We start from the raw sequence: 72,089 nt of genomic DNA, 5'->3' as shown, positions 1-72,089 counted from the left end.
GTGGGCAGGCAGCTATTGGGTGGCATTTATTCTGGGTTTTACTTGGTGTATTATTATTGTATTTGTCAGTAGGGGGTCAGCCTGCACATTATGATGCCAAATTGTTTGACATACAGGGTATAATTTACTGACCCCCTAATAAGCTAAATCGTTTTCTACATTGTGTATAAATGCAGTATTGTTTGTAATTTTTTGGTGATAGGGGGTCAGCTTACATATTGTGATGATGATGGGTTTTCCATTTTTCTGTGTACTAGTCAACTGACCCCCTAACTGTTTTTCGTCATTTACAGAATAAATGACAATTTTTCAATTCAATGATGTGTTCTTGGTTATGCCTGCCTAAGCAAAAAACGGAGCAAAGTTCTCCTTGGCGAGTTCAATTGGCGTAGGAACATAAACAGGGATTTTAGTAAACAAAGTGTTTGCTATTGGAATAACAATATTTTTAAATTCAATTTTCACTTGTTTTCTTGGATATTGGAGACACAGGCTCCCAACATTTAAAATATCTAGACCTAAAATAGTAAAAGAATGTCTTCCTGTAAATAAACTAAAATAGTTTGTTTACAGGAAGACAATTGTTTTATCATAGATATTTAAAACGTCGAGAGCCTGTGATGGGAGGAGGAAATAGGACTTCCTGTGACACTTGGCGAATGATTATGTTCATATTCGTCACGTCTAGAATGACTCCAGAGAAGAGGTATGTGGCCTGCTGAATGCTTCCTGCTACATATATAACAGCTGGTCAAGTTGCTGACATGGGCAGTCAATATTTAGTCCGCCGGGTCTGGATGATTTCTTCGTTGACAATAATTGTTGACATCTCTCTTTATTTATTTTTCTAATCGTACTTTCGGAATATTTGTTTATGGTGTGTATTTTTCTATGAAATGTGACTTACATTACGTCAGTGGGCGCAATGCTATTCTCTCGCGATTTTTGTACAATATTTTTGGGTACTTTTTAAAACAAATAGTTAGACCTAAATAGTACCACTTTTCAGATTTTAGATATCTGATCATTTTACCGATGAACTTTTGTTTGATGAACCAATAAACAGATTAGTTAGTATATTGTTTATACTCTAATTTGATAAATATTGTTGAAGATTTTTTAAAATCATTATTCTATCGTTTAACAGGAAAGCAAACTAAGGAATGTTACACAAACGGTAAGTCCACGGACGGATTTCATATTATATCAAAGTACTAAAAGTACTCATGGGAGTTGGTTTTATGTAGCTTTGCACCAAATGCGTCTGGGATTAAAAAATTATTCCAAGAAAAAATAGTGAAGGACCTTCGAATGTCACAAACTTATGCATAAATGTATGTTGTGTCTCTATAGCAATCAAAGCACAATTATTCATGTCTACTACAGATAGACACCGGTAAATGAACACTGTCTGAATTGTATTTTACTATTTCGACATATTGTATACTATTAGAATTATTCATTTTTGTCAAAATATGTCTCTGCTAATGATTTTTGGATTTAATTTTTTTTCTACAACTCCACTTTATAATAAACGGGAGAAGGAATTGAAATGACCCACACAACTAAACAACTCTTCATTACTTAACGTGCAAGAACTTGTACTTAAACATCAGACATTTACGTATCCTTTATCTTTAACGTAAACTGTCTATGATCGTACTTAAAATTAGAAATTTATTTCCTAAAACTCTTTTCAAATCATCTTGAAAAATCCTAACATACGTTACTTTGCAAGCATCAATGATTGACAGTGAAATATTTACAATTCATTCAAGTTACAAAAATAGCCATACGGTGAAGATATCGAACAATCTCAATACTCCTCTAAGGATTACAAAATCAAGAGTTGGCCAAACAGGGAGCACAGTATATATCAGAGGTTGGGTCAGACTCGTGGTAGGAGTAAGCATCCCCTGTCGACCGGTCACATCCACCGTGAGCCATATATCCTGATCAAGTAAACGCACAGGTGCTTATGTACAGAGCTTCAGGTCCCCTTCCCCCTTATATTTTTGAGTGGTATTTTGAGTGGTATTTCGGTTGTATTTTTGAGTGGTTTTTCGGGTGTATTTTTGGGAGTGGTGTTTCGGGTGTATTTTTGAGTGATATTTCGGGTGTGTTTTGAGTGATATTTCGGGTGTATTTCTGAATGGTATTTCGGGTGTACTTTTGAGTGGTATTTCGGGTGTATTTCTGAATGGTATTTCGGGTGTATTTTTGAGTGGTATTTCAGGTGTATTTTTAAATAAAATATTAAAATTTAGAGGTTTTTTATATAAATGTAATACACAAATCAGGCATGGCGTTTTTTAACAAAATTGTTCGATGTTTGACGGACGGAGAATGGGAAGTGGGTTTAACCGAAATGATATTTCCCAATGCCTTGAAAAACATCCTGAAGGAAGAGGCTTATTTCGATATCTTCGTCCCCGAAGAGTACCTTAAACACCTAAAAAACACACACGATATTTTCAAATGGGGACGATTTCGAATGGAATAAGTCAAGCTGCTTCCTTTCTAGCGTTTTTGAACAAAATTGTTCGATGGTTTGGTAAACAAAGATTATAATTTAATTCGGGGCACATGGAATAGGAATGATGAGTTTGAAAAAAACACCTAGATATTCAAATTTTATATCAGTGAAATTTTTTTTACAATAGAATACGCGCAATTACTTCACATTTAACCATCCTTAGTCTAGCTTTTCAAACAAGGATGCTGATGGCTATGGTCATGATTGATTTAAACATACGATATTTTTAAATAGTGCTTGATTATGATATTTCTATAATGTTATTGAAAATATTTTTGTATGTGTGTATAAGTAATATCCAAAGTATTTTGATTAACAAGGTATATTGAACTTTTTTGTATAAGAATTGAGAAAACGTCATCAGACACAGATACAAGACGCAACGTTAAATCTTGCACTCGCAAAACATGCCAACTTTGCTACTTCATATCACAATTCAAATACACGTAATTTGTAAATAGTGTTTGATTATAGTATTTGTATAATGTTATTGAAAAGAATTTTGTGTGTGTCAATGACTTTTTAAAATTTATCCAAACATTTTAATTAACAAGGTACATTGAACTACTTCTTTTTTCCTGTTTTAAAATTGAGAAAACGTCATCTGACACAGATCCAAGACGCCATATTATATCTTGTACTCGCAAAACATGCCAACTTTGCTACTTCATATCACAAAAAATATACGTATTACATGGATATAATCACTATATATAGAAAGTACACACCCTGCATGGTCTTAGGACATATAATTACCAACTTTTGAAAATAGGCCCTTGTGTACATTTTCCTTCGGTAGAGAAGTCAATTTTACAGAAAGTATGCATTTTAACGTGTAATACTTACACTTTTTACGAATTACGTGCTGCTTGCGTGAACATTGCATCTGTTTGTAAAGACACGATAGATTGCAAAGTACACACCACTCTAAGTCGAGTGATTGCATAGAGGATTCTAATTGGTGAAATCAAATACCAAAAATTAGTTTGGAGGACACAAAACGAAACCGTCTCAAACTTAGTTTGTTCATCATACATATGTAATACATGTAATTTGCGATGCTTTGATATGACAGTATTAATTTATTTTATTCAATGGTTGTCTTGGCCATGGGACAAATAATCTGTCTATACACAAACATTTTGTTTCGAATTTTCAGACCCACATGGACATGCGGTGCACCGCAATTCATACCATTCGATTCGATGCACCGATTATAAATTCCGGATTTCGGTTCGGTTTAGATTTCACATACACCGAAATAACAAATACATGTATGTCGTACGAGTGATGTGCAGAACATGCGGTTTTTTATGCAACAGAGATTTAAATCATTACTGTGTTGAGATTTGGCTTTTTCACCACTCAGATATCAACAGAATATGATCTGTAAGATCAATTCATTTATCTTTACATGACATACAGCATTTCTGTCAGTGGTGGAGTGAAATCAACATCGTAGATAATCACACAGATTAAATGTTCTGACAGTTAATATGAGAGAAGTAAATCAATAAAGGAGATATTTTCAAAGACTCTCGATAGAATTGTTGAATGTTTACATATCAATGAAAACAATATCATATTTATTTTAGATTGACTATAGATTTGTTTAATAATCCAAAAAATATTCAGCACATTAATACAACAAATTTTAATAGACTATCAATGTTTTCTTTTTTCTATCAAAGATATGAAATGCAGTTATAAATAGATATGATGTTTACAAATGACGACATAGCGTTATACAGCTTGGATAAAATTAAACCAAGTATGCTACTAATTAAAATTGTTATTTTTTTTTGTGCTGTCATTAGATAAATTGAACCTAATATGAATCGAATCGAAAATAACCGAACCGTGCTGTTTTGAATCGAAATCGAACCGAATCGTCCCAGCCCTAGTAAGACTAAAACAATTCTGTCAAATTCCGTACATTGCTGATTCATAAATTTTAGAGATGTTCATTTATCAAATCAGCAAACAGCTTTTTGTAACTACACATTGTAACTGCACATTTATGATTGGGTTAACAAAACGTACATACATTAACATGTACATTATACATATCAGAAACAGAGGCGATTAAGTTGTATTGCAAACTTCAAGCACCCCCGTACTAAAGGGATTTTACTTGCAACCCAACCTGGTTAAACTAAGTAACAACAAATAAAAAGAGAATACAACTATTCTAGACACCGTGTTCGCATGTAGCTCTAGTTTTGTGCTATTCGAGAATGTTTCACTGATGTAGAGAACTCGCTGGTTTTTTGTGAAGTGTCATATGCTTGGTGCTCAGAGCCGTATCAGCGAAGTGTCATTGTCTTGCCAACCACGACCGTGGCACGGAACATCCGTTTATAAGGGAGGTTGACAAAACAGAGAATCACGGAACACTTAACTTACATAAAAAACACGGAATAATCGCAGATACATTTTTGGTCACGGATATCAAAGTCACGGACATTTTATAAATTCTTTTTATCTAAAAAAAAAAATTATGCAAAATAAGGATTAAAATGAAATATATTACAATGTACTTGCTTAGTTTTAACTCTCTAAATTTTGCATTATCACAATGTAATTAAACAATTACAGGAACATCACAATATATGGAAAATGTCCATGACTGATAGAGTTCACCTACACATTCAAAGTCAGTTAAAGTGCGCCAAACCCAATTTCCTTGTCACAAGGGTTTTTCGACGACAGAAATCCACATTTTTAATTGTATTTGAGGATTCAATTTAACATCAAGGTATGGCCGTTTAGTAAATAGAGATATTGTGATGTATTGATCACATTTACTGTACAAAACTGAAGGATTTCCAAGCCTAATTTGACAAAAACCGGATGTCACAAACAAGGGTGATCGTATTTACGGTTTTAGAAAATAATCTAGAAGTCCAAAGAAAGAAGGCAAAATAATGTTTTCTAGAAGAATAAAGGGATAGACAATACATTTTTACACATAATTTTCTCCGCAATTACCAAAAATAAGAGTTACAAAAATAATTGCGAATGTCCCATTTCATGCAGTGGATTACGATACGATTTTCTTAAAGTTACAAGGAAAATATATTTGGCACTTGCGGTTAAATTACATGAATAAAATTTATCACATAGTTACTAGAATATGAAAGATTTAATGATTAATAGGCAAAAGATAACATTTGTGAAAAAACTTTAACGGATTTCTAATATTTTCTATAAGTGCATTTAAATATGAATTACGTTACGCTAATTTTCACACAGTACTTGCATGCTACAAACTTCAAATACCCTGACTGATATCCACACTAATGTTAATAAAAAATTACACAGAGGCAATGCCTTAAGCTGCAGTCATTATTTTCTTATTCTAAATAAAACACAAGTCTGTGAACTACGTTACAGTGGATTACGTTATGATCAATTCTTTCAATACTGTAAAGGAATCTTTTCTAAGAGCAACACCACTAAGAATCTTTATCATTGACAGCACCTGTCATACGGGGACCTGTAGAAAGGGAATTTACACGCGGGAACGATTTTGACTACTACAGTGGTGTAAATAATCATTTTAACCATCAATATCCTTATTCAAACAAATGCAACTATCTAATTCCTAGTACTTTCATTAGAATTTTATTTTGAAAATGAAGAATGTATGTTATACTAAGATATGATGACAATAAAATATTGATTTACTCTGTGTTTCTCTCTGGTGTAGCTTTGTATACAGTGTAACGTAATTCACGATTGTGTAACGTAATTCACAAACTTATAAATACTCTGTTTTAATGTCAGATAATGACTAGAATAAGTAATGCTGAGCTGATGCATCAATTCATTTGATGAGAGAAATGATCGATCTGATGCGCACATAATTCAATTAATGTGCGCAATAATTGAATTTATGTTATCTTCCAATAATTAAAGTTATCTTAAATTATTTGGGTTGATGTTATTTTGGGGTATCATATTATCCCACTGGGAGGAGGTGGAATAGCTGTTTGGGATGCATCATGTTTTTGTGGCGTATGTTTTGTAGACAGGAAAGTGGTACAGTTTTGTAGACAGGAAAGTGGTACAGTTTTGTAGACAGGAAAGTGGTACAGTTTTGTAGACAGGAAAGTGGTACAGTTTTGTGACATGTTTAACGGATGGATAAGTCATATGATTGATTAATTGATAATATTATGTCTTAATTTTATTTCTTCCTCGTAGTCTTATGCTTTCGTATCTGTATATTCTTTTGTATATTCTTGAATGAAAGTTTTCTTTTATTTTGTATTCTTTTGTTAATCTGTGATATGTCTGTGTATATGTGTACATGCATGCTATGTGTCTTTGTCCTTGATATACTTGAATGTGATAGTCGGTTAAAATGCTCTACAGAGCTTGTGTTTGACATTTTGAATGTATATAGTGTCGACTTTAAATAAAATTTACTTTACTTTACTTTAACGGCCTGCTCCAGTTACTCTCACTCATATAGCCATGATTGTCAGTGAAGGGCTGCAGAATTTAGGCCTATGCTCGTTGCTTAGAGTCCTCGAACAGGGAGGGATCTTTATCGTGCCACATCTGCTATGACAAACGACCTCGTTTTTTGCGGTCTCATCCGAAGAACCGCCCCATTTAGTTCCCCCTAACGACAAGCAGGGGTACTGCGGACCTATTCTAACCCGGATCCCCACAGGATGATTATAATACGAGTTCTGACTGAGAGTGGCATTCCTACCAACAGCAACAGTCCTACAGACGAGCCAGCAGTAGAACATATTGTTGATGAATCGGTGAATGCAAGTGAGCTCTATCAAGTAAATGCGTATGTTGCTGCCATGTACGAAAATAAATGGTATATTGGGAAAATCTTTGAAGATGACGAAGATGATCAAGAATATCATATCACATACAAATTACGTTTGGTGGGAAAAAGTAATTTAGAGGCAAAAACATTCAAATAAGATTTTAATTCCTAGTACGTGACATTCTTTGCCCACTTAACGAGCCAATAAAGAGGGACAAGACACTTAATATGTTTTAATTCTCAGAAAATGGTCTAGAAAGGTCCAGAATCTTTTTGAAGAACTGTAATAAATCTTCTTTTGAAAAGAAAAATCTACGTATTCAAAATGTTTATTTCCATATTAACAGTTCGTATGTGAATTACGTTACATTGTCTGTTTTATCATACAGACTTATTTTAGTACAGAGTTTATTGTTTAAACATATCAAACTTAATTGGGCACTAGAAATGGTGTATATGTTGCTTAAATCATCCGTAAAAAGTTATGATTCTGCTTTTTCAGATTATACAGCTGGTGATTTCGCCTAACATTTAACAAGGTGTGCGAAACGTGATTTAAATTTTAATGTTTAACGATCATAAAAATTTAACAACGAAGTAGAGATACGTTTTCGTTTGTACATCTTTTAGAAAGATGTTCAAAGGTTTCTGTACGTTAACATTCAAAGGAAATATTTATTTTCAGACTTGAGATAATGGTCGCCTTTGTAACGTAATTCACATTTATTCAGAAAATACATACCCATGTTTTCTAATGATTTAACAGTGACAATTCCACAAATTGGAATACGGAAAATGAAAATTCTTATTACACTATCTTTGCAAATGATAACATAAATATATCTCTAAATTTTTATGATCGTTAAACATTAAAATTTAAATCACGTTTCGCACACCTTGTTAATAACTATGGACTTGAAAACCAAAATGTAATTCAAAATTTACTATATATATACTAAAATAGTCCATATTTGATACAAGGTGAGAACCTCGTAAGTTGCAGGAACTTGTGTTCAAACCTTTTGTATATTATATATGCAATAAAATATGTTCAAACCATATTTGATACACTTCATCATTGAAAAAAAAAGGAAAAACTGGTTTATGGGGAAATGATACTTTATTTCTTCTTTGGATAGACTTACATACTATGATTCCGTGATTGATGCAGCCCAGGTGTACAGAAAAATGGAACTGAATGATGTTTATGTAATTGCAAACGTGCATTCAGTATTATCTTAGTGCATTACAAGTAGTATTTCGCACAGACAACACTATTTATCTACGAATATTCTTTTCAAATTTACGGAAATGCACGGAAATTTTTTCCCATCCGCGCAAAAAAAAAAAAAAAAAAAAAAAAAAATCAGTAATTTATATACCCGTGCGACTGTCTTTTATAAATAGCGTTTTCAGTCATGACACGCCTTAGTTCTGACGCGGTGCCAGACTTGAGATTCAGACCCGGGCCTCCAGGTTTTAAAGTGTCCTACATGTAACCAGTAGACTACTGCGAGCATTGTGTATATACGGAGTGCTAGAACGCAGAGAAATATGAATAAGATCTCCCATTAAACACTGGTGCTTTTTTTCAGAATGGATTAATTTAATCCAAATTGCAAAATTGTGCAGCATTTCTACATCCTTTAGAATTGTAGGACATTCAGCGTGTTAGAATATTACACCAAATAGAGAATTACCTGTCCACATCATGTGATAATTACGTCAGATAGAGAATTAACAGTCCACATCACGTGATATATTTAGTCAGATAAAAGACTTACAATCCCACAGGTGCTTGTGGATAGGACTTCCGGTACCACCACCCCCTTCTTGTATTTTTAAATGTTCAATTCCTTGGGTATTTCGGACGTATTTTTGATAAAACATGTAACTTCAGAGTTTATAAATATCATTGGAATACACAGATCTCGCATAGAAACCGTTTTTAAAAATGTCATATCACCGATCATAATATATGAACAAGGTGTGCAACTCAGCCAGCGACATGTTGAAATAAAGTGCACCGCCACGGCACATGATACGCCCGTCACATATTGTTAACAGTATAGATTGTACCCATTAAAACATTTTTTTATATCACCTTAATTAAATGTCACAGTGACCTTAAAGTAGGATGCGACACACCTTCTTCCTAAGATGCATTAGTTGACCAATTTTGGTGATTCTAGGTCTAATAGTTTTCAAGTTATGAGCCGGACAAGTTTTTGCCATATATGGCCATATCTTCTTAATGAAAAGTCACAGTGACCTGGTTTTAATGTGCGACACACTTTCTACCCAAGATGTATCTACAGACAAAGTTTGATGATTCTAGGCCTTGTAGTATTTAAGTTACGGGTCGGACACGAAAAAGCTAACAGACGGACGGACAGACGGATATCTTCTTCATGAAAAGTCACAGTGACCTGGTTTTAATGTACGACACACCTTCTACCCAAGATGTATCTACAAAGTTTGATGATTCTAGGCCTTGTAGTATTTAAGTTACGGGTCGGACACGAAAAAGCTAACAGACGGACGGACAGACGGAAATCTTCTTAATGAAAAGTCACAGTGACCTGGTTTTAATGTACGACACACCTTCTACCCAAGATGTATCTACAGACAAAGTTTGATGATTCTAGGCCTTGTAGTATTTAAGTTACGGGTCGGACACGAAAAAACTAACAGACGGACGGACAGACGGATATCTTCTTAATGAAAAGTCACAGTGACCTGGTTTTAATGTACGACACACCTTCTACCCAAGATGTATCTACAGACAAAGTTTGATGATTCTAGGCCTTGTAGTATTTAAGTTACGGGTCGGACACGAAAAAGCTAACAGACGGACGGACAGACGGATATCTTCTTAATGAAAAGTCACAGTGACCTGGTTTTAATGTACGACACACCTTCTACCCAAGATGTATCTACAGACAAAGTTTGATGATTCTAGGCCTTGTAGTATTTAAGTTACGGGTCGGACACGAAAAAGCTAACAGATGGACGGACAGACGGACGGACATGAACGCCATACCATAATACGTCCTGTCTTAAGACGGGCGTATAAAAATCTACACCTCGCTGAGAAATCCTATCGAAGGACACCAATAATGCACATACCAACTGAAATGAACGGTCATTCTAAATCTACTGATGATTCGTGGATTAAATGCATCGCTATTTGGTGCGCAATAATTACTTCACATCGCTCAATTTCATCGTGTTTATCTCGCCACTTCTCATTTCTGACTATAACAAACGGAAGTTGTGATGTTGGAATATTTCTGTCGCTGCCAATTATTTTTAGAACGAGAAAACCTGAGACGAGGTCTTCCGAAAACCATTAGCTACACGAATAGTGAAGATAATACCGATCGATCATAGTAATCAAGTCCTAAAAAAAGAGAGTCATACATGTAATTTCATTCAACTGGTCAAGTCGGTTGTCGAAAGACTTGCACATCCACAAATATAATTAAAACCTCATTGTTTTGGGTAGGTAAATCATGGAAATCAGAAAGAACTATGGTGATATATTAAGTTAGATAAAGTCTTACTAGTCCACACCACGTGATATATTAAGTCAGATAAAGACTTACCAGTCCATACCACGTGATACATTAAGTCAGATAAAGACTTACCAGTCCACACCACGTGATATATTAAGTCAGATAAAGACTAACCAGTACACACCACGTGATATATTAAGTCAGATAAAGACTAACCAGTACACACCACGTGATATATTAAGTCAGATAAAGACTTACCAGTCCACACCACGTGATATATTAAGTCAGATAAAGACTTACCAGTCCACACCACGTGATATATTAAGTCAGCTAACAAGTTCACACCACGTGATATATTAAGTCAGCTAGCAAGTCCACACCACGTGATATATTAAGTCAGCTAACAAGTCCACACCACGTGATATATTAAGTCAGCTAACAAGTCCACACCACGTGATATATTAAGTCAGATAAAGACTAACCAGTCCACACCACGTGATATATTAAGTCAGATAAAGACTAACCAGTCCACACCACGTGATATATTAAGTCAGATAACAAGTCCACACCACGTGATATATTAAGTCAGATAAAGACTTACTAGTCCACACCACGTGATATATTAAGTCAGATAAAGACTAACCAGTACACACCACGTGATATATTAAGTCAAATAAAGACTTACCAGTCCACACCACGTGATACATTAAGTCAGATAAAGACTTATTAGTCCATACCACGTGATATATTAAGTCAGCTAACAAGTCCACACCACGTGATATATTAAGTCAGATAAAGACTTACCAGTCCATACCACGTGATACATTAAGTCAGATAAAGACTTACCAGTCCACACCACGTGATATATTAAGTCAGATAAAGACTAACCAGTACACACCACGTGATATATTAAGTCAGATAAAGACTAACCAGTACACACCACGTGATATATTAAGTCAGATAAAGACTTACCAGTCCACACCACGTGATATATTAAGTCAGATAAAGACTTACCAGTCCACACCACGTGATATATTAAGTTAGCTAACAAGTTCACACCACGTGATATATTAAGTCAGCTAGCAAGTCCACACCACGTGATATATTAAGTCAGCTAACAAGTCCACACCACGTGATATATTAAGTCAGCTAACAAGTCCACACCACGTGATATATTAAGTCAGATAAAGACTAACCAGTCCACACCACGTGATATATTAAGTCAGATAACAAGTCCACACCACGTGATATATTAAGTCAGATAAAGACTTACTAGTCCACACCACGTGATATATTAAGTCAGATAAAGACTAACCAGTACACACCACGTGATATATTAAGTCAGATAAAGACTTACCAGTCCACACCACGTGATACATTAAGTCAGATAAAGACTTATTAGTCCATACCACGTGATATATTAAGTCAGCTAACAAGTCCACACCACGTGATATATTAAGTCAGATAAAGACTAAACAGTCCACACCATGTGATATATTAAGTCAGATAAAGACTTACCAGTCCATACCACGTGATATATTAAGTCAGCTAACAAGTCCACACCACGTGATATATTAAGTCAGCTAACAAGTCCACACCACGTGATATATTAAGTCAGCTTACCAGTCCGCAGCACGTGATATATTAAGTCAGATAAAGACTAACCAGTACACAGCACGTGATATATTAAGTCACATAAACACTTACCAGTCCACACCACGTGATATATTAAGTCACATAAACACTTACCAGTCCACACCACGTCCTGATGGTGATAAACATGAAATACCATAACAAAACAGGCAACACTCTGCTAATATAACGATTCCACAAAGGAGCCCGAACTTCCCCATTGCTGAACTCGGAGTGAATGCTCTGTTGCTAATGATGTTCTTTAATAGCTCAGAATTTTGAGTGGACGTTTCCTGATATATCACCACACTTCAAAGCATTGATTTTCGTAAAATTTAAAAAGGGGCTTAAAGGACACATCTCGTGTTTTCAAAGTATACAAAATTATATGCATTTTGTCTTCCTTATGTTTATAGAAATTAATTGTAATAGTTCGTTCCCTGAAATATTGCGATAATTAGCCACAATACGGACTGAAATCTAAGCCCCGATTTCAAAAAGCCTAGTTACGTGATACTGTGACGTCATATGCGACCTTCGTCGATCAACTTATTGTAAAAGTAGTGTTAGATGATTTTGAAAACTCGGATTTTAGGGGCCTAATTTATTTACCATGAATAACATTTATTTCGATGTAGACAAATTTCCCAAGTCTTATATCTTCTAGCCACAAGTGCATACAAATAGCGACTCAAATGTAGCGAGGAAAGCGAGTATGAAATCTGCATTTGCGAGTAAATAATGTTTACATTGGATCGCTGTCTAAACACAATTTGGTAATGCTATGCCTTTAAACATCTGTAATTAGCGTTGTTTTTCTTCTTTTAACATAAACAGTACAATCATTATAAAATTTATTTTGGATAACTTAGATAGGCCTACAATATGATACGATGTACAGTGTATCATTGACACCTAGGCCTAGTAGTCAAGGGTGCATTTCGAAAGAAAAAAATTAAATAAAAATGATCAAATTTATTCTGAAAATCACAATACTTTTAAATTATTCTATTCAAGCAATTCTATTTATCATTATTTTTAAATCTACATGTTGTTAGGAAGTGGGAGCGCGGCGTACTGCTGTTGAACATTACGTACGCGTTCCTTAAAAAATAAATTAAAACATTATAATTCAATTTAAAGTTAGAAAATATAATATTTCATTTTTTATAATTGAAAGTTCAATAATTTTTTATCTTTAACGTTTTGAAAAACTACCAGTTAGTAGAAACTGCGGGCACAAGTTCTGCTTATATGTTTTTACAGAGTGAATGTCAGTTGGTGCGAGTGTGTATTGATTTGAAGTGTATATGCCGTAGGCTATATGTAGTGATGCTTTAGCTTCGATAGAACCATTTTCTTGCAGTTTATCTGCGTCTTTCTCCAAGTGTGTGTTTTTTTTTTTGTTTTTTTTGTTTTTTAAAAAGAACAGGGACAAATGCTACTAGGTTTTTTTATGGCAAAGTCGTTATGCCGACAAACAATATTCACGTCTTTTCCTTCATACCTTCTTTCGAAAATTAAAAAACAAACAGTCTAAATCCTCTCTACTGACAGCAAGTACACTCTTAAACGGCACAAAACACCCTAATGCAGTGTTATCTACAAACTGTTACATGCAAGGTGATAATTGGGTTTTTGTCAATTAAATATAATCTGTTTGTCAATTAAATATAATCTGTTTAGGAAATGGCTAACAACTGTTTTCAAATCTTCTCGCTTGAGGTCACATATGACGTCACAGATAATGGCTTGTAAAATATCGAAAAGAATATGCATATCGCAAGATTTGAATTTCGTCGCTTTCAAACTCGAAAAATACGCAAACCGTTTCATTTAAAACACACGTAAAGTAGTTTTTGGCATGAAATTAATTAATTTTGCTGAAAAAATTAAAAGGTTTAGAAACATGTGATGTGTCCTTTTATAGAAAATTAAATGATAAATTTCACTAGTTTTGGTTGGAATCTAGATTACAGTGAAGTAGCTATGTCAAGAAATCCCCAGCATACCAAAAAGAGTATCTATTCATAGCTATTAGACGGAGCCTGGCTAAAACGAAATCCATGTAGTACCATAATACACACACCTTACACACTTGATTTAGAAATTAAAATATTGGGCAAAAAGTTTTATTCCTTGTCAAGATTTCTAATCAAGTACCAACTTCCCCGGTCTGCCGACATCCTCTCCCATTCCTTTGAAAAACGATAAGTGCCTGAATTCAGATACGACATTTTGTGGTTTTATTATGGATACAGTGTATAGATATTTTGAACAGTTTGATAGGAAATTTTGACAGTCGTTTTGTTCAGTAGTTCTCTTGTGTTTCTTAAATGAAGAATGATTTCACCTTTCATCGGAAGTTATTACTTGAACTAGGACACATAGCGCAGCCACACTAGGAACGATAACTCACTTCTATACCCCATTGCTTCACGACATTTTTCTGTAAACCATGACTTCTTATTTTTTGTAGAATTTGCCGGGATTTTAGATATGCATTTATTTCCAATTTGTAATAAAATTTCGGTAAAATTTTGAATGGGATCTGGATGGTTTTTAAATTTTTCAATTGAGATATCTTGTTGCAAACACAGAACTTCGAATCATGGCCAGTCAGCTTTGTTAAGTTTCCGGTTTTTACAGGATTGCATTCTGGGGGATCATTTACGTTAACAATGATAGGGAAATGCTTGCGTCTACACAAATCATCACATACAGACCAATTTTAAATCCAAACATAGAAAAGGATCTACTATTACACTAGTATCAATCGAGGAATATGAACCATTACGTGGATGAAGAAAAGTGCATGAGTCGTCGTTTAAAATACAAAGATTGTTGTTAGATATTGCATTTGCGAATGCGTTTTTAACCTTTTGCATGTATCTGGCGATATATCACTACCTTATAGCGGGATATGAGCATTATGTAAGGAAGGAGCTGGAAGTTGTTGCAATAACTCTAGTTCCTGAGATTGTAGTTGATAGTTTGGAGGAATATATATATATATACAGAACTAAGGGTAATTGTTTTGACAAGGGAAATACATATTGATATTGTTTGAAGATTTGTTTTCAAATGTCTTTGACAATGAATGTATTTGTTACGGACTTTTATTGAAGCATCACTAGAGGCTCTGTCTCTTTGAGCCTACATGTATGTTTACACATAGTATAGTTTTTATATTTATATTACATGTATTTGTATCTTTCAGATTTTAAACACAATGGCTACCTGGTTATGGTTTGGAATGAGTAACGATAATTTATTGAAATTTATTCTAAAACCTCGACAGCTTCATTGAATAAATGTTGAATGATTCATTATTTCTTATGCGTCACCGGATATCCCCCTTTATCATATTTTGGAGATATGTGGTGAGGAGTGTGAAGTAAACTCCATTTCCTGTAAGGCTCAATATTTGTTATGTACAGCGATGGGATCTTTTCGCCTCTTTCGACACCGAATCGCTATGCTTTTTGTATTCATTGTTTTGTGGAGATGTAATACGTCTCCGAGATGATTTGGGAGTACCTACAGCTACATGATCTACAGAAATCCCAGTTACAACCTCGGCTGTGGACCTTGCAGAAGGAGATTTTGAATTAATCTTACTTTTATCCTGATATGACAAAAACATGTTGTTGCTACATACAAACATCTGTGGAAATATTTCATTTTCACATACGTCTGTCGACATATCCTTCATTGAGGATAATTTTAAAACTGTTGCATGATTTGGTTTGGGAACACTGTCACAGCACATATTGACAAGGTGGCATGACATTGAGGTAACGTATGCGTTTTTCAGGTTTTACCATTTGTATTTCAATTTCTTTTATCCGGATTGGACATTGTTTAGAAGAAGCCATGTAACCATATTTGCAATTTTTGCATTTGTATTCTTTTTGACAACTTTTTACACCATGTCCCTTTTAAACACACCTGAAGTAGCCATACTTTGTTTGGCCGTGACGAAATCGCTGACATTTAAAGAAATGCAACGGGATTCATGTGGTTTTCTTGGAAGTGATCGGACGTTCTTCGAAAAATCTACATGTTGTTGAATTTTGTCATTTTTAAGCAAGGTACATGTACCTACTTTGTGTAACTAACTCCTCTCACAGCTTTTACTTGACATTTTTAGACTGGTCGATATGTAATGTGTATTGTACCACAGCGCGATAACGCTTTGCACGATTTTGTGGATGATGATATTCGTAAATTACTCTATTCAATACCTTTCCAACGGTATAAACATGAGCCTTCATATCTATATAGTTTTAAACTTATAGTCATTTCAATAGAGTCAGTCGTTGACCAATGTTCTAAAAATGGTTGGGAAATGGGTTGATAATATTGAAGAAATTAGAGCTTATATAAAAGTACGCACAAAACTCGGTCATTCGGTAATGCAGATTTTTACTGAATTGGGGGAAGTTTATGGGTCTGATAAGGTATATTATGAGTTCGAAGGTGGAGAAAGTAATTTCTGACTGGCACAGAGTCTGTCAAAGGTGCAGCAAAAAAGGTCTCAAAAGTCAGGGAAATAATTGAAAGTAATGGCAGATACACGATTCGTGATGTTGACAAAAAACTGTTGTCATATCGCTATCGCAGGTGCATTTTATTTTGAAGCGTATTTTGAAAATAAGAAAGATTTCTGCCATTTGGATACCGCATATATTGACAGATGACCAAAAACGGGTACGAGTACAAAGCGCTTAGCAATTGCTCAAAATATTTCCCAAATTCAATCAAAGACAATTTGCAAATATTGTTACTGGTGACGAAACATGGGTTCACTATTTCGAACCAGTAAGAAAAATTGGAAACAAAATATGGCTAACTAAACACGGTAGAAGGCCTGTAGTTACCAAAAGAACCATAAGCACAAAGAAGGTTCTTTATTGCATATTCTTCTCATGTGATGGTATAGCCGTACAGATTCCGCTACCGAAGGACAAAAATGTTACAGTTTCGTATTACAGAGATGTTGTCCTAAAAAAGCTCAAGAAATATTATCATAAACGACGCTCTGTGTCAGGATTTAGGCATGTTCGTCTACTTCATGATAATGCTCCATCACATACATCTGACCTTGTGAAGTAATTTTTGAAGTTGGAGAAGGTTACCGTCTTGCCACACCGACCGTACTCTCCAGATCTAGCCCCATACGACTTTTTCCTTTTTCCAAAAACTTAAAGAAACTCTTATCTGGTCGTCGTTACGAGTCCCGATAAGCCCTTGGCTCAGCCATCACTCAGTGCCTCAGAGGTCTACCTAAATCAGCGTAATGTGACGCATTTCAGAACTGGATTCAGAGATTGAAATTATGTATTTCAAACCGTGGAGAATACTTTGAAGGGATGTAATGCTCATTTCACTATTCGAGTCGATTGCTTTTGAGATATCGTACAATACACATTACATATCGTACAGCCCTCGTACATGTATTTGCTATTAAAAAAACATTGAAGATATACATGTGATAGTTTAAAAGTGCTTCTGATCTTTTTTTAAACTCTACATTTAATATGTGATTTTTCCGGTATGTCTTTTAAAAGGTTATCGATATAATCTGGTTTATTGTATAAATGCAGACGGAAATCCGAGGCACCACTAGGGTAGACTTCTTAAAAGCATTACATAATTGATTCTCTACCACAAATATTATTTTGATTTCATCTGGATACATGTACTGCTATCTCTATAATAGATTATATATATTAAAGCAACCCGGCCATTTCTGTTTCGATTTTTTTCTTCTCATATGGAAGCTTTTGAATAAATTCTGTCTCACTACAATCTACAAACAAGTCAGCTATGAAATGAGTACAAATTGTGCCCATTGGAATGCTAACAGACTGTTAGGAGACCCGATCACAAATTAAAAGACGACAGATATTTTGTCAATAAGGAACTTTTTGATATCAATTTCAGGGTGCTTGTGCATAGTTGCGTTTTAACAAAGTAATGTTTTGAATTACCGATCATAAGATATGAATATTTTCGTATTCCATTTTCTTGAAGAAGCAAATGTCTATGATGTCAAAAAGCCTAGACTTTAATTTTGCGCGCGGAATGATCGTGTTAAGTATTGAAGTCACGTTCTGATGCTGTTAATTTGGGAAAAGTTTTGAGATTTAAAATTTACTAAACGTTCTTTGGATTTTTTTTTTTTAGAATGCACATTCTATTTATGTCATATGTGGTACAATACAAAGAAATGTAAAAACACATGATTACAACAAATGTCTTACACATAAAATTCTACATTTAGCCTCACATCAGTTAATCACAGTATACATGGTAGAATTATGAAATGTTGACATTTTGTCATATGCTAAAATCTCTCTTTGCGTGAAATTTAGGCATTTTTGTTCGCCTATTTGAGATATTAAGTTGGATATCAAACATTACAAAGACTGTTCTAAAGATATTGGTACTCCACCTAGGAATCTGATCCCACCTCTGGTGATCCGCGGTGATCCACGGGTAGAGCACACGCCCCGCATGCGGAAGGTCGTGTTCGAATCCCGGCCACAACAGAGCTAAGTCGTTAAACTGGTAGTGACAGTTCCATCACCAAACGCTCGGCATCAGGTGTGAATGTTACGGGTCCTCGGATATGGCCTTTAAAACGGTCTTGGTGACGTCTCCACATGAGTGAAAAATTCTCGAGAGAGACGTAAAACAAGATACAACCAATCAATCTGGTATGTTCAGGGGTCCGTGTTTGCCCAACTATCCATTTTGTATCATATACCTAGTAGTGTATCTTGGCTAGGGTGAGACAGCTGCAGGTAGGTAGGGCTGTCTCGCCCTAAGGGCCGAGATATGTCTGTCTCGGCCCGTTGTCAAGGGGCTGTCTCGCCCTCAAATTTCAAATGGCTATTTCTTCTTTAATCTTTTGAAATCTAACATAACTACATGAAAAAATGATGTTAGACACATTTTTTTTTCAAATATAATACTTTCTTCCACAGCAAAATTTGATTTAAGCGGAAAAATTAAATAAAAACGTTTTCAAAAACAGCGCTAAATTGTAGCGAGTATCTAAGCAAAGGGGGTAACCCAAGTAACAATTGTTTATTTAGAACAATAACACGTTTAACTTCATTTAAAAACAATCAACGTTCTAGGCGACAGAAAACAGTAGGTGGATTATGGAGGGCAATACTGAAGCATTTTCAGAAATTCCCGGTCCTAATGGAGATAAAACGTTGATTACGGTGATTTTGATTTAGAAAACTGCTTTAAAACGATTTCTGAAATCTAAAATCCCGAGGACTTTGCAATAAAATGAGAAAAGCAGAACCATTATCTTCCGACGTATTTCAACGACTTATAGATGCTAAGCAGATGGGAAACGGTAAAAAAAAAAAAACTTACTTAAGTATAAGGTAACAATCCCTAAGCAAAGAAAGAGCAGCATCAGATCTGGAAACATTCCCGTTCATACGATGACGCCACGTAAACAAAGTTCTACAACTCTTATAAATTATATGAAATAATGAAAACGGGCGAGTTTGGTAAATCCGAAAATAAGAAAGAAAAAATAATTCACTTATTTCCAATTTTAGTATTAATTAACAAACCCCTAATAGCTGCTTAATGGTATATACATGTACATGAACAACACAGCAATATATATGACGAGTTTCTCAGCCAAGCAGTTCAGTTAATTAAAACGTCCAGATTCTAGACCACATGAGGGGATGTCCATAATTAATCATCCAATTATCGTGACCAGCAATGGAATAAAGCTACAAAACCCAGACTTTAGCATGTTTCACAATGTCAATAGTGCTTGAAACATAACCATTAAAGTAAACTCACTAAAGGGATAAAATAGTCCAATATCGTTGTACAGTATACTATGTATTTATGTTTGGGTCAATAACCCTCCCCCCAATTTAAAAAAAAAAGTTTATCAACTTGTGCTTTAGGTATATGATATAAACAATATCACACTCTATTGTTGATCTCGGACCTGATATTGTCCCTCGAGTGATCTCGGGGCAAATCCCAGGTCCGCGATCAACATTAGAGTGTGATATTCTATATGTATTGCTTATAGGAGTTATGAGAATGATCGTTGGTCGTTATCTTCACTTTTCATTAGCCCAACTACATGTAGTAGTCCTGAGGTCCCCCATAACAGAGATCACAAGAAAGTACACTTTTGACCCTAACTTTGAATTTTTGAGTAACTTTAATGTGAATTACAAAGATACATGCATATATCACATTACAATACGATTACCACAATGGTATGTACATACAATAAAAATCAAATCATTATATACGCTTCAGATGTTGTGCATTTGCTATCATTATGACGCTTTATTGAAATTTGGCATAATCAACAAAACATAAACAGTGCCTCTTCCGTCAATGTTCCATCTCTCTCATACACACACGTGCATACTCGCAAACTATTTCTGTGCCGAAAACGTCCACATTGATCAAATCATTTCGAGGTTTCATTGTAGTAACTTCAGCTAGAGCTTAATTCCTCAAATGTACCTTTTTCATTCTGTTTGAATTCGAATACTCACACACCCAAGTAATATTATAAATAATGAAACCACTGTAGTGTTCGTTTATATCGCATTCATATGGTGCGTGGCTGCATGTCAATACTGAACGTTACAGACATCCAGGGACATAAACAGACCAATTGGTTTGTTGGTTATTTAACACATTTCCTAGGTTCTGTTTTTAGAGACGAAACTTTGCATACAATTTCGACATTTTTGTTCGCCTAATTTAGAAATAGGTTGGATATCAAACCTTAAAAAGTTCAATCTAAAGACACCTTTTCATACTCTAATAAGCAAATTGTCAACATTAGATTATATAATGTATATCATTGCGGTTTTTATATTCCAGATTGAAATGATTTTTACTACAAAGCATTATTACATTATAATTTGTCATCAATATATAATAGTTAACTTCCCTTAATCTATACACCTGATGACTGCATCATAACATTTACGCTATTTCATTCAATTAAATATAATATATTTGACGCAATAATTGATTCGCATGAATTTCAAATTACACGAAATTACTTGTGATATAGACAATCATTATTATTACTATTGTAGTCACAATTCGGTAAGCTTAATATCAAGGCACATGGTACTTTGATGTGATAAGCAAAGGTGAGCTGTATGAATCAAAACTTTTTGTATTGATATTGTACTTCAAAAACAAAACATTTTCAAAGGAGTTATTTTTGTTATTCAACCAGTCACGTTGGTTAATCGAAAAAGTTTAGTGACAGTTTGATCATCAAAAGTATATGTTAAATGCAAAATCAATACTGCACATTTTCATTCTAGTAAAATGTCTAATACTTGTATTTAGTATTTTAAAACACTGATATTGAATGCATAGTTTCATGTAAAGGAATCTGGAAGATTTAATCAATTTGATTTTACCACTCACCTATGTAATTTTGTGTGATTATGTGACAACTCTATCAGATTTATTTATTATCATTAGAAGAAAATTATAAGGTGTCAAAACTTGTTTGCAATCTTTTGCATAATTTTTACTAATATACAATAAGATATTTCCAAATTATAGCTACAGGTATAAGTAAAATATTTTTCTTTTACTTACATGTAACTATAATTGTCGTAATTGGTAACCCTTAACACGCAAAGTATTATTTTATTAGACTAGGACCTGCATGTAATCCAGCGATAACGTGTTAGAAACATAAAATTGATATAATTAATCCCAACCTGTTTCTTTTCAACAAGTGTCCGACAAAAACCATGTTATATGTCAGCTTAAACTTTCAAACCGCATATTGTGCGCAACAATGTACCTTACTATATATACATGTACTTTATTGAAGAAGAATAAAATTTATTTATTAGCCGAGTTGTAACGAAGTTGAACTGGGCTTTTAGTTTCGTGATGCAGGGCGTCAACAATTGGTTTCTCGATGATAACTCAAAAAGTTTAAATCCAAATCAAATGAAACTTTAATATATTGTTGGGTACCAGGTAAGAAAGACCCCTATTAATTTTGGAGAAAAATGGCTAAAGGTCAAGGTCACAGTGACCGAAAATAGAATGAGAATTTCAGAAACATTTGGTTTCCGGATGATAACTCAGAAAGTTTAAATCCGAATCAAATGATACATAAAGATAATGATATGTACCAAGTAAGGAAGACCCCTATTGATTTAGGAGAAAATAGGTCAAAGGTCAGGGTCACAGTGACCGAAAATAGATTTAAAATTCCAAAACATTTTGGTTTGAGGAGGATAACTCGAATTTTTTTTAATTTGAATCAAATGAAACTTGGATATATTGTTGGATACCAGCAAACCAAGGCCCCTGTTGATTTTGAAGATCAAAGGTCAAGGTCACACTCACCGAAAATAGATTGAAAACTTCAGACAGATATGGTTTCTGGACAGTAACTCGAAAAGTTTAAAACTGAAATTAGTTCTTCACAATTATAAATATGCCACATCATTCCTGACTTTACAATGTATCCCATGCAACTCGGCTCATGCACCCCTGGGTGCATATATTGATTTTCCAGTTTACAATCAATGATTAGGCCTTATATCCTACAATTTCGTTTCCTACGATCTCCAATTACATTTATGTTGTGCTAGTGTTGCTTCCAGATGATTGCGATGAAGAATTGCTATTGGCATTTTGCATTTCAACCTGACCGTATTCCGACCCATGAGAGTCCCTGTCACAATGCATTTTAAGCAAAATTAATCCTGAATGAATTCGAAAAAATATAGTAATGGGCAAAACAAGTTTGGTAAAAATTATCCAGAAAGTTTGGCTGTAGTTTCTCTTGATTATAACACTCAGAATTGGTAATCTAGACTCCCCAAAGGAATCACTAGCCCACAATCCTGCATTGAGAATGGCTAACAACATACAAACATAATAAACTGTATTTTTGTGCCCATTATTGGACATGCTTACTCCATTTTCGATAGCCAATATAAATATGGTTTGTTCTGCAGCCACAATGATACTGACTATGTTATCAAAATAAGCAAAACCAAGGAAAGTATCTACCCCCTCTTCCTTTTTATCCTGATAACTTTTCCATACCGCAAACAAATAAAACATATGATAGATAATGTTTCCAAAACAGCTCATCATCAAAATTAATCCTCCTACGCTGAATGTATATTTGAAATTTTGCCATGATAACACTGTACACCAAGTTACACAGACGAGCATCGCTAGTTTTATAATTGATTTATAAATGATATAACTCTCGAAAAATATTGATAATGTCAAAGACTCTTTTTCTTTATCACTTTCTTCATCCTCGCTCAAACCTGCAAAAAACCCTACTATTGAAATTGCAAATAAAACAAATGATGCTATTCCAAACATAAGCAATACCAGCTTTTTTACTTTTTGCAAGGGATCTGAATCCTCAGTTTGTGTGTTCACCTCATCTGCATCATCGGGTGTACTGTTTAAGTTGCTATTGTGTGAATCAGGCTGCTTAATATTAGAGAAAATCATGTCCACGGTAATAATAGCAAACTCAACAGTACCAGCGGACAACACGGGGTCGACGTTTTTTATTAGAAGCATAGATCGTTTTGTATAATTACAAAAAGTCGTTATATTTGTATGATTCAGCGGTGTAGTTTCTATCTCATCTCCATGATTAAAAATGCTCCCCGATTCAGAAAAAATTGTATCCAACCAGAAGCTAAAGTTGGCGAACAAAATGCAAGTAGAAAGCAATCTGTGACACACACTCTCATTTAAAACTTTGCAGACACTTATTTCAATCATTAGTAAGATTGTGTAGATAATTGATAGAACATTATAAGCTATTCCTTCAATTCTATGACTACACCCACTACTGCTGTTCGCGTGTTTAAGAATAAATAGTGTACAGTGAAGAAAACTGCAGATACCAAAAATATATAATGCTGCCTCTTTTACTTTTTTATAACTCGAATCTAATTTCCGGTCTCTGCCATAGCAGCACGTGGACAATGTAGGGATTAAAATGCTCAAAATTCCAACTGAAATACTGGAAATTAATACTCCGAACAGCATCGAGTTTGCTTCCTCGTCAGTATAGATCATCTTTGTCCAGTTCACAGTCATCATTGAGAAGATGATTGCCAGAGTGACCACTCCAATTACTATGTAAAGCCGTCCTCCTGCAGAAATAAATTTCATGTAACAATTTATAGACTTATTTTCAAACTAATCAACAAAATATAAAACGAAAATAAGACGCCAACAACCCTAAAATAAACTCGCCTGAAGATTCATTTTGACTTCGAAAGTGATAACCCTACTGAAACATTGAGAAGAAGAATAGTTGTCTTCTTTTTCGTACATTTCGTACAGAGCTGCCTATACGCAAGTACATGTATGCAACTGCATACACATCATGAGAGAGAGAGAGAGAGAGAGAGAGAGAGAGAGAGAGAGAGAGAGAGAGAGAGATTTGCCTTTGAAATATTGAAGGGGCATGGACACGATTTGAGCTGAACTTTTGCAAATTTTGTTTGTCCATTTTTAATGTTTACAATCCTTAACTAAGATATTTCTAAGGACCAGCAAAAATTCATATGTCAGTTGTCGAGGTACGTGGGAGATACATAGCTTACAATTCTTTGTTATGTAAACAAGGCTCGTGCCCTGTTTTTGTTTATATAGGTTAAATATACAACTAAAAGTTTAAGGCATATTTATCAAGTTAATTCTGAACGCAATTAAAGTGTTTAGCAGAAATCATTTTGTTTTTAGGTAATGCCACCCTTTTAGAATTATAGGCTCACTCTTGTATTTGATTGTTGATTCTTAAAATAATATATCTTAGTAACAAATAAAAGTCATAAAAAATAAGTATGTTGCGGTGTTCATAAATCAACAATCATAATATGCCTGTTATCAACGTCAGAAAATTGCAATTTTCATTAAAAACATTATGAACATAAAAACTGGTTGTAACGATATAATAGTATTCATAACAATTTCATGAAACTGTTTATTTACGAATTATACAAAATATTTGTGAAAAATAAAGGAAATCTATCGCATAATGAATTTAATAAATAATTTAATGAAAACAAAGTCATTGACCTTGGAGTAAATATTTTGAAACATATACAGTATAATTTGTCCAAACCGGCCTCTGAGTACTCCGGCGCTCTGTCAATTCCGGCCACAAAATTTACTCCCTAACATTTCTTTAACAAATCCTTTATTAATAATTCCCTGTACTCCGGATACTGCGTATTCTGTATATCGGCCGGCTTACACAGTCCCAACTGCTATCAATTAACTTTAATTATCTTGTGTAAACCGGCCCCTCGATGATACACCACCCTAATTGTTGCAGTCAATTGAATTCGGTGTACACAAGGTCCCAACTGCTCGTAATTAGCTCTAATTGTCGCATTTAAACCAGCCACCCCACAATGACCAACCTGTCGGTATTCGGTCGATCACACGCGGTGTACACAAAGGGTGTCTCAAGGGAAGCCACAGGTAAGTAAAAGAGTGCAACTGGCGAGAAGTCGTGATCAGTTTAAAATAAAACCTGATTTTAGGGGGTGCACTTTTCAATTATGACAGCACCACGCATGAGGTAATGGCGCTCCCCCTAACGACAGAGACGAGAACTGACATTAAAAGACAAAGTTCAATTAATCGATGAATTCGATACATTCTTGGAATGAAACAAAATCGGCAACAATCCCGTTATGTTTTCCAAAAGCAGGGTTTCCCCTCGTGGACTTCTCGGAGCTCTACGGCGAGTCAGACAGTGATGATATGCAGTTAGTTAGCACAACTTGCCATGTCCGGTCGATCACTCGGCATTGCATTAGTTTCCGTTTCACAAATTGAGACAGTTGAAAGCGATACATTTACATTACAATGAAAGCTGGGAAAGACAAATTTTAAACGAACACAACACAAACTTGACGAACATACATAATGTAGCACTTGAAAACGGCGATGATGTAGACGAAATCGACAATTTACCAACAGAAAATTGCGCGAATAATTCCCAGATTTTAAACTGTTTAATAAAAATTGAAACTTCTTCAAATGAGCACGACAATAAAACACTGACATTTATATTTTTACGTTTTGAATTCTTTTGTGATATATTAAAACGTTAGCAATCATTACACACGTATGCATAGATAGTGAATACAAGGGAAGCAACTCTCATTATTGTCAACATTTTGCACTCCGGACTCTGTGCAAACCGGCCAATTTCTTTGGAACCACACATAGCCGGTTTAGACAGATTATACTGTAATTGATTACTCATATATAGTTTAGACTTTCAAAATATTTTATGGTTAACAAGTTTTTTTTTTTACAATAACCAATGAAAAAGACTACGACAAAATTTACGTTCCTGTTACGCATAAATATTGTTATATCATTGACTTTCCAAAATTGTATGACGTCACAGGAGGGTGGAAATACCTTAAACATGTTATTTTCTATTAAGCAATCTATATGTAAACAAAAACATGGCACTAGACTTGTTTACATTACAAAGACGTGTGAGTGCTGTATCTCACTTTTAACTTAACAACTGATATTCAAAATTTGGTTGACTAGTTAAGCATTGTAAACGATAAAAGTGGAAAAATAAAATTATCAGCTCAACTGTGTCCATACCCCTTTAAAATAAGAAAATAACTGCATTATCTAGTCTCGGTTTATAATTTAATAAGCATCGTAATGTCCATTCAATCAAATTCAAAGTCCTTTCTTAATTTTAAATCATTAACATCATGTCGAATATCACTTTAATGTAAATCATATGATATATGTATACATGTTGTAGACGGATTATGATATTCTTTGTTACCAGTAACATTTAGCATATACAATGTATACCAATCAAAACAACGAATAAAACAATCGTATTTAACGAATGTAAAGTCAGTCCAAATACAAACGGTGGGTTGGCATAATAGAACACTTTAGAAAATTATTTTGTGAATTCTTTTAAAGAGGTTTTGGAAATTAACAAGAAACCCTTTTTCTATGCACAAAACATTGGAAAATCCCCAGGGACTGCTGCCGCCCCAGGCTTTGCCCTGGATCCACTTGAGGCTCCAGACGGTCCTTTGTTATAATTTGCGTACACTTCATTTTCTTTCTGGCTAAGCGCCTGCATTTATCCAATGCTATGTACATTTATGAAAGGTGAAGATAACGAACAGTGATCAATCCCATAACTCCTATAAGCAGTAAAGAATAGAGAGTTTTGGCAAATACGGACCCCATGCCACACCAGAGGTGGGGTCAGGTGCCTAGGAGTAAGCATCCCCTCTCGACCGTTCACACCTGCCGTGAGCCCTTCTTGATCAGGTAAACGGGGTTTTCCGTAGTCAAAATTAGTGTGCCAACAACGGCCTAACAATCAGTATGCAACACGTTAGATAGCATTTGCCCCAATGGTAGGTTGTATTGGCAAACTAGATCATTAAAACGACCATAGCAATTTCGAAATGCTGACTTTAATCCAGACTGTTGAAACCCCTGCACAAACGACTTGTTTGTCAGTAGTGTGCCTCGATTGAAGACCGATCATACGCAGAACAAGCTCTTGCGTATCGAATCAGTTGAGAGATATAAACACCATAATCCAGGTAATAATGGAATATTGCTACATAGATATTGGAAATGATGATGGAGAAGCTGAAATCATCCTGATTGTCACAAAGTTGAGTTGTTAGTTTGCCGTTAATATCTACACTCAATAAAATATATAAGTCTGAAGCAGAAGTGGACGGCTGTGATGATTTTTAATTTCGTGTTCACAGGGATATATCGAATCGAATGAAAATCATCATTGTTAATAGATAAAACGTCGTCGATATACGAGTAAATAAATAAGAATTTGAAGAAATGGAATAACAAAAAAAAAATTCTAATAACCCAATGAATAACTAACATTTAGATGTACTACTACTGTCAGAGTTCACATTTCTGCACTGCACACATCTATAATTATATATAAAATACTGATTTCAGAGAAAACTCAAATTAACATAATGAAATAATAATGATATAATATATGCACATGTATATGACTGCTCTCTCTCTCTCTCTCTCTCTCTCTCTCTCTCTCTCTCTCAGAGATTTCCAAGGCCCCAATATCGTAATTAAAATTGGACAATTTGATATTTGGATCCGATTAAATATTCGATTTTGATTAGATTGATGCTGTATCTGTATTGAAAGCTAAGCGGCTGTGGATCATAAGTGTTTATGTGTCTAGACTAATGTTGTCTTAGCAGTTTTGCGGGTAAAGCGTGCGCTGATCGACGTCTGGGGCGTTGAAGCAGACAGCAGATATATTACATACCTATAACCGTTTTTCACAGTCCGTAATGTTAAATAGTATTCTCTCTCTATCTCCCTCTACGATGAAACCTGTTAAGTGAGGATGTCCTCACATTGTCTAGAAGAGAATATACGCATATGTTATTGTACAAATATAGGCCTATGTATAGAATTAAATTTCTGAAAACTAATTTATGAAACCAATATGTAATTGATACTGACAGGGATAGGGGGCCTAATAAGTTTTTGTGAAGTTTCACGGGTAGAACGTTTATACACATGTATGTACATGCATACCTACCCTTTTATTGAATGTATGGTTTCAATAAAGCTAACATGAACAGTTTTTGTAAAATGTGTTTATACAAGTGATGTATGCACATGGATGTGGTACTTCATATGTTTATGGTATTGATGAACAGCGATCTGTTTTCAGTTTATGATCAGTATACATGTATATATACATGTCTCTCTCTCTCTCTCTCTCTCTCTCTCTCTCTCTCTCTCTCTCTAAATTTACGTTAACGGGAGATAACTCGCGTTTGTTGATGGTATTAATCATCTGCAGGTGAGACCGCGGCGAGGACCGCGGGGGGAGCGCGGGATTTGCAGGGTTTCCTGAGATATACCGCGGTAGCTCTATCCCGCGGGGGGAGCGCGGAAAATACGGGATCCGCGCTGGCCGTACTGTAAGTCTAACAACCGCGATAATTGGCCCAGTAATTAAATCTGATATCAGATAAATTATGCGTAAGGGGACACCAAGCTCAAGACCCTGTAATAAAACTGATCCACCAGTATAAATCTGCTCAGACAAGGGCAAACATTCTCACACAACAGTCTGTGTAGCACCAGTATCTCTCAAAATCTGAACAGGTTTAACTTCACTAGAGCCATTGAGTGAAACAAATCCCTGAGACAAAAAGGGCTTATAATCCTCCATAGAATTAACAGAACTGGATTTTGATCTCTGAACATCAGGAGTGTCAGAACAAAATGATTCATTGATTGATGTTTTCCGCCACACTCAACCATTTTTCATTGGTATGGTGGCGCCCAGTTTTTATTGGTGGAAGAGAGAACCCCGATCTAATGTACCTGGGAAGAGACCACCGACCTTCCGGAAGTGAACTGGGAAACTTTTTCCCTTACCGGCGCGAGCCGAGCAGAGGTGAGAGGCCGTCTGGTTTTGAGTGCGATGCTTTAAACCACTCCGCCACGGAGGCCCTTAAGAACAAAATGAAACAAAAGCTTTCCTATCATTTCTAAATGTAGTACAAACATGTGGCTGTGGTTTGCCAAGGTCATTTTTTCTTAAGCTTAAGGTAAGTCATTACACCAAAATTTTATTTAATGGCTCGTTAAAGCACATCTTATGAAGTGTGGTGAGTGATACAAGCTCTCAATTATTTTATACGATGTTTTTGTGATTTTCCCCAGAATGATAAAAAAAAAAAAGGTGCTTTGATCGCAAACAAAAGATTCTAAAGTTCAAATTTGGTGCATGATATGAATATCTAATAAAACATACTTGAAAGACCCAAATATAAACGTTATAATTGTTTAGAAATAAATATCTATGAAAATATTATTTGTTGATATATTTTAAATCTATGGATAAAATCTTTTAAAAAACATGTCAGTTAGAAAAGAGATATATCGAAGAAATATATCTTTAAAAGGAATTGAAACGAAATGACAAAATTTCATCAAATATCACTATATTCAAATGAAAGAGAAAAGTAGCGATCCCCATGAAAATTGATAGAAACTACTAAGATAATCATATTGTTGTAGTTAATTGTATGTACTTTTCATCAAGAAATTAGTTTCTTTTATAAATTAATTTCATTTGTAAACCACTTTACATCAAGGGAATTTAGTTTTCTGATTACGATGTTCTCAATGACTACTTTTTTCTTCAGTGTTAACGTTATTGATACTAAATTGAAACTAAATGGATATTTAGAAACAGCAGGTAGTCTTTTACCAAAATTGTAAATTTGATAATCCCCAGAGTAGGGGTTCTGACCACAGGGTGGGGCCAAACTTAGTATATTAGTATTTATGTGTAAGTTTGCTGATACTGTATGAATTCTAAATGCATACTTAGGAATAGCAGAAAAGGATGTACAAAAAATGTTGAATTTTACAACCCAATGTTTTGACTCTAGGATGGGTCCAAATTAGTCATATCTTTTGACGTTTTAATGTTAATATACCTATTATATTATGTAAAGCCTTTCATCAATGAATGCACTTTGGAAGGCAGTGAAGTTTTAAGAACACATCTTGTTGCTGAACATTAGAATTTAGCTTAGATATTCAAAACAGGATTTTTAAAATAGATTTTATAGCCCTTGGGAGTAGTAATACCTTTTCACTAGTACTCAGGTGACAGATAAGGCCTGTGGGCCTCTTGTTTATAATTCCTATCGGGCTTGGTTTAGATTTGAAAAATCGTACCATTTCTGAATTTTGACCATAACATTTCAATTTCTTTCTGAAATATATTTCTCTGATGTATTTTTTTCTAATTGACATGTTGTTTGAAGATTTTATCTGTAGATTTAAAAACAAAATTAGCAAATAACGTTTTCAGTTTTCATAAATATTTTTTTCATTTAAGAATTAGAACGTCTATTTAAGTCGTTCGGGCATGTTTTATTAGATATTCATATTATACATCACATCACAGCGAAATTTCGACTCTAGAGTATCTTATTTGCAAATAAAGCACCTTTTTCATCATTCCAAAATAAATATTTTAAAATCATATAAAATACTTGAGAGCTTGTATCACTCTTTCGGTGGTGAAATCATACTTCATAAGAGGTGCTTTAACGAATCATAAAATCAACTTTTAGTGTAACGAGCTACCTTAAAACATTCACTAATCAGGTGACCCTTTTTCTCTTACAATAAGTACAAATAGGAAGCGATCCTACACCAGAGGAACCTTCAGAACGTCCTGACTTTGGACTGAACCTAGCACCATTGTCAGGTGGTGACTGGGAAGTAGATTGAAACTCTGAAACACTCTTTTTATCTAAGTATACACTATTTAATGAACAACTAATTGGATATTTTGCTACAAAATTATTCTTATGAGAGAACATATAAGTATCTGAATAACTGCAGCTTCTTCAAGAGTTCTTACATTCTTATCTTGATGAACACACTCCTTAAATTATTCTACTAAAATGAGTTGACGAAATGTGTTAAAAAATTGTCATTAATTATATTAGATCTTAACCATTGATCAATTAATCTTCTTTTCTCGCAAACTCTACATATATTTGATTGTCATTTTTTTTTGTATTTTCTGAATTTTTGTCTGTGCGTTTCGGGTACTTTTAAGGTAAGGTTTGCGACATTTTGACATGTAGTGAACAAAGTCATTTTGCATATCATTATGTTCAGTAGGAATTTATTTTTTAAAAATTGACTTTTTAAACAAAATTGCCCGTGTCGTTTTTTGACCAGATAGGCTTAGTTTTGTGATGTTTTACATTTTCGGGATCTTTGTACAAAAGGGAATACTAGTAGTATAAAAACTACAAGAGGCAAACTTATGGGGTAAAAAGCTGGTGGAATTTTTAAAAAGGGTATTACCTATAAGATTATACTAAATGGTAGAAAAAATGTTATTTTAAAACACAAAAAATAGCACTCTTTATATCTTGCATAAAATTCAAATCGGTTGCCATGGCAACAAAAATGCATATTGAGCAGCTTTACAGTCTACGTCAGAAAATTGTTACTTTAAACATAATATTTGAACCATAAACATTTAAGAAAGCACATAGAATTACTACCCACCGGGCTTTGTTTCCATGGTAACAGATTAAAAAGAATTATTTCATTTATGCGATTTGTCACTTTGTTTTATAATTGTACAACTTTTAAAGAGTGCATTGAGCATTTTCATAAATAAGATACAATTCCAGCCCCAAAATGATAAATGTTTATATTTAATTGTCAAGTATTGTAGTATCACATTTGAGGTGTTTTTCTGAATACAGTACAATATTTTCAATATCCCGGCGGGTTTTCCACGGTCCTGCTTCGTCATAAATTCATTGTTACATTAGCCCGAACCTGTCTTATATACACTACATTTTTTAAATAAATTCCCTCTTCTTGTTCCATTGCTTGATGTTTGTTTACATAATTGAACATACAACTGTAACCGCGACAATATAAAGTCCGGTCAGTGGTGGATCTAGAGGGGGACGTAAAGTTAGTAGAAATGGCACTAATAAATATGTTTTATGTCGATGTCATACAGATGTTCATCAGTTAGAATTAAGACTATGTTAAGAGAAGACCCTTTTTTATTCTTACGTGATCATACATGTATCAGTCGCGTTTTCTACATTTCAAAGTTCATGCGATAAATCGTTCTATCAGCGCAAGTAGATGTCATAACATTGAAATAAAAAGTGGATGTAATTAGAGAGTATTGTCAGGTTTATTTTTAAAAAATGCTTGGGAATAAAAATTCCTAGCATCGTTAATGTTGAACCTTGTCTTTGATGATACTATTCACAAACAATGATTGATTATGACAGCATAAAAATAGATCCTACTTTCCCTAGCAAGATCCGCAGAGATTACATGATCACAACACAATTTTAATGGAAATGAACCGTAGCGCATATTACATATATGTATATATAAAAGAAATGTAGACTTTTATAATATCAAAGAAAATAATAATAAGGAATAGAACAAGCGGTGACTGGATATATGCTGCATTGTGTTGAACACCGGTTGTGACGTAGAAGCGGTGGAATGCAACTCTGCTCCTTTTCAAGATCAAGTAGAAAGCTTAACACCTCTTCATCTAACTCGCCCTAGTTGAGCCCCAAATCACGTAGTTCAATTTCAATAATATCTCCCAGATTAATCGTCATGCTATAGAGCTCGTAAAGCAGACGATATATACCGGGAACTTGTGTATATCTGTTTATTTCTTCTACCAGTCAGTGTCCTACGTCATCAAGTTGACTATTCTGTTATCGCTATCTGTGTTGTTTCTTTGATTTAATTTTTATTTTATTCATATCTTTGGTTGTGTTTGTGTTTTGATAGCAATGAAAAAAATCAAACGAATATATTTCGTTTACATTGCTTGTGTAAAAATGAAAAAGAAAATTAGTCCCGCGTGCTTAGTACAGATGAACCCGGACGATTTTTCTATTAAGAAATCATCCCGTGGGGATCTGAGTTAGAATCGTCTTCAATACCCCTTCCTTGTCGTAAGAGGCGACTAAATGAGGTGGTCCTTCGGATGAAACAGCAGAAAAAGAGGTCACAGTAGGTGTGGCAAGATAAAGATCCTTCCCAGCTCAATTGCCATAAACACTGAGGATACATGTAGGCCTAACTTTGCAGCCCTTCATCGGCAATGTCGAGTGAAGCATTCTCGAGAGTGATATTAAACAATATACAATCAGTCAATCAATTTTACTAAGAAATCAAACGAATTCCTCATCAAATCAGCATCATTGTTAAGTTATCATTTATTATAAGATTTATCAAATAATAGTGAAAATATATTTTATCTTTTTATATATGATTGTACTTATTTTGTTGCAAGAAATATTGCGTGCATGAATATAAAAAGATCTAGCTGTCAAACAAAACAAAATAATGTAAAATCACCTCCTCATATAATTCAATGTTTATATAGTGTACATGCATCTAATCTTTAAAAGTTGTCTTCTATATATTGTTAAAAGTAGTACTATTCCAGGATTACAAAGAACATACTGGTATAGACCTCTACTTCTTGCCTCAAGGTTTTGACGCTTGGTTTACGTAACCATGATAATGAGAAGGCGATGCAAGAATACAGCGATATAAGACCTCAACCGTATGCATTTTTTCTGCGCCATAAGACGAAGGTTTGTATATGGGGTCGATCTGTAACTCTCTGATTTGTCCCAAAATTTTCACCCAAGAACTACTGATATACTTGATACTTGCCAATTTCGACTCTCAAACCCAAGGATACTTTGTACAGTGTACCATATTTGGTTTACCCTGTACCAGTGGTACTGTAGAAGGTGAAGACGGCGACATATAAATTTCATAAGAAAATCTCATCCGAGTTTATGACTGATATTGACTCCTAAACTTCATAAAAACCCTTACAAAATAAGATACATTGCTGGATCCAGTAAATGTGCTACCAAGCCCCTATCTTTGCTCCTAACGAAAATACTGACAGCTGTCAAGGAGAAACTTTAAACGTACTGTGTGACTACATGTGCCAAAAGTGGAGTAAATAAAATGTGGATTCTAAAAATTCTTAAGAATGTTTAGTAAAATAGAAATCACAGAGCTTTTCTGAAATCAACATCAAATGTATGACTTTTCAACACTTTGTACATGTACGACCATTCTTCACGATGATTTAAAGACTAGACTTTCTGACATCATAGACATTTGCTTCGTCAACAAATATGAAAAACGCAAATATTTTTATTTAGTGATAAGTCATCCCAAAAATTAATTTGTTGAACGCCACTCTGATTGCACGCATAACTACTCAGAAGTTGAAATAAGAAATATGCTGGAGTTCCTCATTGGAAATACTTTCATGGTCTTTGGTAACCATGTCTTCCAACAGTCTGTTGGAATCCCCATGGGCACGAATTGTGCCCCTTTGTTAACTGACCTGTTTTTATTAGCTCTTCTGAGCCGAAGGCTCAAAGAGGTAATCATATGGCCATATGTCTGGCGTGCGATGTGCGTCAACTTTTTGGAAAAAAGGGCTATATCTCAAGAACCCCTTGGCCAATTTTTGTCAAATTTGTCACAGGATATTCTTGGTCCAGGAGCTTTCATTTGTACTAAAACAAGAGGAGATAATTAGGAAAATGCAAACAAAAGTAGTGGTTGCTAAAAAATCTTCTCAAGAATCACTGGGCAAATTATCACCAAACTTATGCATAAGGATGATGATAGGTTGTAGATAAAAAAAATTCAAGGCATTATCCTGGGGCAAAGGGTGTGGTCTCAAGGTTATTTTGTTTTGTTAAAACTTTGATATTTTGCTTAGTATAAGGACTAGAATCATCAAATTTTGTCAGTTGATGCATCTTAGGACCTAATATCATGTTGTTTCAAAAGTAGGTCATGGTGACCTACTTTTTGAATTTTGCAGGTAATCATTGTTAAATGGATTTTTATGCATATCTTGGACACTTTTGAGCCTATGATCATTAAAAAGTTGTCAGTCGATGGAACCTTGAACCTTGAACTGCGTCATGTGAAAAGTATGTCACCATGACCTACTTTCTGAATTTTATGGCTAATCATTTATGAATACATTTTAGGATGTTATTTCAGATACCGAGAAGTTTAGAATCATCAAACCTTGTAGTTGATGCGTCTAGAGGCCTCGAAACATATTTATAAAAAAAAGGTAGGTCACAGTAAACTACATTTTGAATTTTACAGACATTCAAATTTCACATTTTCAATTTTAGATGCATATTTTGGACACTATGAAAGCTAGGATCATCAATCTTTGTCAGTTGATACATCTTGAGTCTTCATAGTTTGTTGACCAAAAAGTAGGTCACTGTGACCAACTTTTGGAATTTGACGACTACATTTTAATATTTCAGATAATATTTGACTTACAATTATCAAACTCTGTCAGTTGATACATGTCTTTAGAATGTGTTGACTAAAAAGTAAGTCACCGTGACCTATTTTTTTATGTTGACGGCTATATTTGAATAATTCAGATACTATTTGACTTACAATCATCAAACTTTGTCAGTTGATGGGTCTTGAGTCTTAGAGTGTGTCGACCAAAAAGTAGGTCACTGTGACGTACTTTTGGATTTGACGGCTATATTTGAATACTATTTGACTTGTCAGTTGATGCATCTTGAGTCTTCAGTGTGTCGACCAAAAGTAGGTCACCGTGACCTATTTTTGGACAGTTACATTTAAATTTTCAGGTATTATTTAACTTAACATCATTAAACTTTGTTAATTGATGAATCTTGGTTAGTGAAAATTTTGAATTTTTGCCTGTTCTACAATGTATCAGAAGAGCGATTCTAGGCCCATGGGCCTCTTGTATTCCTATGAAGCAGAATTTATTCAAAAACTTCTACGTGAGAAGAAAAAATCTCTTCCTATGACTTTGAATTCCATATTTAGATATACTGACGACGTATTATATATAAACAATAGTACTTTTCAATCATATATCGATTCATTATATCCCAGTGAACTCGAAATAAAAGACACCACAGAGTACTCCACTTCTACTCCATACTTCGATATTTTTATTGAAAGTAAATATTTACGACAAACTAACAAATCAACTTTATGACAAACGAGTTCATTTCAAATTCTCTATCGTCAACTTCCCATATTTATGTAGCAATATTATATTATCACCTGCATATGGCGTCTACATCTCTCAACTGATTCGATACACAAGAACTTGTTCTGCTTATGGTCAGTTTTTAAATCGAAGCAGGCTACTTACAAACAAGTTGATGGTGCAGGGGTTCCAACAGTCTCGTTTAACGTTTAAATTCAGCATTTAGGAAAATATATGGTCGATATAACGATCTAGTTTGCCAATACAACCTATCATTGTGTCAATTGTTGTCTGCCGCGTTTCATACCGATTGCTAGGCAGTTCATGGTACACTGATTTTGACTACGGATAACTCTGTTTACCTGATCAAGATATAGGGCTCACGGTGATTGTGACCGGTCGACAGGGGATACTTACTCCTCCTAGGCACCTGATCCCACCTTTGATATATCCAGGGGTCCGTATTTGCCAAACTCTCTATTTTGTATTGCTTATAGGAATTATGAGATTGATTTCTGTATGTTATCTTCACCTTTCATGTAACTTGAATAAAACTATCTCTACCTTTTAGTCCCGTCAAAAATATTTCTTTTTTTGTAGTCTGACCTGAATAAAATGAAGAAAAAAATATCAGCGTATTTGATTTGTGATCCGATTATATATGAATCACGTTAAACAATCTCTACGAGAAAAAACCCGAAGAAAATGTCAACGGATATTGGACATATCTCACGAACGGAATTGAATTTTGAATTTTGAAAAAAGAATTCGACAATGGTCTAAAGATGGATAATTTCAATAAAATACGTGAAAATCATATTAAACACTTGATTTATAAGCGAGATATATGAGGACAAAGAAAGAACAATTTTTGAAGATTTTCTCAATAAACCGGAAGTTGCTGATTTATTTTCCGGTCAGTATCACATTTTCTAAAACTACAAAAGAGACACCATTTTACCATTCCAGTGTTGTTCAAAACACATAACTTTGAAATTTGACGTTTTCTTTATTCACTTCCGGTGACGACCGGAAGAGACGGCCGAAAAAATTGTATACGTATATTACATCTACAAGTCAACATCTATTATCTCTGAAAGATTCAAGATGAAACGTTTAACCGTTCATGAGAAAACACCTGCACAAAATCTCTTTGAAAAAACGGAAATTGGATATATTTCACGAACAGAAGTGAATTTTGAAAAAATATTTTACGTTACTCTAGAGGTAGGTAATGTTGATAATATATGTGAAAATCAAGTCAAACAATTGATTTATAAGCGAGATGTATGGGGACAAATAAAAACCAAGTTTTCAACGTTTTTCTGAATAAATCGGAAGTTACTATTTTAATTTCCGGCAAGTATAACATTTTCTAAAACTACAAAAGAGACCTAATCATACCATGCAAGATTCCTTTCAAACGCATAATAATGAAATTTGACGTTTTCTTTGTTCTTTGTTCACTTCCGGTGACGACCGGAAGTTACGGCTAAAAAATGATATGCGTATGTCACATCTACAAGTCGAGATCTATCAACCCTAAAAGTTTGAAAACTCAATCTCTAATCGTTTAGGAGAAAACGCCTGTACATAATGTCATTTTAAAAATGGAAATTCGGCCGTAACTCTCCACCGGAAGTGATTTTCGAAAAAAAGAAAATAAAAGGAATTTAGTTCACTTTACGTTGCATTTTTCCTGAAAGTTTGATGAAAATCTGTCGAGCCGTTTTCGAGAAATCGCGTGCACAAAATCGGTAAGAAAAATAATAATAATAATAATAGTGGAAAAGAAACAACAGAATAACAATAAGAACTTAAAATAAGAACTTAAGAATAACTTAATAAGAAGAAACTGAGTAAAAACAATATGTTCCAAAACTTTGTTTGGGGAACATAATAAAAATGAATTATCTTCAGCCATCAATAATTTGTATACAGTAGACGTCCAAGTGACGCATGCTTTTTCGTAAATTAATAGTTCAGATATCCCGTATTACTGTTAAAATTGTCAATACGATAGTCATTAAAATGAATGAAAGTTACCTTTAACCACTAGTAAAGGCTGTGTCTCGTCATCTTGCATGATGCTGTTGTTGTCTTCCATATTTTTTTTTTAAAATCTTTCCTTTGGCTAAAGAAAATTTCAAATTGTTTTAAAACAAGAATTATTTTACATAGATAGATCTTTTCTAGTCGGAATTTATTGTACAATATGGAAAAATATCAGTTGTGCATGATATCACAGTTACAGATTGTGCACTTCATAAAACAGTTTAACTAAAACAGACATCACAAATGCACTAGTTGGATGGTTGAAACACACCCACCCACACCCATATATATATATATATATATATATATATATATATATATATAAACAAATTTTGCTTGCGCCTTCAATATTGTTTCATATGTGAGATCCGTAAACAATTTTTAATCTTGCTTCATTAGTAGATATCCTAAACTTAATCAACCCACTTTCGTTTTCTATCAAATACCCTGATATTGCAAAACATGAGAGTAGAGTGGCAGATACTCTTTGGCGGATCTAAGCCATTTAAAATGATATGAATAATTCCGTTGTTTATCAATGCTTGAATTTGATCTTACAGAAGGAATAAGTTTTTATAATTGGTGAATAAATAAAATACACCTGTTCGTTTCTTCAATCTGCGATTTAGTCTTGAATCAGCTTTATGGACATTTTCAGAACGAGGCAATACCATAGATGCTACATTCTGAGGTCGAAAAACAACTCGGGAAGTTGCGATTGAGTTAGTAATAGTTTTGAGTAGGTCCATATTTATCATTTTATGAAGATGTATAATTTGATTATTAATTTTTATTTACAGTGTACATTTCATTCAACGAGGGACACCCATTCCCGAAACCAACGACCTGACACATCGATAAATTTTTCAATACAATATTCATCTGATATTTTTGATGTTCTTAAAAATTTCCGTACTTATAGATGTCACTTTTACGACTTTTTTTGGGATAATTCATATTTACAAACACATGGATAAACACAAAAAAAAGTTTTTATTTTAGTTTAACGTGCTGTGATGACACGTATTTTGAAAGTAAGTAATAAGTCGAAAACCGTCAAATATGTCAGATATCGAATGGTGCAGGACTGTTCTTGGAAGTTTGCGCCTTATAACTTTAAAGTTAAAAAATATTAACGAAATTAGGTTGTACACTCCCTGGTAATGTCCAAGAAATCAGGCCACTGTCTATGATATAATAGTTTCATATAGTGGATTATTTTTTCGATTATTGTGTTTGACGAGCAGAAACCACGTGTATTCATGATTTTGCATTTAAATTGTCGCACTGGGCAAAATCTACCATTACAAACACATTTGCAATATTAAGTTTGAATTTTTGGAAATTATGAACGACCGTTCATTTTGTCTTTTGTCAACTATACGGCATAGCGGAATACGATTGCATTCGTAAAATCCTGGCTATACCCCAAAGTTAAGTTAAAATAAATGCTACTTCCTTTAGAATTTTCGTTAATACAGAATTATTGAATTGATAGTTCATATGACAAGAGGTCCATGGGCCACATCGCTCACCTGAGTCACCTTGGTCCACATCAGAAGACTTTTCATTATATATTTGCATGTAAAACCGTATTCCCTATTATGGCCCCAAACCTACCTCTGGAGGCCATGGTTTTTGCAAACTTGAATCTACACTATGTCAGAAAGCTTTCCTGTAAATGTGAACTTCTTTGGCCCAATGGTTCTTGAGAAGAAGATTTTTAAAGATTTTCCCTATATATTTGTATGTAAAGCTTTGATCCCCTATTGTTGCCCCATCCTACCCCCGGGGGCCATGGTTTTAACAAACCTGAATGTGCACTATATCAGAAAGCTTTCATATAAATCTCTGCTTTTCTGGCTCAGTGGTTACTGGGAAGAAGATCTTTAAAGATTTTTCCTATATATTTGTATCTAAAACTTTGACCCCCTATTGTGGCCCCATCCGATCCCCATGGGAAATGATTTTAACAATTTAGAATCTGCACTATATCAGGAAGCTTTCATATAAATCTCAGCTTTTCTGGCTCAGCGGTTCTTGAGAAGAAGTTTTTAAAGATTGTTCCTCTATATTTGTATGTAAAACTTTGACCCCCTATTGTGGACCCATCCGATCCCGGGGGCCATGATTTTAACAATTTAGAATCTGCACTATATCAGAAAGCTTTCATATAAATCTCAGCTTTTCTGGCTGAGTGGTCCTTGAGAAGATTTTTAAAGATTTTTCCTATATATTTGTATATATAACTTTGATCCCCTATTATGTCCCCATCCGACCCCCGAGGGCCATGATTTTAACAATTTAGAATTTGCACTATATCAGGAAGCTTTCATATAAATCTCAGCTTTTCTGGCTCAGAGGTTCTTGAGAAGAATATTTTTAAAGATTTGTCCTATATATTTGCATGTAAAACTTTGATCCCCCCTTGTGGCCCCATCCGATCCCCGGGGTCCATGATTTTAACAAACTTGAACCTGCAATATATATATATAAAAAAAAACAACAACAAAACCCCAACTTTGACGCCCTATTGTGGTCCCATCCGACCCCTGGGGAACATGATTTTAACAATTTAGAATCTGCACTATATCAGGAAGCTTTCATATAAATCTCAGCTTTTCTGGCTCAGTGGTTCTTGAGAAGAAGATTTTTAAAGATGTTTCCTACATATTTGTATGTAAAACTTTGATCCCCTATTGTGGCCCCATCTGAACCCCGGGGGCCATGCTTTTAACAATTTAGAATTTGCACTACCTAATAAAGCTTATCTATAAATTTCATCTTTTCTGGCCCAGTGGTTCTTGAGAAGATTTTTTAATAACCCTACTCCATTTTTACCTTTTCTTGATTATCTCCCCTTGGAAGGTAGCCTGGTCCTTTATATTAACAATTTAGAATTCCCTTTACCTAAGGATGTTTTGTGCCAACTTTGGGAAGAAGTCAAAAATGTTAAAATCTTACAGACGGACGGACGCTGGAATACGGGTTATCAGAGCTAAAAGCTCAAGTGAGCTAAAAACTATGTTTTTACATTTGAACCTTTAAAACTTGTAGACAGAAGTGAGATGAGCTGTGTGTAAAAATTAGTGTTATAGTTTAATGGGCTGATTATGTAGAATGTTATCATTCTAAAGAACTTTGTTCAAGTTTCCAAATACATACATGTACATGTACAAGTTATCAGTAAGGACTTCGAACACTAACTTGTGATTTTTAAAACTGTGTTGCAATTTTTCAACTAGATGCTACTTTAATGCAAAGAGGAATGCATTAGAAAAGTACACAAAATCAATATTTATGATGCATGTGTCAATCAATTAAATAGTCGTGTACAACACAATTTGTTAAGAGGGTAACAATTTTTGACCACTGAAATCATGTTCTAAGTTGTCGCAGAATTACAAAAGAATCAATGCATTTGAAATCATATACAGTATGCAATTTGAGTTGAATTGTCTTCATAACATGCTTACTTTTCAATTTGAAATTGTTTAATGGTTTACCATTGATAACGTATAAGCACATGTTCCCCTATGAATCAACTCCATTAATTTCCTTAGAAAAAGAGTCAAAATTTACCAGAATTATGGACTTATCTTTCCTTTATCACTACATGATATCAATTCAATTAAAATAGATTTGAATAACTGTGCAAATTTGAAAAATAAAATCGAATATGATAAATATTCAAAATGGTTTTTCAGGTAGGCGGATGAACAATACTATTACTTTTGTTCTAGGTTCTTTGCCAAAGGTCCAGCGGTTAAACGATCACTTAAAATTCTGAAATTCGTTTACCACTACCTATTAAAGAACTATGTATTTTCTGAACCACGTAAAACTAAAAATGTTAAATCTTTAAAAATGGCCAAATCTTTTATTTGATATAAGAAGACTTATTATTGTATATCCATCATCAACTTCCCATATTTATGTAGCAATATTCCATTATCATCTGCATATATTTTATATTTCTCAACTAATTTGATACGAATTTCTGCGTATGGTCAGTTTTTAAATCGAGGCAAGCTACTGACAAACAAGTTGATGGTACAAGGGTTTCAACAGTCTCGATTGAAATCAGCATTTCGCAACTTCTATGGTCGTTATAACGATCTAGTTCGTCAATACAACCTATCATTGGTTCAAATGCTGTCTGACGTATTACATACCGATTGTTAGGCTGTTCTTGTCACACTGATTTTGACTACGGATAACTCCGTTAACCTGATCAGGATATAGCGCTCACGGCGAGTGAAAGCGGTCGACAGGGGTTGCTTACTCCTCCTAGGCACCTGTGCCCACCTCTGGTGTGTCCAGGGGTCCGTGTTTACCCAACTCTCTATTTTGTATTGCTTATCGGAGTTATGAGATTGATCACTGTTCGTTATCTTCACCTTTCATATAGAGGATATTCGCTGCTTTGTAGTTGGATATGGAATTTATTTCACGATTAAGACAGGATTTTGAAACAAGAGGCCCAGGGGTCTTATAGGTCACCTGAGTATCATGTAACAACCTTCCAATGTTTGAATTAGGTTTGTGTTTAAATATAAGAATTTTACTTTTGGATGGAAGAAACATTGAATAGCTATGTGGTCAGCCCCGCCTTTGCACCAGAACCCTTGACCCAGTGGCCATAAATTGCAGTTTTGAAAAAAACATCCTTGATCATCATTATCATACTATTAGTTTGTCTACTTAATACCCAGCAGCAGAGGAGAAGATTTTCAAAGAAATAAAATGCATTTTCACTATATGATCAATAGGGCCCCACCCTAATACCAGAACCCCTGACCCAGGGACCATGAATTTCACAATTTTAAAAGAGGCATCCTTGCTCATCATAACCATGCTATTGGTTTGTCTACTTAATACCCAAGGACAGAGAAGAAGATTTTCAAAGAAATAATGCATTTTCACTATATGACTTATAGGGCCCCACCCTATCACCAGAACCCCTGATCCAGGGGCCATGAATTTCACAATTTTTAACAAGAGGTACTGTGAGCAATGCTCACTAAGAATACCTCCCGCTTACCCCAATCTCCCAAAGGGTGTTGGTAATAGGTTGTTATGTATTCACATAGTTAGTAATCAAGGCGATCCGTCTCAGTTTGAACGTTATTGGTTCCGTAATTTATAATTCGTAGTTCCTGCGCACGAGATTTGCTTGCTCCAAGCACATATGTAACAAATTATGGATTGATGCCTCCCTGCACTATGTGCAAGTTGCATTTTTTCTCAACAAACATTTTTTCATGATATTGTAAGGTATGAAGTCTTTTAGCAATATATATATATATATTGGTGCAAGTGGTTTACTATGCTCAAGGCTAAATATTTGTTCCATGTCTGTAAAGTTAACTTTCATCATATACATTGTTTACCAGATTTTTGAACCCAAGTTTATCATACCTAAGATGTCTTGTATAAAAGTAACTCGGGGATTATATGTAGAATATTTTGATTATTTATTTTAATTATATCTTTGTCGATGTAACGTTCATGTTATTGTCTAAATTGGAGTGTCTTTGTATCACAATCGAACATATTGTGAACAATTTTTCATTTTGTGTATTTCAGTTATTTACCACAATGCACAGTACGACTTATACAGTAATAAACTTCATTGAAAGAAAAAAAACATGCTGACTATATTGTGGTTAACATCTGCAAAACGGCAGAACAGTAAATAAACATAACCAGGATCATTGAAGATATGACACTATCTTCATGATGGCAACAGAGAAACCTGAAACCAGGAATCCTGAAATTCAAGGACCACGGATGGTGCGGCATACAGAGAAGGCCAAAATATTGTTTGACGAACAATTTGTTAATCTTCGGGATAAATTTGTGGCATCATGCAGGGATATAGAGGACATAATCGATTCGTTTGATAGTGAGTGTTTTGATAGAACATATCTTCGTAAGATGGAAGACAATATGAACAGTGCATTTAAGCGATTCATACTTATGTCACAGAATTTCATGAATTTCCTAGGAACTGCTAAAACAGAACGATCTTTCAAGGAAATGGACGCACATGTTAAGAAATATAACAAGTATTCAGAAGCAGTACAAATTTTCCGAGATAGACTTTCTCAAATTTTACTGGAAGTTGTCGAACGCCTATCCGATCAATTCGAGACGAGGTCAGCTATTTCAGCATCTAATCGTTCTAACGCCTCTTCAGTCGCAAAGCAAAAAAGAATCCATGCAGACAAGCAACATGTACGTCTAAAATTTCTTGAGGAACAAGGTACTCTAGAAAAACAGAAAGTGTCAGCAGAAATAGACATAAAGCTCTCTCGTGAAAAGGAGGCTGCTGCAGTTGCACAAGCTGAGGCAGTTGCATTTGAGCAGTATGAAACTGATAGTGTTTGTGACAGTTTTAGAATTAAAAAAGAACTTGATGCTGCATGTATTAACTTGGATAAAACTTCCCGAACTGAAGACTATGTCAAAAGTCAGGCGACATACGCTAGTGATTGTGCTTCTCACCCCGACACCAAAGACATTCCTCGGACTTCATCTCAAAAATTTAATCCTAATGCTATTCCATACGAAGGACCCATAACACAGAATCAGCATTCCGTTATTCAGGATATGAGCAACTATTTGCTTAAAAAAGACTTATTAATGCACAGATTTAGTGCCTTCGACGATTCCGCCATAAATTTCAGAGCTTGGAAAGTAAGTTTCCTTAGTATTATTAAAGAACTTAAGGCTACTCCCCTTGAGGAACTTGATTTACTTACCAAGTGCTTGGGCCAGGAGTCCAAAAATTTTGCATTGTCTATCAGAACAGCGAACGTGTGCGATCCTCAAAGAGGACTTGATTTGATATGGAACAGATTAGAGGACAAGTATGGGAAACCAGAAATGGTTGAAGCATCATTAAAATCAAGGCTTCAAGATTTTCCTAAGATAACGGAAAATGAGCCCCGTCGGCTCTATGTTTGCTGGACATTTTATACGAGATCGAATCAAACAAGAGTGACACAAGATATTCATTACTACTCGCATATTTTGACTCGTCATCAGGAGTTTTACCTATCGTTACCAAACTTACGCATCAACTCCAAGAAAAGTGGGCTTCCAGAGCTTCTCAGTACAAACGAATTCATAAAGTAGCCTTTCCCCCATTTTCATTTTTCATCACCTTCATTCAGGAAATGTGTGATCTTAAAAATGACCCCGGACTTTCAGTAAATCAGAAAATTCAGAACGAGAAGAAGACTACTCGTGTCATTACTCGTGATTCACACATTGAGGAGGAAACTTCACCTCCAAAGGCTCATGGTAAACGATGTCCCATACAAAAAGCCGATCATGCTTTAGACGAATGCAGAGTATTTCGTGATATGACTTTAGATAAGAAGCGTGAAACTGTCATGCACTACAACTTGTGTCTTCGATGTTTCAAGGGTAAACACAAGGCAAATAAATGCAAATCGAATGTGAAATGTGAAAAATGTGGCAGTCGTTTTCATATGACAATTATGCACTACGACAGTGAGCGAAAACCAAAAGTAGATCATCAGGATCATGGCGGGGAGACTACTCCAATGGCTATAAATCAAACCATACAAAATAGTTGCACACAACTTTGTGGGAAAATCGAAGGAGGAAGATCCTGTGGAAAAATACTTCTAGTGAACGTATATCCGTCAAATGAACCTGAAAGGGCTAAAAGAATGTATGCTCTTATTGACAATCAAAGTAATAAGACACTTGCAACACCTAAATTCTTTGATTCATTCGACTTGGAAGGACAAACATGTATGTACACACTATCATCATGTAATGGAACCATAACCATTACTGGAAGGACAGCAGAAGGATTTGTTATAGAAACTGTATCCGGAGATCAAAGACTTAAGTTACCTAAAGTCATAGAGTGTGACGAAATTCCAAATAATAGGTCGGAGATACCTACACCTGACATCGCAGAGGCTTACTCTCACCTTCGAGATATTTCAACACTCATACCCGAATTTGACAATTCTGCGGAAATTTCATTGCTGATAGGAAGAGATATGACTCAGGTTCATCATGTTTTGTCACAGATAATTGGTGCTCCAAACGAACCATTCGCACAGAGGCTTATTTTAGGATGGACAATTATTGGCGAAGTGTGTTTGGGAAAATCTCATATTCCAAAGTCGGTCAACGTAAGAAAAACAGTAATTCACGATGGCCGTAATACCATATTTGATCCATGTGACTCCCAATTCACCATTACAGAGAAAACATCATTTCATCAAGATGTATTTGCAACGACTCCATTTCATGAAACACCAGGACTTTCTACAGACGATCGAGTCTTTCTTGATATCATGAGCAAGGAACTGCATGTAGGACCAGATGGCAAATGGACCGCCCCTTTGCCATTTCGACCTGATAGACCTGCATTACCTAGCAACCGTGCTCAAGCCTATCGAAGGGCTGTGATATTGGACAAGTCATTTCAGACCAACCCATCAAAGAAGGACCATGCTATAGAATTTATGAACAATATATTTAAGAAGGGACATGCGGAGATTGCACCCCCTCTAAAACCAGATGAAGAACATTGGTTTTTGCCAATATTTGGTATTTATCACCCGATGAAACCCGGAAGAATTCGTATGGTTTTCGATTCGTCTGCGAACTATCAAGACTTGTCTTTGAATACAGTGCTTCTATCTGGACCAAATATGACCAACAGTCTCATTGGAGTATTAATGAGATTTCGCATGGAAAGCTTTGCAATAACTGCAGATATTGAACACATGTTTCATTGTTTTGCCGTATCCCCACACCATGGAAATTACCTGCGTTTTTCTGGTACACGGACAATGACCCAGATAAACCCCTTACAGAATACCGAATGTGTATCCATGTACTTGGCAATACACCTTCCCCAGCTGTTGCCACCTTTGGCCTTCGACAAGCAGCTATCACTGCAGGACCGGAATTTGGAAAGGATGTTTATGAATTCATACGGAGGAATTTTTATGTGGATGATGCTCTTGTTTCATTACCAAGTACACATGAAGCAGTGGATCTATTACAACGTACACAACAAGCACTGATGACCCATGGAGGACTTAGATTGCACAAAATTGCATCAAGTAATCCTACGTTGATGCAACATTTTCCTACTAAAGACTTAGCAAGGGATCTCATAGATTTTACCAAGGAGGAGCTACCTGCGCAAAGGAGCTTAGGTCTAGTATGGGATCTGCAAACTGACTCATTCGGATTCAGATTGAATTTGGAAGAAAGGCCATATACTCGCAGAGGGGTACTTTCATGTGTAAGACCCTCTTGGCTTTATCGCTCTGATAACCATTCAAGGGAAAATACTCTTAAGAGAGATGATGCAATCACCATGTATAGATTGGGATGCTGACTTACCCGAAGAATATCTTTCGACATGGCTTACATGGACACACTCGCTGAGCATTATTGAGGATTTGAAGGTTCCCCGGAAATACTTATCCATTGGATTTTCAGAACTTGGGAACAAACAAGTTTTGATATTCTCGGATGCATCAGAATTAGCTATATCGGCTGTAGCTTACCTACATGATAACAGAGACAGCTCCCTAGGATTCATCATAGGAAAATCTAAAGTTGCTCCAAGGCTAGCTTCTTCTGTGCCACGTTTGGAATTATGTGCTGCAGTGTTAGGAGTCGAGATTGCTTGTATTATCCGTGATCAATTGGACATTAGCGCTGATCATTTCCAGTTCTTTATTGACAGTAAGATAGTATTAGGATACATCCACAACCACACTAAGAAATTTCTTACTTATGTGAGTAACATGATTCAGCGCATCCTCAACTTTACCTCAGCAGATCATTGGAACTTCATTGCAACCAATCAAAATCCTGCCGATCACGGTACTAAGCCTACCTCTGACAGAGCTGTCTATGACTCATGGATTTGTGGACCTGTAGAATGGCTACAATTTCAGGACATAAACTCAATTCAAGCTCCAATGTTTGAACTTGTAGAACCGAACTTGGACAAGGAAATAAAGCAAGAAGTTCTCATTAATAAAGTGCACTCATCTAGTCCACCATTTGGTACTCACCATTTTGAAAAGTTTTCTTCATGGAGGAATCTTGTACATGCTATCGCCTCATTGAAGTTATTGGTCAGGAGAAGGAAACGGCGCAGTGAAAATGACAAACAGTTAAGAGATACAGAGGAAGACAAGATACATGCTCGCAAGGACGCGGAGGAATTCATAATTCGCTTAATTCAGAGTAAAAATTTTGGAAAGGAAAGAGATGCACTTAAAGATGGCAAAATACTCCGTAAGGATAGTTGCATTTCTAAACTGGATCCATTTTTGAACAATAAGGATATATTCCAAGTTGGTGGCAGACTGCGACATTCTGAATTTGATCTGGGTGAAAGAAATCCAATTCTTATGCCTGGAAAACATCGTGTTTCAAGACGGTTAGTTGTACACTATCATGAGGAAACACACCACCAAGGTCGCCATATAACCGAAGGTGCCATAAGAAATGCGGGATGGTGGATTACAGGTGCCAAACGTTTGATATCCTCCATAATACGTAAGTGTGTGAAGTGTAGAAGAGGACGAGGGAAGTTTCTCAACCAGAAAATGGCTGATCTTCCACCTGAGCGTTTGCAATCATCGCCTCCTTTTACTTATGTTGGAATTGATTGTTTCGGTCCATGGAATGTGACAACGAGAAAAACACGTGGCGGCAGCGCAGACTCCAAGAGATGGGCTGTGCTCTTTACATGTTTGTGTTCAAGGGCTGTACATATAGAAGTGATTGAACAAATGAGTACACCGTCATGTATTAATGCCCTAAGACGTTTCTACGCAACCCGTGGTGCTGTAAAAGAATTATACTCAGACAGAGGAACGAACTTCATTGGAGGTGTCCGTGAACTCGGAATCTGCTCAATAAATGTGGAGGATCCCCTATTCAGAACATGTTAACAGAAATAAACACTGTGTGGAAGTTTAACACTTACTACTCTTCACATATGGGAGGAACATGGGAACGCCTCATAGGAATCACACGTCGCATTTTAGATGCCATACTACTTGAAGTAAAACACACCAAGCTAACACACGAAGTGCTCTGTACATTTTTTGCCGAGGTTGTTAATATTATCAACAATAGACCTCTCGTACCCGTTTCCAGTGATTCTGATTTACCATCCGTACTTACTCCGAATGTTTTGTTAACACAGAAGATTGGGGACGTGTCCGATGCCCCTTTGAACCTTAATGTGCGCGATTTATACACTTCCCAATGGAAGATTGTCCAAGTCCTTGCTGACAGGTTTTGGGAACGTTGGCGCAAACAGTATTTACAGTCTCTACAGTCACGCAACAAATGGAAGGAGGTCAAACCAAATATTCAAGTTGGTGATGTCGTCATTCTAAAGGACAATGAACAGCATAGAAACCTTTGGCCTTTAAGTCGCGTTACCCGAGTGTTACCTAGTAAGGATGACCTAGTTCGCAAAGTGGAAGTTGTCACTTTCGCAGATAGAATTAAACATACTTATGTCCGACCAATTACTCATGTGATTCCACTATTTTGACTTTACACAGACTAGATGTATTCATCGCTTTACGTATTTTGTTGTAATGTTTCACATTGTGCCTTCACATGTTTCATGTAAATTTGGGAAACTTATGATATTTCATATCAGGCGGGGAGTGTTATGTATTCACATAGGAATTTGAGTTATCTCTCTTAGACCATGTTAGTAATCAAGGCGATCCGTCTCTGTTTGAACGTTATTGGTTCCGTAATTTATAATTCGTAGTTCTTGCGCACGAGATTTGCTTGCTCCAAGCACATATGTAACAAATTATGGATTGATGCCTCCCTGCACTATGTGTAAGTTGCATTTTTTCTCAACAAACATTTTTTCATGATATTGTAAGGTATGAAGTCTTTTAGCAATATATATATATATTGGTGCAAGTGGTTTACTATGCTCAAGGCTAAATATTTGTTCCATGTCGGTAAAGTTAACTTTCATCATATACATTGTTTACCAGATTTTTGAACCCAAGTTTATCATACCTAAGATGCCTTGTATAAAAGTAACTCGGGGATTATATGTAGAATATTTTGATTATTTATTTTAATTATATCTTTGTCGATGTAACGTTCATGTTATTGTCTAAATTGGAGTGTCTTTGTATCACAATCGAACATATTGTGAACAATTTTTCATTTTGTGTATTTCAGTTATTTACCACAATGCACATTACGACTTATACAGTAATAAACTTCATTGAAAGAAAAAACATGCTGACTATACTGTGGTTAACATCGGCAAACACCTCTTTTCTGAGTGTTGCTACTTCGATGTCCAGTGTACATGACCTTTAACCTTTTGACCCCAAAATCGATAGAGAACATCTTCATCCAATGGGTAGTCCATTTGTATGATATGGTGACTGTAGGTGGAAAGGATAATACTTTAGAGCCCGGAAACCATATTGCTACTTCGATGTCCAGTGTGCTTGACCTTTGACCTTTTGACCCAAAAATCGATAGGGATCATCTTAATCCCATGGGTAGTCCATATATATGATATGGTGACTGTAGGTGAAAAGGATAACGCTTTAGAGCCCGGAAACCATATTGCTACTTCAATGTCCAGTGTGCTTGACATTTGACCTTTTGACCCCAAAATCGATAGGGAACATCTTCATTCCATGGGTAGTCCATATGTTTGATATGGTGACTGTAGGTGGAAAGGATAAGACTTTAGAGCCCGGAAACCATATTGCTACTTCGATGTCCAGTGTGCTTGACCTTTGACCTTTTGACCCCAAAATCGATAGGGAACATCTTCATCCCATGGGTAGTCCATATATATGATATGGTGACGGTAGGTGGAAAGGATAATGCTTTAGAGCCCGGAAACCATTGCGTCTACAGACGGACGGACAGACGGACAACCCGATTCCAGTATACCCCCCCCCCCCCAACTTGTTGCGGGGTGTATAAAGAGGCATCCTTGCTCATCATTACCATGCTATTAGTTTGTCTACTTAATACCAAGAGACAGAGAAGAAGATTTTCAAAGAATTTCTACATTTTCACTATATGACCAATAGAGACCCACCCTAACACAAGAACCTCTGCCCCAGGGGCCATGAATTTCACAATTTTTGTAGAGGGATCAACGCTCATTATAATTATGCCCACAGTTTGGCTCCTTGATGTCCAGGAGTAAAGAAGAAGATTTTTTAAAATTACACTCATTTTGATGGTTTTTGCCCCACCCCTCAGGCCACAGGGGGGCAGGGACCACGAATTTCACAATTTTTGTTCCCCTCCACCCACAGATGCTATATGCCAAAATTGGTTGAAATTGGTTCAGGGGTTTCAGAGAAGAAGCCGAAAATGTTCAAATGTTAACGCACGAAGCACGACGCACGACGACGGAGAATAACAGATAGCAATAGGTTATCTAAAAAAGTTTTCACGAGTGCGAAGCACGCGTCATAATAGGGGGGGGGGGGAATTGATCCTGTCTTACGAGTGAAATAAATTCAATATCCAACTACAAAGCATTGAGTATTTTGTTTATTACATTTTGTTTGGTTTTAGAACATGGTTATTTCAAATCTTAAAGGATAAATAGCAATACAAGACATAACGTTACAATCCGTTTATATGAGTCACAGTGAAAATAACATGCGATTTAAACTACAGTGAAATAACATGTTATTTTGATTATAGCGAAACTATCATTTCATTCAATAGATGGATTATAGTAGTTCACTGTTGTACATGTAATAAATATTCGAATTTCATAGTCGAGCATAAGTTTTTCCTTTGAAATAGTGAATACACCCCTCCCCCTTTATCTCTGGATCATACTTCCCAAAACAATACCACTGAGTTACATGATAAATCAAGAATAATTAGCAATAAAAAATATCATTATTTCATCATTAATGTTGATACATGCATTAACAGCTGATGTTTTTTCCTCTAAAAGATTAGGCTATTACTCCAGCACTTTAAAAAGGAACGTATTGGAAGGTTCAACACTATACTTCAAACTAAGCTATTTCTGTATATGTTTAATTCGATTATAATGTAAAACTTATACGGTATCAATTTTGATGCATCAGATGCGCATTTCGACAAATAATGTATCTTCAGTGATGCTCAACCGAAATGTTTGAAATCCGAAATAACAATGAAGTTTTAGACCTATTATAGGGGGAATCAGTGTACCAATAAAGTGGAATCAAATTCGTCTAAGGATAAGAGCTATGCGTGAGGGAGATAATCCTTAATTTTGAAATGAATTTCTAAATTTTATAACAGCAATTAAATATACATCCGTATTTTCAAGCTGGTAACGAAGCACTTAGCTACTAGGCTGTAGCTATAACTATCTCGAATAAACAGGTATAACAATTCCTTTTGATTTTTTGTCAATACAACAAGATTGGATTGATAATCCGTAAAAAAAAAAAAAAAAAAAAAAAAAAAAAAACAACAACTAACCTGTACAACCTGTAGACAGACGTCTGATGATTTGAGTGCAAAACAAGAATAGTTATAGTTCAATGGGCTGATTACGTAGAATATTATCATTCTTAAGAACTTTGTTGAAGTTTCCAGATAAATACCTGTACAATAGATATCAGTAAGGACCTCGAACGCTAACCCTTGTTTTTTTAAAACTGTGCTGCGATTTTTCAACAAGAGTTTTCTTTGATGCAAAGATGAAATGCATTTTCAAAGTATACTGAATCAATACGGTTGGCATATGTGTCTGCAGTTATAACGGCAGTCATTACATGTCCCCAAATTATTAACATATCTGTTTGGTACCTTATGTCCGGCCATTCGTCTGTCTCTCGATGAGTCCTACTGCCTGTCAGTCTTTTTCCCTGTCTATGTGGTGTTTGTTCTCCTCGTCCAGTTAAACCTGGGAGAATTTTAGCATAGACTCGGAAAAGGGTGTGTGTGTGGGGGGGGGGGTCTTTGTGACGTCGTCGTCGTCATCGTTGCCAACTGTTATTGTTGGCATGCACGGGCCTTACCGCAGTGGGTCCTAAGAGACCGTTCCGACTTAATCGCTGCAAGTTTGTTCAATATATTCACCTTTCATCATTATTGAGGCCTAAGCCTCCCCCTCCTCCTAAATAAAAAGCGGTTGTTAAATGCACCAATGTTATGTTCGGCCACTTTTTACTTGCGATTGTATGACATGAACAAGGAATTTCGGACCAAAAAGGAACAAAACGGGAAAGTAACGAGATGACTCCTCTGGAAAAGCTTAACCAGCTTTACACATTTTTAGGTCACCTGGGTAAACTCAGGTGACCTATTGCAATTGGTTGTCGTACGTCGTCGTCCAGCGTGCATTAACAATTGAACATTTTTAACTTCTTCTTAATAACTACCCTTCCAATTCTTTCCAAATTTGATATGAAGCATCATTGGGACGAGAGGCACATAAATTGTAAATTACAGGACTCCAGCACCCCTGAGGCCCTGGGGGCGGGGCAAAAACTGTCCAATAATGACCAATTTTCAAAAATCTTCAGCTTAAGAACCACACATGCGTAAGAAAAACTAAATGCATAGTGATGTAAAGCTGGCAGGCCTCTACCAAAATTGTAAATTTCATCATACCCGTGGTAGGAGTTCGGACTCCAGGGGGGGGGGGGCAAACTTGATATACAGTGTTTATGTGTAAAATACTTAAATAACATCTTCTTTACTGCTATTGATACTAAACGGATAGAGCAGGTAGTCTTTTACCAAAATTGTAACTTTGATGATCCCCTGAGTAGGAGTTCTAACCCTAGGGTGGGACAAACCTTAGTATGTAAAACTTATACGGTACCAATTTTGATGCACCAGATGCGCATGTCGACAAATAATGTCTCTTCAGTGATGCTCAACCGAAATGTTTGAAATCCGAAATAACAATGAAGTCTTAGAGCTATTATAGCCAAAAACAGCGTGCCAAAAAAGGTGGAGTCAAATTCGTCTAAGGATAAGAGCTATGCATGAGGGAGATAATCCTTAATTTTGAAGTGAATTTTTAAATATAGTATATAATATTTATGAGTAAGCATGCTGATACTGTATAAAATATAAATGCATACTTAGGAATTAAGCAGAAAAGGGTGTACAAAAATCATGAATTTCACAACGCAGGGTTATGAATTTAGGATGGGTCCCAATTCGTTATATCATTTAATGCTTTAATGTTAATACACATATCATTTAAAGCCTTTCATCAGTGTATGCACCTTTGAAGCATTGAAGATTTAAGAACACATCTTGTTTTTTACTGTTGCTGAACATTAGAATTTAGCTTAGATATTCAAAACAGGAATTGTTTCTATATGTCATAGCCCGTGATACTTTTCACTAGTATTCAGGTGACCGATAAGGCCTGTGAGCCTCTTGTTTATTTTCGTAAAAGTGAAACTAACATGATACCATCTGACCAAGAGAAAAATATCCGTGTCACGCAGTTAGAACAAGAGGTACTGTGAGCAATGCTCACTAAGAATACCCCCCGCTTACCCCAATCTCCCAAAGGGTGTTGGTAATAGGTATAAACTACCTCTTTTCTGAGTGTAAAAAACAAATGGCATGACAAACCAAACCATATTGCTACTTCGATGTCCAGTGCGCGTGACCTTTGCCCTTTTGACCCCAAAATCGATAGGGAACATCTTCATCCCATGGGTAGTCCATATGTATGATATGGTGACTGTAGGTGGAAAGGATAACGCTTTAGAGCCCGGAAACCATATTGCTACTTCGATGTCCAGTGCGCTTGACCTTTTGACCCCAAAATCGATAGGGAACATCTTCATCCCATGGGTAGTCCATATGTATGATATGGTGACTGCAGGTGGAAAGGATAACGCTTTAGAGCCCGGAAACCATATTGCTACTTCGATGTCCAGTGCGCTTGACCTTTGACCTTTTGACCCCAAAATCGATAGGGAACATCTTCATCCCATGGGTAGTCCATATGTATGATATGGTGACTGCAGGTGGAAAGGATAACGCTTTAGAGCCCGGAAACCATATTGCTACTTCGATGTCCTGTGCGCTTGACCTTTGACCTTTTGACCCCAAAATCAATAGGGAACATCTTCATCCCATGGGTAGTCCATATGTATGATATGGTGACTGCAGGTGGAAAGGATAACGCTTTAGAGCCCGGAAACCATATTGCTACTTCGATGTCCAGTGCGCTTGACCTTTGACCTTTTGACCCCAAAATCGATAGGGAACATCTTCATCCAATGGGTAGTCCATATATATGATATGGTGACGGTAGGTGGAAAGGATAATGCTTTAGAGTCCGGAAACCATTGCGTCTACAGGCGGACGGACGGACGGACGGACGGACAGACAGACGGACAACCCGATTCCAGTATACCCCCCCCCCCCACAACTTGTTGCGGGGGGTATAAAAATGGAGTTCGATCAAGGTAAATGTACTTCAGAGACCAATCATATATCTAGTGTAATTCTCTTGTTTTTCAATTTTAATTAAATGGTGTTTTTTTTTTAAAAAGAATTCCTCTGAATTGCGCTATATCAAACCTAAAGTACAATAGTAACAGTCCCTTCTGATCCTGCCGTTTCACAGATCATATATTTTGTTCTTTCAGACTCCAAAGATCCCGTGGGGATCTGGGTTAGAATATGCCCTCAGTACTCCCTTGCTTGTCGTAAGAGGCGACTAAATGGGGCGGTCCTACAAATGAGACCTCAAAAATTGATGCCCCGTGTCGCAGCAGGTGTGGCACGATAAAAGATCCCTCCCTGCTCAATGGCCATAAGCGCCGAGCATAGGCCTTCACCGGCAGTGGTGACGTCATATTCTCGAGAGGGACGTAAAACAATATTCAATCAATCATCAATCAATCAGACTTCAAAGAATCGTAGGAGAGAAACCGTGTGGTTTTAACAGTAAATATAATTGCGACGAGTGTATACTCATCATATAAAAATTTTAAACAGAATACTGGAAGCAATTTGCTTAATACCACAGTGTAGTACTATTTACGAACGGGCACATACACACCGAACTTCAGATGTAAGGGGAGTCACTGAAAAATATGCACGCCTTTTTGCGATATATCACCTAGAATATTTGTAGACATCACTATCTCTTGATAAAACACCGAATATGTAATTTTTGAACTCCTGCGAGGCTCCAATTTCTTTTGATACCCAATGCCTACGCCTACCATAACATGTTTAGTATTAATGTCAAACACAGTGAATACACGCCTCCCCCTTTATCTCTGATCATACCTCCCAAAATAGCACCGCTGAGTTACATTATAAATTAATGATAGTTAGAAACAAAACCATCATTCCGTCCTTAATATTGATGCATACATGAACAGTTTATTTTCTCCTCAAAAATATTAGGATATTAGTTCATCACATCAAAAAGAAACGAATACAGGAAGCTTCTACACTCTACTTGGACAAAAATGTTTTAAATATGTTTACTTAAATTATTCCAAAATATCTCTGTTAAAATAAAACAAAATTGATTCCTTCTGGTTATTCGTAAATACAGATTTACTAAATCGGTAGGCCATACAAAAAATTGACCTGTATAATCTGTAGAAAGAAGTGTGATGATCTGAGTGCAAAAACAAGTGTTATAGTTTAATGGGCTGATTACGTAAAACGTTATCATTTCCAAGAACATTGTTCTAGTTTCCAAATAGATACTCGTGATTTTTAAAACGGTGTTGCAATTCATCGACTTTTCTTTAATGCTAAGAGGAATGCATTTGCAAAGTACACAAAATCAATAAATCTGATGCATGTGTCAATTTATTAAATAGTTAGTCTTATACAACACAATTTTTTAAAAGGGTAACAGTTTTTGACCACTGAAATTATGTTCTAAGATGTCGAAGAATTACAGAACAATCAATACATTTTAAAGCATATGCAATATTCAGCTTGTGTTGAATTCTCTTCATGAAATGCTTACTTCCAATCTTTGTTTTAATTCAATTTGAAATTGGTTAATGGTTGACCATTTTCAACGTACTTCAGTTTATAAACACATGTTCCACCAAGATTCAACTCCATTTTTTTCTTTATAAGAAGAGTCAAAATATACCAAAATCATGTAGTAATCTTTCCCTTTTCACCAAATGATATCAATTTAATGAAAATACATTTAAATAACTGTGAAAATTTGAAAAATAAAATCGAATGTGATAATATTGAAAATTGATCTTTTAGGTAGACAGAGAAACAATACTAGTAGTTTTGTTATTGGTCATTTGCTAAAGGACCAGCGCTAAGACGACCACTTACAGTTTTGAAACTCGTTCACCAATACCTATGAAGGAACTATGTATTTTGTGAACCCTGTAAAATGGCTAAATCTTTTATTCCATACCATAAGTTACACTTATTAATGCATATGGAGAATATTCGCTGTTTTGTAGTTGGATATGGAATTTATTTTACGAGGAAAACAGGATTTCAAAATATATTTTCACGAGTACAAAGCACTAGTCAAAATTTGAAATAAAATCCTATCTTGTGAGTGAAATATATTCCTTGCCAAGTACAAAACATTGAATACTTTGTTTATTACATTTTCTTTGGTCTTGGAACATGTTAATTTCAAATCTTAAAGGATTTATAGTAATACACAACAAAGCTCACAATCAGTTAACATGGCGTCACAATTATTTGTTATTTTCACTGCATTTGAAATAACATGTTATTTTCACTGCACCGAAAATAATTCATTTTTTTACAGTGAATTTTCACTTTATTCAATGAATAGATTATGGTAATTGACTGATGATTAAGTAATAAAAATGCGATTTTCATAGTCCAGCGTCAGGTTTTTCTTTGAAACCATCATTTCACCATTTAACTGAAAAAAAATATCCGTGTCAGACAGTTAGCAAAATGGGGTTCGATCAAGGTAAATCTACTTCAGATACCAATCATATATCTAGTGTAATCTTTTTCTTGTTTTCATATTTTTATTTCATGTTATTTAAAAAGATTTCCTTCGAATTGCTCTAAATCAAACATAAACGTCAGCAGTAACAGTCGCTTCTGATCCTGCCGTTTCACAAAATATGCAATTTGTTTACAAGTACCCTCAGACTCCATAGAATCGAAGAAACCAAACCGTATGGTTTTAACAGTAAATATAATGCGATCAATCAATACTCATCAAATTAAAATTTTAAACAAAATATTGTAAGCGTAACAATTTTCTTGATACTACTGTGTATTACAATTTACAAACGGGCACATACACACCGAACTTAAGGTGTAAAGGGAGTAATGAAAACATATATGCATTTTGTAATATATTAGCTACAATATTTGGAGACATCGCTATCTCTAGACGACAAAACGCCGAATGCTTAATCTTTGAACTCCTGCGAGGCTCCGATTTCTTTGGATACTCAATATCTACGCCTACCATTACATGTTTGATATCAATGTCAAACATAGTGATTACACGCCTCCCCCTTTATCTTTGGATCATACCTCCCAAAACAATACCACTAAGTTACATGATAAATCAAGAATAATTAGCAATAAAAAAACGAACGGATATAGGAAGTCTGAACACTTAACTTGAAACAAAGCTATTTCTGTATATGTTTAATTCGATTATAACTATCTTGGTTAAAAGGAATGACAATTCCTTTTGATATTTTGTCAATACAAATCATTAGATTGATAGTCTGTAAAAAAAAAACAACAACTAACCTGTACAACCTGTAGACAGACGTCTGATGATCTGAGCGCAAAACAAGAATAGTTATAGGTCAATGGGCTGATTACGTAGAATATTATCATTCTTAAGAACTTTGTTGAAGTTTCCAGAGAAATACAAGTACAATAGATATCAGTAAGGACCTCGAACGCTAACCCTTGCTTTTTAAAACTGTGCTGCAATTTTTTAACAAGAGTTTTCTTTAATGCAAAGAGGAAATGCATTTTCAAAGTATACTGAATCAATACGGTTGGCGTATGTGTCAATTAATTATTTAGTAATTTTTAATTACTTTGCACACTATAATTTACTAACAAAGAGAAAAAAATGAACACTGAAATCATCCTCTAAAATTTCACAGAATTACAAAAAAAGAATCTATACATGATATCTCCCTCATGCATGGATCTGATCCTTGGACGAATTTGGCTCAAGGTTTTTGGCACTCCAGTTTTCCTTTTAGCTCCTAAAAGTTTATTGTTACTTCGAATTTCCACAATTTCGGCTTGAGCATCACTGAAGAGACATTATGTGTCGAAATGCGCATCTGGTGCATCAAAATTGGTACCGTATCAGTTTTACATTATGACCCCTGCGTCGAGGCCTCTGCTGTTGGACTGTTAGTCTCCGAGGGTCTCTACAGCCCAGGAGCTAAGTACTTCGTTACTAGCTTGAAAATATGGATGTATATTTAATTGCTGGGATACAATTTAGAAATTAATTTCAAAATTAAGGATGGTATCTCCCTCATGCATGGTTTTCATCCGTGTACGAATTTGGCTCCAGGTTTTTGGCACTCTAGTTTTCCTTTTAGCTCCTACAAGTTTATTGTTATTTCGAATTTCCACAATTTCGGCTTCAACATCACTGAAGAGAGATTATTTGTCGAAATGCGCATCTGGTGCATCAAAATTGGTACTGTATAGGTTTTACATTTTAAATCATGTATTCAATGTGTGTTGAATTGTCCTCATTAGATGCTTACTTCTAATTTTTGTTTTAATTCTATTTGAAATTAACGTACCGTGAGCTGTCAATAAAAGTACAATTTCAACCAATGAAATTTAGTCAACGTGTTGCTGTAAGTTTCTGTTTCATCATATGCTCCGACAAATAATCGCAAATCGAATAGAGATAGATCGAAAAAAATCAATGAACGAAGACAAAAATAAAGAAGAGATGCAATTGGGGAACGTGTAACACCGACGACAGGTATTTTTATTTGCTAGAAGGGAAGTTAAATTTATCTCGTTTCTAAACCGGCGTCAAGTCTTGAGAAATTCAATCGGTGGATTATACTTCGCGACAGGCCAGTCTAACAAGTGAACGAGGATATTTTTATAGATCGAAATGGACAAACGCACTCTGATGTATATACACAAGTGTGATAATAATGATGAATGAATGTATTTATTTGAAAATTATTAGGCCCCGCCCTGGGGTCAGAACCCCTACCACGGGGATCATGAAATTTACCATCTTATGTCCCCCTTTTTCCAAACATGCTTCATATGACATATGAAAAGAATTAGAATCATAGTTATCAAGAAAAAGTTAAAAATGTCTATTGTTTACACATTTAATAACTGACCATTTTGGCCCCAGTCTGATACTAAAACCCCTACCCCTGGAATCATCAAATTTGCAATTATGGTAAAGGACTACCTGCTCTTTTTATATATCTGTTTAGTGTTAATATAGTATCAACCATACTAAAGAAGATGTTATTTAAGAGTTTTACACATAAACACTATATACCAAGTTTGGCCCCGCCCTGGGGTCAAAACCCCTACCCTAGGGATCATGAAATTTACAATTTTGGTAGAGATCTTCCTGTTCTCCATCACCTTGCATTTAGTTTTCCTTACACATGGGCGGTTCTTGAGAAGAAGATTTTTTAAAAAGTGGTCAATTTGGGGCAGTTTTTGCCCTGCCCCTAAGACCCGAGGAGTGTAGGAATCGTGAAATTTACAATTTATGTTCCCCTTGTTCCAAATATGTTTTAAACTAAATTTGAAAAGAATTGGAATGATAATTATCAAGAAGAAGTTAAAAATGTATATTCACACATTTAATAACTGACCATTTTGACCCAACCCTGATACAACAACCCCTACCACTGATATCATCAAATTTACAATTTCGGTAAAGGACTACCTGTTCTTTTTAAATATCTATTTACTTTCAATGTAGTATTAATAGCACTAAAGAAGATATCATTTAAGTGTTTTACACATAAACACTATATACTAAGTTTGGCCCCACCCTGGGGTCAGAACCCCTATCCTGGGGATCATGAAATTTACAATTTTGGTAGCGGTCTGCCTGCTCTACATAACCATACGTTTAGTTCTTCTTGCATGTTTGTGGTTCTTAAGAAGACGAATTTTGAAAAATGGTCAATTTTGGGCAGTTTTTGCTCCGCCCTTACGGCCCCAGGGATGCTGGAGTCCTGGAATTTACAATTCATGTCCCCGTGTCCCAATGATGCTTCATACCAACTTTTAAAAGAATTGGACTGGTAGTTATTAAGAAGAAGTTAAAAATGTTCAATTGTTAACAGATGACAGGCAACAACCAATTGCAATAAGTATTTTCATTTTATGTTTTTTAAAAAGACTTCCTCCGTATTGCGCTATATCAAAAGATTACACTAGATACATGATTGGTATCTGAAGTAGATTTACCTTGATTTAACCCCATTTTGCTAAATGCGTGACACGGATATTTTTTCAGTTAAATGGTGAAATGATGGTTTCAAAGAAAAACCTGACGCTGGACTATGAAATTACTTAATCATCAGTCAACTAACGTAATCTATTCATTGAATAAAGTGAAAATTCACTGCGAAAAAATAAATTGTTATTTTTGATGCAGTGAAAATAACATGTTATTTTAAATCCAGCGAAAATAACAACTAATTGTGACGTCATGTTAACTGATTAAGAGTTTTGTTGTATATTACTAAATACCCTTTAAGATTTGAAATTAACATGTTCTAAGACCAAAGAAAATGTAATAAACAAAGTATTCAATGTTTTGTACTTGGCTATGGAAGATAGGATTTCATTTCATATTTTGACTAGTGGTTTGTATTCGTGAAAATATTTTTCTTGAAATCTTGTTTTACTCGTAAAATAAATTCCATATCCAACTACAAAGCAGCGAATATTCTCCATATGCATTAATAAGTGTAACTTATGGTATGGAATAAAAGATTTAGCCATTTTACAGGGTTCAGATAATATAAGCTATTTTGACTATTTATCACATTCGATTTTATTTTTCAAATCTTCAGTTATTCAAATGTAGTTTCATTAAATTCATATCATTTGGTGATAAAGGAAATATGACTACATGATTTTGGTAAATTTTGACTCTTCTTATAAAGAAAAAAATGGAGTTGAATCTTGATGGAACATGTGGTTATAAACTGAAGTACGTTGAAAATGGTCAACCATTAACCAATTTCAATTTGAATTAAAACAAAGATTGGAAGTAAGCATTTCATGAAGAGTATTCAAGTTGAATACTGCATACGCTTTAAAATGTATTGATTGTTCTGTAATTATTCGACATCTTAGAACATAATTTCAGTGGTCAAAAACTGTTACCCTCTTAACAAATTGTGTTGTATAAGACTAACTATTAATAAATTGACACATGCATCAAAATTATTGATTTTGTATACTTTGCAAATGCATTCCTCTTAGCATTAAAGAAAACTCTAGTTGAAGAACTGCAACACCGTTTTAAAAATCACGAGTTCGAGGTCTTTTCTGATAAATGTTGTACATGTATCTATTTGGAAACTTGAACAATGTTCTTGGAAATGATAACGTTCTACGTAATCAGCCCATTAAATTATAACACTTGTTTTTGCACTCAGATCATCACACTTCTTTCTACAGATTGTACAGGTTAATTTTTTGTATGGCCTACCGATTCAATAAATCTGTATTTACGAAAACCAGAAGGAATCAATTTTCTTTTCTTTTAACAGATATTTTTTGGAATAATTTAAGTAAACATATTTAAAACATTTGTGTCAAAGTAGAGTGTAGAAGCTTCCTGTATTCGTTTCCTTTTGATGTGATGAACTAATATCCTAATTTTTTTGAGGAGAAAATAAACTGTTCATGTATGCATCAATATTAAGGACGGAATGATGGTTTTGTTTCTAACTATCATTAATTTATAATGTAACTCAGCGGTGTTATTTTGGGAGGTATGATCAGAGATAAAGGGGGAGGCGTGTATTCACTGTGTTTGACATTAATACTAAACATGTTATGGTAGGCGTAGGCATTGGGTATCAAAATAAATTGGAGCCTCGCAGTTTAAAAATTACATATTCGGTGTTTTATCATCTAGAAATAGTGATGTCTACAAATATCCTAGGTGATATATCACAAAATGCATATATGAAGTACATTTACCTTGACCGAACTCCATGTTTCTAACTGCGTGACACGGATTTTTTCTCTCGGTCAGATGCTGTCATGATAGTTTCAATTTTACGAAAATAAACAAGAGGCCCACAGGCCTTATCGGTCACCTGAATACTAGTGAAAACGTATCACTACTCCCACGGGCTATGAATTGCAGTATTATCTAGAGTGACCCACAAAGAAGTTACACAACAAGTTTCAGCATGATATGTGAAAGGGAAATGAAATTATAGAGAGAAAACCCCGAACGGACGGACGGACAGACATCGCTGTACCATAATACATCCCGTCTAAAGATGGGCGTATAAAAACAAAACAAACTAAAGGAACAAAACGTATGTGACGCAATTGATTAAATAGATAATGAAATTCAATAAATATCAAAAACGTGATAGCGAATTTGCATTCCCAACTCTTTCAAAGTTTAGTAAAATACCATCTATCACATTTCAGGCAACAGTCCACATTTAACAATGATTTCTCACCCAAGGATAGAGTGAACATTGTTGTTCCTCTTCCCTTGTCCTCTTTCATTCCAGAAAACTTTAAACCATAAAAGACAATCTCTACACTGGATCCACATATTATTTCATTCCTTGTGACAAAAGGAGATTGGACAGAAATCGACTTTAACATCAGTAACATCGGATCGGAGGCTGTCTTTTGGATACTCTCTGAACTTTTGTATGGGATTATGTCCTAAGGGGCTGTTTTGGGATACTCTCTGAACTTTTGTATGGGATTGTGTCCTAAGGGGCTGTTTTGGGATACTCTCTGAACTTTTGTATGGGATTGTGTCCTAAGGGGCTGTTTTGGGATACTCTCTGAACTTTTGTATGGGATTGTGTCCTAAGGGGCTGTTTTGGGATACTCTCTGAACTTTTGTATGGGATTGTGTCCTAAGGGGCTGTTTTGGGATACTCTCTGAACTTTTGTATGGGATTGTGTCCTAAGCTGGGTTGGAACACCACTAAGAGTGACCTCTGAAAGCTATTGTTTTGGGGAATTAAAATACTTGGTCTTCTGATCCTTTCAAAATCTCCACAGAATCATTGAGTTATTGAATACAAGTACATATGTATTATTATCAAAGAGTACATTGGAAATAAAAAAAAAAAGAAATATCGGAGACAGATGGCTTCTAGCACACAATATTCTATTCATGGAGATCAAATGTTCATAGACAGCAATGTTTTTCGGGGGGGGGGGGGGGCACACTACTTAATTAAATATACTATTGAAACTGTATTTTTCTTAGCATAAGAATACATACCCCAGAACTATGCTGATATGTTTGTTAGTACACACGTTGCTGTACAGGCTTCCAGGACTGAGAGTTTTCTGTGACATATCTCTCCCTTGTAAATATGTACTTCATGTCACAGAAGAATTACGAAATATAGCATTACATACCATCATTTTCTTAATTGTCCTACTAAAGATGGCCTGTTTACTCTTACGATTTTGCCGTATTTTGAGACAAAAACTCTCATGTTTTCATGTTCCGAAAATCCGTCCGTTTGCATTTTAGTAGTTATAATTTTGTGTTGTTATCCGTCTCGTTTCGACTAATTGCTTTAAAAAGTGAGTTAAAGTGTTATGTCGTTACGGCGACTTGTATAAAGCCTACTCTTCTAATATTTTTGATAAGTCCGTTTCAGATTAGTAGCGAGTTAGTACAACCCAACATTATGTTGTTCTGGAAATGATTTGATATAATAAATGAATGCCAGTTGTATGACTCTGTTGTAGATTTTGTTGTTTGATGTGGACGTTGAGTGGGGAAAATATTAATTACTGTAGCAGCCAGCACCGTTACAATATCTCCTGAGCCATCAGTAAAAATGTGGATGATCTCTCATAAAATAACGATGGACCCCCATATGTTCTGCATATTTGAATATCACAATCATCATGTAAAAAAAGCTCTCCATGAAAAACAAGACCATAAAATTGCAGTTTAGGTATTATTTGCATAATGTAGGATGTTACTTACAATAAAAAAGAATTTGTTAGAAAACATGCTTAATTGAATCACATAAACAGTATTGTGAGGGGCTTTTTTTTTTTTACTGCTATCGGTATCCCACGTTCAATACGTTTTACTTACATATATGTATAGCAGGAAGACCTCTACCAAAATTTAATTGTAATGATGCATGGGGTAAAGGATCCGACTCCAGGATGGGGACAAAGTTGGCATTTAGTTTTTATGTGTAAAACATTTAATAAATAACATCTTTAATGTAGTTGATACATGTACATGTACTAAATAGATGATTAAAAGGTACGGGTAATCCTTTACCAAAAATGTAAATTTCATTATCCCAGGGGTAGGAGTTTTGCTTCCAGGGTGGGACCAAAATCATCATATTAATTGTCTTTATCATCTGAAAGACTTTGATTTGTTGATAATGGATAAAAATTCATGCATATTTAGTAAAAGCAAAAGGTATGCACAAAACTTGTGAATTTTACAACTTCAGGGTTCTCTTTCTAGACCGGTGCAAAATAGTCATTATTGTATAACATGTAATATAACATATATTATATAAAGTCTTTTAATCGGTATGGACACGTTCGGGGACATTCGTGTTTTATACCGCTGCTTAATATTAGAAATTAGCTTAGATATAAAGAACAGGAAAATCATTCTCGATTTACTATCCCTTAGGGTTAATTAATACTCAGGTGGCTCTGAGGAGAAAACGCCCCTTGTTGATCCGCCGTAATCAGATGTATGTTTCATACTTCATGTTGTGACTCTATATAACCAATATATCTCCAATTAGAGTAAATCTATTTCAACCGTACTTACAATCCCCTAGTCTAAGTCATGTTAAATAATCCTCTCTAGATATTTTTCGCAATGAAATTTTTCTTCTTTCGTGTTGTAAATTACATGTATAAGAATAATGCGATTTCATACACAGTAAAAAACTGACATGACTTATTCTTTGTATAAATTTCAGGCGTTGGTTTTCTTTTTGAATAATAACGTCAACAATTTGCTTTCCACACACTTTCAAAAAATCTTTAATACATTTATATGCTTTACACTCTTATTTTAATACCGTTGCATTGAATTACAGCTGCTCGTGTACTATAAAACGATTAAACCTTGCTTTGTGGTCCAAATAAAATAATCTCAGTAACGTGTCACTTTGTTATCTACCAACCAATTATGGCGGCTCCTTAGCTTTAATCTTTGGATTAGAATGAAAGAATAAAGTGCCTGTGTCATCTGCATACAATAAAACTTTTACAGTCATGATCAATACTTGCGCTGAGATCATTAGCATGTACAACTGTACTAAGAATAAAAGGGACCCAGTTACATGTAAACCGCCCTGGGACACCCCACATTCAAATATAACATTACATATAGAACTTGTATTGTTAAGCGCTTACGGTCGTAGCCAGTGGCGGATTTATGGGGTGCGCAGCCTGCGCGCGTCCCCCACTAAAATTTTCAAATTTAATGTAAATTGTGGTATCTTGTTTAGAAAAATGTATTAAACGATAAAATAAGCAATCATTTCTTCCATCTGTAAAATCCAGGAGCTCCGGGATTTTCGCCCTGCACCCGCTGGGGGCCTCAAGGCGGCCCCCCAGATCCACCGCCTCATAAAGTGCCCCCCCCCCCCCACTCCGTAAACACAATTCATGAATCCGCCCCTGGTAGCAGTGACAGTTCTTTAACGTTCTAACGCCTGTCGTGATACAATATCTTCGTTGCTAAGGACATATCCGAAAGATCCGTAAATGCTGAGCGTTTGGCGAAAGAGCAATCACTACCTATGTTTACGTTCTTCGGTTTGACGGTTGCCGTTGCGCGAGCGGGGCTTGAATTTACGGTAAACCTCCCTGTTACGAAGCGAACGTTCTAATTTGACCCCGCCCTGGAGTCAGAACCTATATCCAAGGGATCTTGAATTCTAAAATTTTGGTAGTACCTTCCTGCTCTATATGACTATGTTTTTAGATATTTAGGCAGTTTTTGCCCGCCCGAAGGTGCGAGAGTCCTGAAATTTATAAATCCCCCTGTAAATGTAGATATAAACCAACACTCCGACTTTATGATAAACGGGATGACGTCAGCTTCTATATCGTAAACTTTCCATATTTATTAATTTGCGAGTGATAAAAATTGTGTTATTGTCTTTCAACTGATTCGATACACAGGATCATGTTCTAAGCATGACCAAATTTCAAATCAAGAGAAACTACTGACAAAATAAGTTGATATTACACGGATTTCAAGTCTCGTTTGAAGTCAGCATTTCTCAAATTCTTTGGTCTGTCGTTAGATCGAATGCTGCCTGGTACACCGGTGCCTTTCATGCCAATTGTTAGACCTTCTGATTTGATTACTCCGTTTTCTTGATCAAGAGAGAAACTCACGGCAGTTGTGACTGGTCAGCAGGGGATGCTTACTCCTTTTAGGCACATGATCTTAGTTCTGGCGTGTCCAGGGGTCCGTGTTTTCCCTCTCTTAATTTTGGAATCGTCGATATTGATCACTGTTTGTGATCTTCATTTTTTCATTATCAGATTTTTTATTGTACCCATTGAATAATATTCATACAAAAGATACATTTCTATCATGCATTTATTAATGATTTTGCAAAAACATATGACATGAGGATGAAGTTATCTTATTAGTTTCCACATCATATTAAGTTTCTATCTACCTCACACTAACCATCACGACACCTTAACATTCCGTTGTCAATCACACAGGTGACACGTAGCGGTCTGCACAGCAGAATCTGGGATTCATAGTTTGCGCTTTTGTCTGTTAATGATTTTTTTAAAACGTTCGATGAATTACCAGCTGCTTTGCTTATTTGCATATCAAACTCTATTTAAAGCTTGGGTAGCATTTGAAATTTATCAGTTGTTGTCACTGCGTTCAACAAAGGTTAAGGAAGCAGAATGCTGAAGCTGGTACTGGTGACGGTATTGTCCACTTTAATGTGGGCGACGTGTTTCATGGAGGTTAGTAACAAATTCCTACATTTAAAATAAATATTACTAATGCAAAATTAATAAGGTCAAATCTTTTGGAATTGACATTATAATGCTTGTTGTTTGTGTTAATCCCGCCCCCCTTCAAGTGTGACGCCGATATCGGGGTCATGACAGTATAACTCCCCGTACCCTAAAAATAAAAAAAATATGTACCTATGAATACATGTATATATAAAGTCTCGCTCTCATTAAAATTTGTTTTCTATACTATTAATTCAAATTTATAATTACCTCTCCCGTAAAAATGATATATTTGCAGTATTATTGTACAGTCATACAACGGTTAAGCTCCGCCTAATAAAAAATATTTTATATTTAGATTTTTCTTATTTAATGACACTTGGTACAAACAAGAGGAAACAGTCATTTATGGAAACATGGACTGACATATATTGTTTGACTTAGTTTGGTTATACTATTGCTCAAACATAAAAATGAAGGGACTTATAAATTTTCTTTGATATTCAAAGGTGGGGATATAAAAAGTATCTCTAATCGTCTACCAAAATTTGAATAATTATCAGTTGTTTAGTTACAAGTGAGATACCTTGTTATGTAAACAAGGCTCGTGTCATGCTTTTGTTTACATATAGATTGCTCAATATAGAAAGTATCCTGTTTAAAACAAAATGAGATGTGTCAAACATAGAAACTGTTCGAGAATTAACTTTTAAATTGAAAACTCTGCTTTATACGAAACTTTAACGAGTATAATTAACCTTTGTAAACAAAAGCATGGCACGAATCTTGTTTACATAACAAAGAATTCTGAGCTCTGTATCTCCTATGTTCCTCGACAACTGACATTTAAATTTTTGCTGACCATTAGAAATGCCTTATTTAAGCATTCTTTACATCAAAAATGAAAAAAAAAAATATGAAAATTGTTCATCTCAAATCGTGTTTATGCCCCTTTAAAGGGGCATTTGCTATGAAAGTGATGACAAGAATTTTTTGTCAATGAAATAGGAATATATATTAATGACTAATAAAAGCATTTATTTCGCACAGGAGATAACTACGTTAGATAACCGCTTTTAGTGTAAAGAATTCTATAAAAAAAAGAATCACTGTCTTGCAAGACAATTATTATTTAATCACCAACATTACATATTCATAGGGGGTGGAGGACTCCGAGGCCGAGTGGTTAGAGCATCGCGCTCAATATCACACAGCCTCTCACCTCAGGTCGGAGTGGGTTCGAATCCCACTCGCACCGGTAAGTGCGAAAGTTTCCCAGTTTACTTGCGGAAGGTTGGTGATCTCTTCCGAGGTACATTGTATCTGGGTTCTCTCTTCCACCAATAAAAACTGGGCGACACCAGATAATTGAAAAATTGTTGAGTGTGGCGGAAAACAAGCATATTTATGTACCAGCTTTCATGATTGATTGAATATTGTTTAACGTCCCTCTCGAGAATATTTCACTCATATGGAGACGTCATATGTGTTTGAAATAATAAAATACTGGTATATTACTGAAATATGTAATATGGAGCAATTTTCATTTAAATTCCAATTTTTGGTGACAAATTACATGATTGACCCTTACGTAACGTTTAAACGGAGCAGCCAATGCACGTTTTGACTTTGATGACGCTTCATATGTGGTGATAATTACGCAGACAGACGTCACTAAAAAACTACCATACAACAAACATGTATTCATTATCGCAGATGGAAACAATGTCGATTTCAAAAGAAATATAAGACAAAAGCTCCAATGAATGTAAATATTTAAACAATAAAATGTTTTCTTTGTTGTTTTATCGGGTAATGAAGGTAGCAAGCATTGTAGAAAAATTCATACCCAGAGTTAGTGAGTTATGCAAATATTTTTATGCCTTCTATAGGATAAATCTAGAAGTTAAAACATGTTTCCCGCAGCTAGTTATTTTTCATCTCAACAAACAAGTAATTATTGTAGTTGTAAAACTGTCATTTATTAATGACAAGAAGATATCAAGATAAACAATTAGGGAGATCCTACTTTCTTATCAAATTGTACATAGACTTGGTTTAGGATCTCCCAAAGTTACATGTTAAGATATAGTGTGAAAATTATAATCACTATGATGAAAAATAAGGTGGCAACAAACAATAGGCCATAACTATAGCCAAATGACAACGTGTAAAATATATACAGCAGGATGGTTGAAGGGGTGGCGGTGGGTATCTTTTCTTATGATTCGTTTAATACAAGTGAAACGTCTAACGATAATAACAATATACTGATAACGTCATACAGTAATTTATTACGTCAAGAGATAATCTAACGTCACACATGTACTAGTGCATTGTTACGTCACAAAGCCAGCAAAATAATGTACCGGTGTATTGTTACATATAAATGCATAAAACATATTATTTACAATAATATCACTTTATGCCTTCTATATGATAAATCTAGAAGTTAAAACATGTTTCCCGCAGCTAGTTATTTTTCATCTCAACAAACAAGTAATTATTGTAGTTGTAAAACTGTCATTTATTAATGACAAGAAGATATCAAGATAAACAATTAGGGAG

General features: G+C 35.2%; 3 protein-coding genes across 5 annotated transcripts; 2 read left to right on the top strand and 1 right to left on the bottom strand.

Annotated features, from left to right (window-relative positions):
• Nucleotides 1-20,686: 20,686 nt before the first annotated feature.
• LOC125662291 (uncharacterized) lies at nt 20,687-54,687 on the bottom strand. Of its 3 annotated transcripts, none has more exons than XM_056147014.1 (5): nt 53,808-53,835; nt 39,258-39,345; nt 37,776-37,817; nt 24,461-24,684; nt 23,593-23,835 (listed from the first exon to the last, which is right to left on the bottom strand). In XM_056147014.1, the coding sequence occupies exons 2-5, from the start codon at nt 39,316-39,318 to the stop codon at nt 23,830-23,832; spliced, it is 333 nt and encodes a 110-aa protein (XP_056002989.1). In that variant the 5' UTR covers nt 39,319-39,345; nt 53,808-53,835; the 3' UTR covers nt 23,593-23,829. The 3 variants fall into 3 exon arrangements, with proteins under 3 accessions (XP_048750414.2, XP_056002989.1, XP_056002988.1); XM_056147013.1 differs by lacking the exon at nt 53,808-53,835 and adding an exon at nt 54,138-54,687 and having other exon boundaries at nt 23,747-23,835; XM_048894457.2 differs by having other exon boundaries at nt 20,687-24,684.
• On the top strand, nt 46,451-48,352 carry LOC125662888 (uncharacterized). The gene has a single exon (XM_048895236.2). It carries the CDS (start codon nt 46,451-46,453, stop codon nt 48,350-48,352), a length of 1,902 nt encoding a protein of 633 aa, XP_048751193.2.
• Nucleotides 48,638-50,248, top strand: LOC125662887 (uncharacterized). Its single transcript, XM_048895234.2, has one exon. The coding sequence runs from the start codon at nt 48,638-48,640 to the stop codon at nt 50,246-50,248; it is 1,611 nt and encodes a 536-aa protein (XP_048751191.2).
• Nucleotides 54,688-72,089: the final 17,402 nt, after the last annotated feature.

Source organism: Ostrea edulis, chromosome 8 (genome assembly GCF_947568905.1).
Source record: "Ostrea edulis chromosome 8, xbOstEdul1.1, whole genome shotgun sequence".
In the NCBI taxonomy this organism is placed as follows: Eukaryota; Metazoa; Mollusca; class Bivalvia; order Ostreida; family Ostreidae; genus Ostrea; species Ostrea edulis.
Note: the sequence above shows the minus strand (reverse complement) of the source record. Positions and strands in the feature narration are given on the sequence as shown.

Excerpts from the sequence above, each read along its gene's own strand:
- LOC125662888 (XM_048895236.2), top strand. The coding sequence starts at position 46,451 with ATGTGTGATCTTAAAAATGACCCCGGACTTTCAGTAAATCAGAAAATT.
- LOC125662887 (XM_048895234.2), top strand. The coding sequence starts at position 48,638 with ATGATGCAATCACCATGTATAGATTGGGATGCTGACTTACCCGAAGAA.
- LOC125662291 (XM_048894457.2), bottom strand. The coding sequence starts at position 39,318 with ATGGAAGACAACAACAGCATCATGCAAGATGACGAGACACAGCCTTTA. Across the intron at positions 37,818-39,257 it reads GCCTTTACTAGTGGTTAAAG|GTCAGACTACAAAAAAAGAA; the intron begins GTAACTTTCATT and ends CATTTTATTCAG. Across the intron at positions 24,685-37,775 it reads ATTTTTGACGGGACTAAAAG|GAGGACGGCTTTACATAGTA; the intron begins GTAGAGATAGTT and ends TTATTTCTGCAG.